Here is a 72089-nt window from a genome sequence, read left to right as displayed (position 1 = left end):
TCATTAATAATTAAAACACCTTTTAATTATTAATCCTTTTTCTAAACACTTTAGAAATAATTCTCTCTCTTGATTTAATTTCCAAAAAATTAAATCCTTAATTAATAATATTAAGAACTTTTCTTAATTAATTTATAATCAATTAAATCTCATTTAATCAATTATTAAATTTGCCAATTAATTATTTATTTCATAAATAAATAATTATTAGCCATTATCAATTAATTCCTCCACCAAAAAATCATTCTCTTTTATGGTGTGACCCTGTAGGTTCAATATTAAGCCGGTAGTAGAAATAAATAATAATAAAACTATTTTATCATTATTTATATAAATTCTTTAATTTATTAAATATGATTAATTAATTAATCACATTTATTCTACATCGTGAGTGATGCTTCTCAACATATCGCGACTATCCGGATAATATGAATTCACTGCTTAGAATACCAAGAACCTGTCAGTGAATAGTAACCGTACAATAAACTCCTTCTACCTTACAATGTCCCGATTAAATACAAGGCATGGATCTCGTGTCAAGCCTATCTAATTTAATCACTTGCTTACCATTTACTATGCGTAGTTATATGCAAATCAGAAACTCCTTTCTAATTTCATTTACTCTGGCCAGAGATTCCTGAACTAGCATAAGTGGATCAGCCTTGAACATTCGCTTCCTTCACTGGAAGGGGTAGATCCTTTATTGATCATACACTATCTTCGTGTACAAATTCCTATACCCAGTAGAGCCCTAATAATTGTCCCTGGAGACTAAGAACTAAACCAAAGCATAGTTCAGTGTACACAAGATGACTATGATGACCTCAAGTCTAAGGATACTTGTACAACTATCACTATGTGAACAACTGCTGACACGTGAGTGAACTCCATCAGTTGTTCAGCTTTGCGAGTCATGTTCAGTGAACTTATTCCATAATAAGCACCTACATACTAGCTATAGTGTCACCACACAAATGTCTATGAGAACAGACATCCTTCATAATGAAGCAAGTATAGTATGTACCGATCTTTGCGGATTATTAATTACCAGTTAGTAATCCTATGATCAGGAACTATTTAAGTTTAGAGTTATCATCTTTTTAGGTCTCACTATTATGATCTCATCATAATCCATAAAAAGCTTTACTCTAAACTATGGTATATCTTATTTAAACACTTAAATAGATAAAGCCCGTAATAAAAACAAAACCAGTCTTTATTAATATCAATGAAATCAAAACAGATTACATAAAAGTTATTCCTAAATCCTAATACATGATTGGACTTAGGACATATTCCTTTCAATCTCCCACTTGTACTAAAGCCAATCACTCTGGTATCTAATACCCATCTTGTCTTTATGACGATCAAAGTGACTTTCATCAAGTAGCTTTGTGAGTGGGTCTGCTATGTTGTTATGTGTGTCCACTCTATTTCAATACAATACAAGAAATGTTACCGCGCTCCCACTAACCCTTTTGTAGACGCATGGTTCATCTTCGTTTTTGATAAAATCAAACTCTTTGATTGTCTCATCAAAACGAATGTTCTATCTTTCGAGAAGCTTGCTTTAAACCATATATGGTTCGCAGTATCTTACACACTAGGTTTTCATTTCTCTTGGAAAGAAAACCATCTGGCTATTTTCCAGATCTCATAGTCGTAGTAAGCAGCAATCGCAAGCAAAATCCGAACTGATTATAACAGGGCTATAGGTAAAAGGTTTCATCAAAGTCAATCCATTGCCTTTGTTTGAATCCTTTTGCCACAAGCCTGGCCTTAAAGGTCTCCACCTGGACATCTGCTCTAATCATTCTTTCGTATACCGTATACATAGATTCCATTCCGGATTTCATGGCACTTTGCCATTTCTCTGAGTCAACACTACTCATAGCCTCATTATAGGTCACAGGGTCGTCATCATCAATGATCGACAACTCATTGTCATTCTTAATGACAAGGCCATATTACCTCTCAGGTTGGCGAGAAACTCTCCCTGATCTATGAATGGTCTTTTCCACAAAAGGTTGTTCAGTCAGAACAGGTGTTTCCACTTGATCCGTAGTAGTTTGTGCTTCTTGAACTTCATCAAGTTCAATTTTGCTCCCACTGTTTCCTTCAAGGATAAACTCCTTTTCCAAGAAGGTAGCATGTCTGGAGACAAACACCCGATGATTGGTGTAAAAGTAATACCCTAAAGTCTCTTTAGGATATCCCACAAAACTACATTTTACGGATCGATATTCCAGCTTATCTAGGTCAACTTACTTGACATAAGCTGGACATCCCCAAATCTTAACGTGTTTAAGACTCGGTTTCCTTTCTTTCCATATCTCATACGGAGTTTGAGGAACAGATTTGGAAGGCACCTTATTCAGTAAATATGTTGAGGTTTCCAATGCATAACCCCATAGGAATACTGGAAGATTTGCATAGCTCATCATGGACCGAACTATGTCTAACAAAGTTCGATTTCTCCTTTCAGATACCAATCTGGAGGCGTCCACTGGGAGACTATACCATTTTCTTTGAGATAATCTAGAAACTCTCCATTCAAGTATTCACCACCTCGATCTGATCGAAGAGTTATAATACTGTGTTTGGTTTGTTTCTCCACTTCATGCTTATATTCTTTGAACTTTTCAAAGGCCTCAGACTTGTGTTTCATCAAACACATATCCGAATCCAGATCTATCATCTATGAAAGTAATGAAGTATGAAAATCCACCCATGGCTTGCGTAGACATTGGTCCACATACATCTGTGTACCATTCCTAGCAAATTTGTAGCCCTCTCTCCATGTCTACTAAATGGAGACTGCAATGCCACTATAAAGTGAGATTTTCATCATCCCTTTTCTTTTATTAGTTTGTTCAATCTGAAGTAAATTATGTCACATATATACAGACCATTATTTAAAGTACCATGTCCATAAAGAATATTATCTCTAAGAATAGATCATTCATTATTCTCAATAATAAATGAAAATCCAGCCAAGTCTAACATGGGAATAATATTCCTCACAATCGAGGGAACAAAATAACAATTATTCAAAACAATAGTCTTGCTCGTAGGCTTATGTAAATGAAATGATTCTACATCTTCAGCAGCAACTCTTGCTCCATTTCCCATCAGTAGAATCACCTCCTCTTCCTCAAGAGTCCTACTTCTCCTTGGTCCCTGCAACAAATTGTAGATTTGAGAACCACAGGAGGTATCTAATACCCAAGTAGAAATTTGATTTAATGACATATTCACTTCTATCATGAACATACCTGAATCAGAAGCGGTAGTCTCACTACCCTTCTTCTTCTTCAATTCTGCAAAGTAAACCTTGCAGTTCCTCTTCCAGTGCCCCACCTTGTTACAGTGAAAGCAAACAACTTTGCTCTTGGGGTCTTCAGCTTTTGGTGGAACCGGCGTTTTCTCACCTACTTTCTTCTTCTTGGAAGAGTTCCTCTTCCTTTTCTTAGGATTGGAACCTTCACCAATTAGAAGAACAGAACTCTTCTTAGGGGGAAAATTCGATTCCGCAGTCTTCAACATGTTGTGGAGTTCAGGCAGGCTGACATCCATCTTATTCATGTGAAAGTTCACAACAAACTGCGAGAACGAACTTGGAAGCGATTGCAAGACCAAGTCTTGGCTCAGCTCCCCATCCATGGCAAAACCAAGTTGTCCAAGACGTTCAATCAAATTGATCATCTTAAGTACATGGTCATTCACAGATGATCCCTCAGACATCCTACAACCGAACAACTCCTTCGATATCTCATATCGAGCTGTCCTCCCTGCCACATCATACAACTCTTGTAGATGCATGAGGATAGTGTGAGCATCCATATGCTCATGTTGCTTCTGTAGCTCAATGTTCATGGAAGCTAGCATGATGCATTGAGCAACATTTGCATCATCTATCCACTTACGATACACAACATGTTCATCATTATGTGCATCACTAGCAGGTTCAGTAGGCTTAGGTGAGTCAATCACGTATTCCAGCTTCTCAATCCTGAGAACAATTCTCAAGTTTCGAAGCCAGTCAGCATAATTACGACCAGTCAATTTGTGAGCATCTAGTATGCTCCTGAGTGATAGTGCAGAAGACATAACGTACAAAGTAAATCTGTAAATGATAAACACATAACAACACTTAGCAAATATTCGATTTCATTTCAAAACACTATATGAATCGGGTCTTTATTCATAAATGGCTCCCACTAGTTTATCTAATTTATTCAACCCTCTACGTGAAAAATTAAGCATTCATAATGCTAGTGGGAATAGGAATCCTACATTCCATTACACAACCCCGGCTGTAGCACGAACCGCCATGCAATGTTCAATAGGCAGACAACTCTTGTCAATTGCATCTCATGTTATTCCCTAATCAAACTTTAGCCTCTTGAATAATTGAGTCTCGGCTGTAGCACGACAAACTCAATATTCTAAGTCAAGTCTAACCCAACATTCCGTACAGTTGAATCAGTCCCCAAAGGCCCACGGCTTTAGCACGTACCGACCTTTAGATTCTTATTCAATGTACACATCTCTATGTAATAGACAAGTATTTCTTATTTCGAAATCAAAGCCCTCGGCTGTAGCACGAATCGACAATGATTCAAAAATAAGAACTACTTTCTATCATGTTGGAAGGCTATGACCGACACAAGCCCGTTGTATCATTGGCCAATTACTACTTGATATTATTTAATTTTAGAGGGATTATATTACGTTACAATCATAATCATATTATAAAGAAATTCTTCCTTTTAAATTAAATATTTCAAATCAATAATCAATAATCAGATGATTCCCAGATCGGGTGGAGCATTGTCAAGAGGCGTCACTTAATAACCCTTTCTTACAGATAGAAATCTGTTGTTGACAGAATCATCCTTTCTCTCATATCGAAAATTCATATTCAATTACGTGTTTCACAAACATAAGAATCTCATGATTGTATTCATAATATTATTCTTAAGGTTATGAAACAATTTCACTATACTAGGTTGTCTAACAAACGCCTTATGTTCATTTAAGTTCACCTAAATCTATCATCGCATGATAAACTAAGCATATATCACATATATCAACATGAATAAACATCAAGGTAGGCATGTTACATCATCTAGCACATTAGTCTAAGCATTATACATCTCTATGTATCACATGAAGCATTTAAAAGCAATCAAAAACAGTCAAAAACAGCTTTAAAACACTTCATGGAAATATAAACAGTTCAAAAATTTTATATAAACTAAAATTGATCACTCCATTAGATCCGTCTCAGAAAAACGAATCCAACGGTATATTGCACGCCTAAAACGGAGTTACAAAACTCCCAGAAAATCAATTTTAAAATCAACAGAAGGGCTGTAACGCATTACAGGAACGCGTTACAGTACCTGTAACGCATTCCGGTAATGCGTTACACCCCTTTTCAGCCATTAAAGGGTGTAACGCATTCCGTGAATGCGCCACAGGTGTGTAACGCATTCCCGGAATGCGTTACACCACTATTTTTTTTTTTTGCAGCAGCCGTCTTCTTTTTCTTGCCTCGAACAGCGTGCCACCGTACTGTACCCTGTACCCTTGCTTTTCTTTGTCCGTGCAGCATAGCAGTAGTTGCAGATTTCAACAGGTATACAAACATATATATATATATACAATATATGCATATATATAATTATTTAATCACGAATTTAATTGTAATAACTTCAAAAATTCATAATAAAAAATCTATACATCCTAAAATTATGAAAAAAATACCCAGACGATCTACAACACTTGTAGAACCCAGATCAACATTCAAAATTATTCTGAGAAACGATTTCTCATCAGACAAAATTAATCCATAATATAACTTGTAAAAATCATAATTAATTCATACAAGCACATAAAATTCTGAATTTTTTTACCACAGATCTATATGCATACAACCTATGCTCTGATACCATTGTTGGATTTTTAAACGCAGCGGGGCGTGGAAAAACACTTTTACACACATAAAATCCAAATAAAAGCATATAAATCGTGAATAAAAAATTGAGGGATCGAATCTAACCTTTAAAAATAATTCGGAGACAACGATCAGAGATCCTTAGCAGTTGCTCCTCAAGTGTGAAGCACTCCACCGGTATCCACCAAGAAAACGACTTTTAGGAGGAGGAGGAGGTGGAGAGAATTTGGTTTTCTAAAACTTTTGGGTTTCTGGGGTTAGAATAAAAATAGGGTCTATAATAGTGTATTTATAGGCAAAATTTTCAGCTGAAATTTTCCCATAAATATTATTGTTATTATCCCATTTATTATTCTCATTAATAATTAAAACACCTTTTAATTATTAATCCTTTTTCTAAACACTTTAGAAATAATTCTCTCTCTTGATTTAATTTCCAAAAAATTAAATCCTTAATTAATAATATTAAGAACTTTTCTTAATTAATTTATAATCAATTAAATCTCATTTAATCAATTATTAAATTTGCCAATTAATTATTTATTTTACAAATAAATAATTATTAGCCATTATTAATTAATTCCTCCACCAAAAAATCATTCTCTTTTATGGTGTGACCCTGTAGGTTCAATATTAAGCCGGTAGTAGAAATAAATAATAATAAAACTATTTTATCATTATTTATATAAATTCTCTAATTTATTAAATATGATTAATTAATTAATCACATTTATTCTACATCGTGAGTGATGCTTCTCAACATATCGCGACTATCCGGATAATATGAATTCACTGCTTAGAATACCAAGAACCTGTCAGTGAATAGTTACCGTACATTAAACTCCTTCTACCCTACAATGTCCCGATTAAATACAAGGCATGGATCTCGTGTCAAGCCTATCTAATATAATCACTTGCTTACCATTTACTATGCGTAGTTCTATGCAAATCAGAAACTCCTTTCTAATTTCATTTACTCTGGCCAGAGATTCCTGAACTAGCATAAGTGGATCAGCCTTGAACATTCGCTTCCTTCACTGGAAGGGGTAGATCCTTTATTGATCATACACTATCTTCGTGTACAAATTCCTATACCCAGTAGAGCCCTAATAATTGTCCTTGGAGACTAAGAACTAAACCAAAGCATAGTTCAGTGTACACAAGATGACTATGATGACCTCAAGTCTAAGGATACTTGTACAACTATCACTATGTGAACAACTGCTGACACGTGAGTGAACTCCATCAGTTGTTCAGCTGTGCGAGTCATGTTCAGTGAACTTATTCCATAATAAGCACCTACATACTAGCTATAGTGTCACCACACAAATATCTATGAGAACAGACATCCTTCATAATGAAGCAAGCATAGTATGTACCGATCTTTGCGGATTATTAATTACCAGTTAGTAATCCTATGATCAGGAACTATTTAAGTTTAGAGTTATCATCTTTTTAGGTCTCACTATTATGATCTCATCATAATCCATAAAAAGCTTTACTCTAAACTATGGTATATCTTATTTAAACACTTAAATAGATAAAGCCCGTAATAAAAACAAAACCAGTCTTTATTAATATCAATGAAATCAAAACAGATTACATAAAAGTTATTCCTAAATCCTAATACATGATTGGACTTAGGACATATTCCTTTCAATTGGGCCATTAAAAAGTTAAATATTGATTTACCCACTGCTGGTAGCCATAGGAAATTACAACTATCTGAGTTAGAAGAAATTAGGAATGATGCCTATGAAAATGCTAAGATATAGAAAGAAAGAACTAAACTTTTGCATGATAAATCTATTTTGAGAAAGTCTTTTTCTCCGGGTCAAAAAGTTCTTTTGTACAACTCTAGGATGTATTTATTTCCTGGGAAATTGAGATCTAGGTGGGAGGGACCATATTTTGTTGAAGTTGTTTTTCCTCATGGTGCTATTGAAATTGAAAATCCTAAAACTGGTGAAACTTTTAAAGTTAATAGTCAAAGGCTTAAGCCATTTTTAGAACTGCCAGTTGATTCTGAGGAATAAGTGATTCACCTTATTGATGCGTGATCAAAGTAAGTTTTCTTATTGTGTAATAGTTAGTTCTATTCCTCTGTCATGCCATATCAGGTATTCTCGTCCTTTTACTTTATCATTTTTCTCTCATTTACATTCATTGAGGACAATGCATGTTTTAGGTATGGGGGAGGGGTTTAGTATTATTTACATATATATATATAAAATCAAAAAAATAGAGATATTTTAGCTAAGTTGTCAAGTCCACTCTTGTAGTTTAATACTAGTTGGTGTTAGCAGTTTTTCAAAACTTATATATATAATGCCTAGAGATGATTTGAACGTAGTTGAGTAAGGTTGTCTTCATGAAACTTGTGTCGAACGAATTTTTGCTTAAGAGTCCAAGACGGCACATTTGCACAAGGTCTTTGTAGGAAAGATTGTTTAGGGAAGTTTTCGATATCTGAGACAGAGCCCACATGTTGAAACAATGTCGAATCAAATTTTGCGAAAAAAGAGAGAAAAGAAAAGAAAAAAAAAAGATATTTGAATAAACTACTTCAATACCCAATATTTCTCACAAATACAAAAAAAAATTGAGATGATGGGCACAAGTAGTATAATTGACTAGTCTTGTTTTGTGGCCTTTGTTACACGAGTAGTTAAGTCTGTAGGGGTATTTCAAAACCTAGTGCCCTAAGACCATCTGGTTTGGGAATCATTGGCTCAAAACTCGCTACATGGGTAACATAGAAAGCCTAAGAAAATGGACATTGCACAGTCAATAAGAAAAAAAAAAGAAAAAAACTGTGAATTTTGGCTAAATACTTGTTTTGATAGAGATTGGGTTCGTTCAATATTGGTTGAAAAAGAGGAAATGTACTTACTCAATTGATTCTTTAGAGACCTACTTTCACGATACACCTTGGGATTTTTTGTGAACGTTCAGAGTCGATATAAGTGGATTGTTGATACCTATATCTTGGCTATAATTAGAAGAGTCTTAAAGGCATGTATTTTCCTAAAAATTCTTGTGTTGACACTGATGAATGTTATTGTTGATAGAGTTTGGACACTTGCTAGAGTATTTCACAGATTTTATGGGTATATCTTCTGTAAACCCTTAGGAGACAACACTCCTCTTGTAGAGATCATCTATGAGTTTAACGGGTTGATAAACCTAAAATTTCCCGTCACGCCTACGAAAAGGAGCATAGGACTTTTCTTAGTTAGCATTTTTCTTTTTGATTTTTCTCGAGGACGAGCAAAAGATAGGTATAGGGGCATTTGATAGGTTCATATTATTGCATATTATTAATACCTATTTGTTAGGTCCCAATTTGTTTGTAGAAGGGGGGGTTGAATGCAAACAATACCGTTTAGTCGAATAAAATGCGGAATAAAATTGTGAAACAAAATTCAAGTTAAATAAAACTTTTATTAAACTTGAAAGGTGTTACAACTACGGTATCGGTTACAAGGGATTAATCTCAAATCAATTATTACAAATCTAGAATAAATTCGACATGAACTTTTTCTATTTTTGTAATTAAAAGATCAAATGCTAAATGCGATTTGAGATTAAGTTCTAGGGATTTTAATCCGCTAGATTGATACACAAGAACAAGAGAGTGATTTTTAGTTGATTGGATTTAACTTTACAAGCTAGAAATTGTAATCTTGAATTAGCAGATAAGATGAAATATTTGGCTGCTTGTTCTCTTTTTGTTCTTGGCTTCTGTTTGATTGCTCTCTGTATGTGTGTAAGTTAATTGGATGCTTCTTCTGCTTTTTAATCAACACAGCCGAGATTAATGAACTGGTATGACAATCCTTTGTCCAATAATACTTTCGGTGTGACAATTTTTAGAGCTAGCAAGACAGTTAAAATGAACTAGCAAGACTTTCGGTATGACTATTGATTGTCATACCGATTGTCATATTAGTTCAAATGAAATTGTTTTACTGAATTAATAAGTGATTTTAATCTAAATAATAATTCTATCAAGACAATCAACTGAATTAGCATGACTTTCGGTATGACTATCAATTGTCATACCGATTGTCATACTAGTACAATCAGTTGTCTTTTTAGAATTAAAACAGATTTTAACCAATTAAAATTCTGTAAATCCTTAATATTAATTCTAAATTAATTAATCAATTTAATTCAATTAATCAATAAATTAATCCTTGCAGATATAATTTATTTTCTTAATTAAATTATATGACTTAATTAATTAATAGAGAATTAATACTAACCCTGAGCAGCATCCATTCTTCTGACAATCTTCTGAAAGTCACTAAGACTTATGAATCAATTCCGCCACTTCAATGCTGACACTCGATGTACTGTCTGGTTCATGAGTGACTAACTTTCTTGACGTTTCTTCATGTCTTGACTTTGATGTTCTGATTGAATCCTTGTAATAAATGATACCTTGACGAGATCTCTGTCATTTGATTAAATCCACGATCTTGATTTATATCACTGAGGCATGATCAAATTCTTGAACTTCTTCCAGTGAATCTTCAAGTCTGCAGATGAACAATGTTTCTTTATTCTTTGACAGATGTTACTTTGTGAGATCTCTCTGATGATAGATCCACTATTTACTTATTACATTCTTATTTGAGTTGAGTTAAATACTCGAATAAACGAGTAGGCTATGACATATGCCTTTCAATCTCCCCCTATTTGCTTGTTAGACAATAACAACAAATACCTAGAGGATAACTCAACTAACAAATAAGAAAAAGATATAAACAGTAATGTAAAGTAAATAGCAGAAAAGTTATGGATTATATTTAACATTTTCCAGATTCCAAATGAAATTTACAAGTGAATACAAGATAGATGTTCCTCTAGCCTGAACATATAACTACATTAGACTATCTTGATTCATAACGCTCTAATCATATTACATTGAGTTTTGAGCTAATTGACTTCAGTTGTCTTCTCTCCTGACTTCACCTTCTTCTAAATCTTGAAGCAATTCCTTGTCAAAGGCACGATCCTTTTCTGAAGTAAAGCTTGCTGGTCTGACTGGTTGAACTCCAACTGACTTCAGCTTATTCTTGAGTTGAGTGTACCTTTTAACATTCTTTTCACAATAAGCTTGAATCAAGTCAGCAGCTTGAGTCTTCAACATGGATGAATATCCAGCAGTTCTCAAATGATGTTCCATCCAGACCAGATGCTTAGCTGAGTAGTCTTTAAGAGATTGTACATCTAGCTGACAGATTTGAAGACAATCAGACTTAAAGAATCTCACCTGATGAGGATTGTTGACCACTTGAGGACTAGCCCTGCTGGCAAACTCTTTAAGCCTTTCACGAAGAACTTCATTCAATTCTGAGCTTCTTTTGACTTTGTTTAAAAGAACCCAAATCTCTGACAAAGAACGATTCTCAAATAGATGAAGTGACACCTTGAAAGATCCTTCACTCTGACAATATACAAAAATGCTCATCTCATTTAGGGATCTATCAAAAGCAGCTGTGATCCTTGAGACTTCAGTCTTGATAGCATTCATGTACATGTCATTGTTAGGATTTGAGATTTCCAGCTTGTCAAGAAGATGTAAGAACTGCCTATCATTGTTAGTGCTCAGCTGAGGCATATCAAGTACTCTCCTAGCTTCATCCCATTTTTCACCAATCTTTAGTCTGACATCTCTTCTCCTTTCTTGAGCCTTAATGTCATGAAGACGTTGCTTTTAAAGAGTTTCTGTTCTTTGTATGTATTTCCTTCTGTCAATGATCTGAGAGACCTTCTTGAGTTCAGCTTCTTTTCTTAGCATCTCTGACTGCTCTTTCTGAAATTCTTTCTCAAACCTAGGATCCACTGTATCTTCCTCTTCCCAATCTTCAAAATCACTTTCCTCTTCAGCTTCAAATAACCCATCTTTATCTTCCTGAACTGGTTCAGTGGGAATGTCAAAAATGTCAAAGTCATCCTGTTCTCCACTGTAGTAGACATCATCAGCCTTTCCTTTCTTTCCAGCAGAGGTATCTTTTTCTTTCCCTTTGGCACTACTCCCTTTCTTCTCCCCCTTAGTTGAGGGATCCTCTACTGACTTTCCTTTGGAACCTCCATCACCTCCAGAGCCTGATCCTCCACCAGACGGTCCTTCAAAATAAGCTCTTTGTTCTTCATTAGGGCAATGAGAATTCTTGATCATGTAATATAGGTGCTTCATCCCTTCATTGAGATGTTCCATGCCCGTCTCTATCTTTAAAAATCTTGAGGAGTCCAGTGAATGATTCATCTCAACGAGGTCTTCAAGAGAAGTCATTCTTGTATGTAGAGAGCAGAAGTTGGATATGTCATCAGCTGATAAATTTGGAGTGTCCTGAATAGAATTGAGCTTTGGTATTACAGTGGTCTTTAGATCTGAGATGTCATTCCTTATGATTGCAAGCTGATTGTTGACAGAGGTGGAAGAAGAAGACCGTTCAACCACTTGTGCTTTGAATGCTTGAGCTTCAGCTTGGCTTTTAGCAAGTTCTTCTTTTAGGGCAGCAATCTGAGCTAACAGGTTTACAGTATCAGTGTCTGTGTGTGCTCTCACCTGAATTTCACTCGTGTTTGGTTCACTCATCTCACGTGCATGTGTTTCTCTCAATATAATTGCTCGTGAGGAGTCTTCCAGTTGCTGTTCTTCTGTACCTGCATTAAAAATCACCCTAGCCTCTTCAAGAGAGGTCAGTGGTGGTGCAATGGGAATTCGCGAGTCCCGATCCTCAGTCAAACCTATCAAATCTTTTGGAATAGATGTCTGAATTGCTTCAGGGATAGATTGACCGAGTTGCCCTCCACTTTCTCCAGATAAATCTGCGAGTGGAGAATCCCATAAGGGAGCCAGAGGTGTTGGATCTGGGAGGGGAGAAAATGACTCTATTAAAGATGGCGGAGAGTCAGATTTTCCCTCTGAAGCATGTGACTGCTCTTCTGCCGTAACTATGGCAGGCACTGTAACCGACTCTACGTGCACTCCTCGCTGTGTGTCCTGAGTATGAGCTGGGGAAGTGTATGGTTCCATTGTGAGTAATGGAATTGTGCTTGACTCAGTACAAGATGCCATGGCCCTATGGCGAATTTCAATAGATGCATCCTGTTGAGAGAATGCCTCTAGTAACTGTTCATTGGCCATTTCAAAGTCCATGTCCTGTTGGGAGGACAAGGATGGGCTTTTAGATGCCTCAGAATATGTTCTTCTTTTCTTAGGAGGAGGCAGAGCTGAGGGTTCACTCATATTTAACAATGTACTACTTCCTAGTAATCTCCTGGGTAACATTTTAGACAGTGGGGGAGAGGTTGAGATAGTATGAGACTCTGTGTTTGGCTCTATGACCTGGGATTGAAGCTGTGGTTCTACAACTTCATGGTCATCCCTATCAACCACTGGGGGTCTTTCAACAGAAGTAGGAAGAGAGTGAGAGTGAGGAATTACTACCTGTAATGGAAGAGCCTGGGTGGCTTGTACCACTGGAGGTTGAGGTTGCTGTTCATGGCCGGGAAGATTGAAAATAGGTAAGGGAATATAATTGGCCATGAAAGCAGATACAAGTACTGGAACTTGCATAAATTTGAAGGTTGTGTCTTGGCGAGTGTAAATCTTTTTGCTAACTGGAGGGGGTTCGGTTACAGCAGAGTTAGCAAAAAGGGCTTTGTGTTCAGGGGTGAGTAGATGATCTGCTATAAGCATGAGAAAACGAGCATAGTAACATGATACCCTACGATTTGTAGAATGATCACGTAAAGCAGAAGTTAGACGTCTCAAGAGAATGGGAAAAAGTAGTTTGCCAAAATTGATCCTTTGATTGAAAACAACCGCAAGACCAATATACTGCAGAGTGGAAGTGATGTTATGAAAATTGGATTTTGTGCAGTTGGCAAACACTTTGGAAAGTGTATCGAAGAAAATATCCCATTCAGACACCAAATTTGATTTAGAAAGTTTGGTTAAATTGATCACCCCTTGATAGTGAATAGCATTGAAAAAATTTGTGATATCATTTTCAGAGGGTAAATTACAGAAATTGTCTAGTGGAAAATTTAACGCACGATTGACGACTGTTTCATCAACTACATACTGTGTGTTTGCGACGGTGAATGAAAAAGATTTTGAATCATCGGCCACAGTAGAGGTTGTGCAAATCAGTCTAAGTAGATCGACGTTTAAAATCACATTTGATTTAATAGCAGAGCTAACAATCGAATGGTCATTTAAAAATCTAATCCATGGCTTAAATTTTTCAACATCACATTTTTCCGGATTAAAATAATAATAAGACACACGCTTTTCAGAATTTTAAGAATAATATTAAGAAAATTCGAATTAATTAAATTAATTTAATAATTCGAATTAAATTAATTATAATCGAAAAATTTAGACAGAAATGTATCTCGTTAAAATTCCTAACTCACAAACACAGTTTTGACAAACCAAAAGACACAAATCAGAAATTGAAAATAAAAATAAAAAGTTCAAAATCAACAAACACAAATTGAATTTGAAGGGGCAAACTGATTTTTATTTGTTTTTGTTTTTATTTAAGAAAAATCCAACAGCACCTCTGTATATATATACTTGTATGTATATATCACAAAGTGATGAATTAGTTTGCTGAGTAAAAACTCGAGCAAGGAAATAGCAGATTGTTGGTTTTAGTTCGAAGAGAGAGAAGAGAGAAAATTAAGAGAGAAAAACTGTTCGTTTTTTTTTTTTGAAATGAACTGAACTGTTGAAATGGTTTAAAAACAATACAAACACATGCCTTTATATTACAGCTGGTATGACAATCCGGGATTGTCATACCGATTGTCATACCAGGCAAAAGAAGGAGAAAGAAAAACAATAGAATAAATATTAAAATTATAACTGGTATGACAATCTGATAGTCATACCGATTGTCATACCAGTATAATAATAAAATGAAACTAATTATATATATGGTTTAAAACTGGCAAGACAATTGATAGTCATACCGATTGTCTTGCCAGTATAAACTATACCGACATATACAAACATATGCAAACATATACTGAAATGACTTTCAGCAAGACAATTCAATTGTCTTGCCGATTGTCATTGCAGTAGAAAACAAAATAAAATAAAAGGAACAGACTTCTATATATGTACTGAAACTATATTACAAAATAGTAAAACTGAAATAAAAACTTATAATTTTTACAGAAACAAAGACAATATTTCAGAATTAATTAATTTTATTCCAAAAATAGATTTCTGTTGAATTTTAGCAAATAAAATTCATAGAAAAACATTTTTAGAGGAAATAAGATATTTTGAGATATTTTAAATTAACAAGTAGGGAAAATAAAAATAGATAAGATAATATATATTACATAGAAATAAGCAAGAAATATGATAAAATGATAAAATAAATTTGCAAATGAATTTTTCATTTATGAAAAATTCATTTGTAAATTCATTCAAGAACAGATCCCAGATATTAACTAAATTAATCACTAAAACTATTCAACATGCCCAATTTACCAACTAATCTGGTAAATGTGGATTCGTCAAGTGGTTTAGTGAAAATATCTGCTATTTGTTCTTCTGTTGGAACAAAAAATAGTTCAACAGTACCATTCATGACGTGCTCTCTAATAAAATGATACCTGATGTCAATGTGCTTTGTCCTCGAGTGCTGCACAGGGTTGTTGGTGATGGCTATTGCACTTGTGTTGTCACATAAAATAGGAATCTTGTTCAATACAGAGCCATAGTCTCGTAGTTGGTTCCTAATCCACAAGATCTGAGCACAGCAGCTTCCAGCAGCAATATATTCAGCCTCGGCCATTGAGTTGGAAACTGTTTGCTGTTTCTTGCTGTACCATGAGACTAGCCTGCTTCCTAGGAATTGACAACTTCCTGAGGTGCTTTTCCTATCAACAACACTTCCTGCATAATCTGAATCTGTATATCCGACAAGGTTAAAACCAGATTCTTTAGGGTACCAAATACCTAGATTTGGTGTTCCCTTAAGATATCTTAAGATTCGTTTAACAGCAACGAGATGAATATCTCTAGGATCTGCTTGGAACCTTGCACATAAACATGTAGCATACATAATATCTGGTCTACTTGCAGTAAGATAGAGTAACGAGCCAATCATACCTCTGTAGCTTGTGACATCTACCTTAATGGAGTTTTCACATGGTCCAAGCTTGACAGCTGTAGTTGATGGAGTCCTTGCTGATGCAGAATCCTCTAGATTGTACTTTTTGAGGAGTTCCTTGAGATACTTGGATTGACAAATAAATGTTCCATCTAACCTTTGATTTACTTGTAATCCAAGAAAGAACTTCAGCTCTCCCATCATGCTCATTTCAAACTTGCTGTGCATTAACTTAGCAAATCTCTTACAGAGATTATCATTAGTAGACCCAAATATTATATCATCCACATAGACTTGGACTAATATAGTATCATTCTTATGTTTTTTAGAAAAGAGAGTTTTGTCTATGACACCTCTAATAAAGCTATTTTCAATAAGAAATTCAGAGAGAATGTCATACCATTTTCTTGGAGACTGTTTTAGCCCATAGATAGCCTTGAAAAGAAAGAAGACAAAATCCAAATGATCTGGATCTTCAAAACCAGGAGGTTGCTCTACATATACCTCTTCATCCAGCTTTCCATTCAGAAAGGCGCTCTTGACATCCATTTGATAAACTTTAAAGTTTGAAAATGCTGCGAATGCCAGAAATATTCTGATGGCCTCAAGTCTAGCCACTGGAGCATAGGTTTCATCATAATCAATGCCTTCAGCTTGAGAATACCCTTTAGCTACCAGTCTTGCCTTGTTTCTTGTAACCACACCATCTTCATCTAGTTTATTCCTGAATACCCACCTAGTACCAACAGCTTTCTTGTGTACAGGCCTAGGTACCAGTTTCCAGACTTGTTGACTTTCAAACTGATTGAGTTCATCTTGCATAGCAATCACCCAATCTGGATCAGACAGTGCTTCTTCAATTTTTTAGGTTCCATCTCAGAAAGAAATCCTGAGAACAGACACTCATTTTGAGTAGCACGTCTAGTTCTGACTCCAACATCTGGATCACCAATAATCAACTCAAAAGGGTGAGCTTTATTCCAGACTGTCTGTCTTGGAAGATGTGATCTTGATGATTCGCCTTGAAATTCATTATGATGTTGTGTCCTACTAGATGATCCTTCAGCATCTCCCCCTGAGTTGTTGCCATGTTGACTTGAAGATTCTCCGTCAGTAGCAGTGGTATCTCCATTGTTGCCAAAGTTTCCATCACTATTACCTTGAGTATCATCAGGATTAACAGGTTCTTCACCAGCAACAACCTCAGGTTCTTGACCATGTTCTGATTCTGAATCTGACGTATCATCAAACTTCAGTTTCTCAGAAGGATCTTCAGTTTGGATACTAGGGAGTTTAGTGTCATCAAATGTAACATTGACACTTTCAGTTACTTTGTGTTGATCAATGATATACACTCTATATGATCTTCTTCCATATCCAACAAAAATACCCTCATATGCCTTTGCCTCGAACTTACCACGACGATCATCTCCATCCTTGAGCACGAAGCATCTGGCACCAAATACATGAAAGTATTTGATAGAAGGTTTCTGTTCATTCAAAATCTCATAAGGAGTTTTCATGAAGTCTTTGTTGATTAGAGTTCGATTCTGAGTATAACATGCAGTATTGACAGCTTCAGCCCAAAAGTACATTGGAAGACCTGATTCATTTAACATCGTTCTTGCAGCTTCAATCAATGTACGATTCTTCCTTTCTACCACTCCATTTTGCTGAGGGGTTCTAGGAGCTGAAAATTGTCTGGTAATCCCTTTGTCTGTACAGAATCCATTGAGAAGTGTATTCTTGAATTCTGTCCCATTATCTGACCTTATTGCTCTAACAGGGACGTTAGAATCTAACTCAATCATCTTGATATGATCAATCACAACTTGTGGTGTTTCATCCTTAGAGTGAAGAAATAAAACCCACGTATACTTGGAATAGTCATCAACTATCACAAGACAGTAACACTTCTTTGACATAGAAAGGATATTAACTGGACCAAATAAATCCATGTGCAATAATTGCAGAACACCAGTTATGGAAGATGTGTCAGTGCCTTTGTGACTTGCTTTCTTTGACTTTCCTTTCTGGCAAGCCTCACATAGTCCTTCTGGAGAGAATTCCAGCTGAGGCAGACCTCTTACCAATTCTCTTTTGACAAGAGAATTCATTGTTTTGAAATTGAGATGGGAAAGTCTCTTGTGCCATAGCCAACTCTCATCTGACGATGCCTTTGCATAGAAACAATTGACTTCAAGATTGCTTCCAGAGTTCATGTCAGCTACGAACAGATTTCCTTTCCGGATTCCCATTAAGGAGGGTTTTTCACTTTTCTTGTGCAGAATCTGACACTTCAGCTTGTCGAATAAAACATTGTAGCCGTTGTCACAGAACTGACTAATGCTAAGCAGATTGTGTTCAAGTCCTTGCACAACATATACATTTTCAATGATAACATTTCCAGCTTGCAAACAGCCATATCCCTCCGTTAAACCTTTGCTGTTATCTCCAAAGGTAACCACTGGGCCAGCTTTCTCAACCACATTTGATAGCAGGGCTCTATCTCCGGTCATATGTCTTGACGATCCGCTGTCAAGAATCCACACTACCGGTTGTACCTGTTTAATGCCCTGAAATACAAATGGATTAGAACTTCTTTGGAACCCAAGCTTGGCTGGGTCCGGCATACTTGTAAAATTGGCCTTTATCAGGCAAAACAACATTCTTAATTTCACTATTCTCAACATTCTCAATGACTGAACATTTGACCTTTAAAACAGCCTTATCAAATTTCTGTTTAGGCTTAGGCACAAATGTCTCCTTTCTAGCTTTAGGAGGACTAGCAGTCTTAGACCTATCATGCTTTCTATTATTCACATGCTGACGAGGAGTAGTCTTATCATTAGAAACATGCTTACCATTAAAATAAGCAAACAACAGATTAAAAGCACAAGACATACAATCAGGAACACCACATGCTTTATGAGAAGGATTAACAATAGGCAACTTATGCATGGTAGACATGGCATTTATGTTATCCAACTCATGTGTGTCTGAGTTAGTCTCAGTTGCTTTCACAACCTTGACTGGAACTTTTGACACACTTGACTTGGAGACAGCTTTCCCATTAGCATTATCTTCAGCACGGATTTCTTCTTGAATAATAAAAGAGGTCTCATCAAATGGTTCAGCAATTGATTCTTTATAGAGGGGTTCATCAACACCCTTAAGCACATGTGGTACTTCCCTGCCTTTAGCACATACATGAGGAGGGGAGTTTATGCCTAATTTTCCAATAGCAGCATTGTAATCATAACCTATTCCATGTGTTTGATTAACAGCTTGCTTATTGTAAAACTCTTTGGACTTCGAACAAGAATTAAAGTAAGCTTTAACCTTAGCCTCAAGACCGGTGATCTTGTCTTTGAGAATAGTTTCGAGTTGTCTATAACAGTCAACTCTATTCTCTAGAAAAGATACTTGTTCTTTTAGTTTATCTTGATTAATGTGCACAAGTCTTAATTCATTGACCTCTTTCTCAAGGTCTTTGATTTGTTGATTTAACAATTCATTATCACGACGAGCACAATCTAAGTTACCTCTTAGATGATAAACCATTTCAGCATCAGAAAGTTTTACCTCTTTTCTTGACGATGAGGTGCTTGCATTACTAGCCATGAGAGCAAGATTCCCAACTTCTTCATCTTCACTGTCAGTATCATCCCAGCTTCTTCCCTTTGCCAGGTACGCCCTTTCATATTTACTCTTCTGATTAGAATCGTAAGAGTTCTTCCTAGCTTGTTTTGGCTTCCTGCATTCTGTGGCAAAGTGTCCCAACTCATTACAGTTGAAGCATCGAATGGTGCTTCGATCAACCATCCCTGTTTTATACCCACCACTGCTGGTGTTAGAGGATGAAGATCCACCTTTCTGGAATCTGTTGTAGTTGGACTTGTACTTGAACTTGGGATTCCTTTTGAATCTGACATTTGAGAATCTCTTGACAATCAGGGCCATTGACTCATCCTCCAATTGCTCCAGTTCTTCCAAGGAATAATAATCATCTCCTGATTGATTTGTAGTAGGAGAATCAAATTCTGCTACTATCACATTATCTTCAACCTTGGAAGACTGTACCATTCTTTCTGACTGTTGAGATTGTTGTTGATATTGTGGTTGTTGTTGTTGTTCATCAGCTACTAGAGCAGTAGACGTGCTGACCACTCTTCCTTTCCCGTAAACTTCCTTCTGCTGAATCTGCTCCAACTCATAAGTCTTTAACACACCATAGAGCCTTTCCAAAGAAATCTCACTCAGATCTCTTGCTTCTCTTATGGCAGTGATTCTATGTTCGAGATGAGTTGGCAGTGTTAAAAGGAACTTTTTGTTGACCTCCCTGATGGAATAGTATTTACCATTACTGTTCAGGTTGTTGATCAATGCATTGTACCTCTCAAACACTTCAGTGATTCCTTCTCCTGGATTTGATTTGAAATATTCATATTCAGAGGTTAGGATTTCTAGTTTGTTCTCCCTAACTTCCTCTGTGCCTTCATTAATAATCTCAATAGTTTCCCAGATATGTTTGGAATCTTTACAATTCATCACATGTCTATTCATCAGGGGATTAAGGGAATCTACTAAGATTAATTGAAGGCTAGCATCCAGGGAAGCTTCTTCTATTTCAGCAGGAGAGAAGTCCTCAGGATCCTTCACATAAGTTCTCGCTTTGGTGATCACCACATCATTTTCTATTACCTCTGGTTCCATAACCATAGGAATTTTTGGACCCTTCTTCAACACTTGCAAATATTTGGGATTAGCAACCTGTAAAAACAGTAGCATCTTCTCCTTCCACATAACATAATTTTCTTTATCGAAAAGTGGAATTTTAACGGTTCCAACTTTTTGTGTAGTCATTATGAATTTTTTGAGTGAATAAAAAATTCAAGAAGTGAAAGAAACACAAAAGTCTAGGATCTAGATTTGTACGTTAATCAGAAGGCTCTGATACCAATTGTTAGGTCCCAATTTGTTTGTAGAAGGGGGGGTTGAATGCAAACAAAACCGTTTAGTCGAATAAAATGCGGAATAAAATTGTGAAACAAAATTCAAGTTAAATAAAACTTTTATTAAACTTGAAAGGTGTTACAACTACGGTATCAGTTACAAGGGATTAATCTCAAATCAATTATTACAAATCTAGAATAAATTCGACATGAACTTTTTCTATTTTTGTAATTAAAAGATCAAATGCTAAATGCGATTTGAGATTAAGTTCTAGGGATTTTAATCCGCTAGATTGATACACAAGAACAAAAGAGTGATTTTTAGTTGATTGGATTTAACTTTACAAGCTAGAAATTGTAATCTTGAATTAGCAGATAAGATGAAATATTTGGCTGCTTGTTCTCTTTTTGTTCTTGGCTTCTGTTTGATTGCTCTCTGTATGTGTGTAAGTTAATTGGATGCTTCTTCTGCTTTTTAATCAACACAGCCGAGATTAATGAACTGGTATGACAATCCTTTGTCCAATAATACTTTCGGTGTGACAATTTTTAGAGCTAGCAAGACAGTTAAAATGAACTAGCAAGACTTTCGGTATGACTATTGATTGTCATACTGATTGTCATATTAGTTCAAATGAAATTGTTTTACTGAATTAATAAGTGATTTTAATCTAAATAATAATTCTATCGAGACAATCAACTGAATTAGCATGACTTTCGGTATGACTATCAATTGTCATACCGATTGTCATACTAGTACAATCAGTTGTCTTTTTAGAATTAAAACAGATTTTAACCAATTAAAATTCTGTAAATCCTTAATATTAATTCTAAATTAATTAATCAATTTAATTCAATTAATCAATAAATTAATCCTTGCAGATATAATTTATTTTCTTAATTAAATTATATGACTTAATTAATTAATAGAGAATTAATACTAACCCTGAGCAGCATCCATTCTTCTGACAATCTTCTGAAAGTCACTAAGACTTATGAATCAATTCCGCCACTTCAATGCTGACACTCGATGTACTGTCTGGTTCATGAGTGACTAACTTTCTTGACGTTTCTTCATGTCTTGACTTTGATGTTCTGATTGAATCCTTGTAATAAATGATACCTTGACGAGATCTCTGTCATTTGATTAAATCCACGATCTTGATTTATATCACTGAGGCATGATCAAATTCTTGAACTTCTTCCAGTAAATCTTCAAGTCTGCAGATGAACAATGTTTCTTTATTCTTTGACAGATGTTACTTTGTGAGATCTCTCTGATGATAGATCCACTATTTACTTATTACATTCTTATTTGAGTTGAGTTAAATACTCGAATAAACGAGTAGGCTATGACATATGCCTTTCACTATTTTATGTCCGTTTTCGTGATTTTATTAATAAATAAATTGTTTTACTTTGTTTTGTAGGAAAATAAATAAAATCAGAATTTGAGTTGGAAAAGGTGCAAAAAAGCAAGGAGGTGGACTATTCTAGAAGTCAAGGGAATTGGAAGATAAATAGAATCCTTATTGGAGAAGAAGAAGAATTTATTTTAAGAATCCTACTTGTATTCCAAGAACCCAACCCTTATATTTTCACTATATATATGTGTCCCCCCTCTTGTATTTTACACATCAACATTCCAACACCCAAGACACCCAATTAGTTATTTATTTTGTTCATTTTTTTATCATGTGTAGCTAAATTTGTTCCCTGGGATGAAGATGAAGTTAATTTAATTACTTTGATATCTTCTCGTTCCTATTATTTGATTATCATGATTTTTCTTGGTGCTTAATTGTTTAATTGACAAAGTGATTTTGATATATTATTGTTACCAGGTTTATTTTTCAAAACTTATGATTGCTCCATGAAGTTTTGATGGGTTATTGTTGGATAACAAGTTTTATAGTATATGCTTGTTTCGTTAATTAAAATTTATTTGTGAAGAAAAGAGAATTGATTTTAGGGCGAGTTGATTTTAATTGTGATTGATTAACGGATGTTTTTCATATTATTTGATCTATTTGCTAATTAGGTTAATTCAAACTCCTCTCAAATCTTATTGTCTAGTTTGCCTGATTTAAATTGTTAATGTTTTGAAAATTCATAGTCTCTGTGGATCGACCTGTATTTGCTACAATTAACCGCTGTGCACTTGCAGTTATTTTACACATCAAGTCTTTGGCGCCGCTGCCGCGGACTATTGTTAATTTGCATTCCTTGATATTTAATTCTTCGGACTAGTTTTTTTGTTTTCTCTTTGTTTTTTTAGGGAATCGTGAAGCGGAGGAAAGTTTGGAAAAGAAGATTGCTAGGAGGCCTCGCCGTCTCTTTTGGAATTTTTGAAAGCACTTTTCGGTATTCCGTATCACCTCTCTATTTTTTTTTCTCACTTTTATTATTGAAAACTCCAAAAAAACCATATTTGAAAAATTCAAAAATATTAGTTAGTTAATTGTTAAAAACCAATTTGTTGCATCATTCATTCTCTCACGTAGAATCACATCATTTAGATTTTCTTTTTATATTTATTGCTTTCCATCTTATACAATTGTGGTGATTGCTGGAGGAAAGAGGTACGTACAATTTAGAATAATACACGTAGTGTAGTGCATCCATAAGTGTTTATTATCTTGTTCTTTGTGTGTTGCATCATCTAATCAATCTTAAGGGCGCCACCCCATTACAAGATAAGGTGAGGGATTTCATCACCCTTTCCTTGGCCCACAAATCACTAATTCCTTCATCTTGCATTAACCCACCACAATAAAATTAAGTAGACGTTGGCCCCTAGGATTTCGAGCTCAATTAGGAAGGTACCTAAAAGAGGAAGTAAATTTGGAATTATTCGAACTTTTGGTGACAAGGCAAGTGTATCACTTACCTGGCCAATTTGGATTGGTGACTAGGCTAACGGTTCTCTAATTCAGCGCCTTGTTTACAAGGAAGTGCCCCCGCTTACCTGGCCAATCGGTTTGAATAAATCTAGATTTATAGACTTTTTGGTGGTCCAAAAGTTAAGAGCTGTCTAGATTATTTTTAGGATTACCCATAGATCAAAGATTTTCTTTTTGATTTTTCAATTTTTTTAGGTGTTTACTTATAGCTTTTGTCTGCTACGTGATTATTTGTCTTATATGCAAAGTAATTGGGTTCGAGACCATTCATCTAGATTAATAAGACACACTAACCTTTCATCTCCTAAAGTAGTAAGTCAACTCAACTTTTCTTCACCCACTAAAATTGAGTCAAAAGAAGAAGTAGAAATTCCACCTGTAATCATGGCTGTCTCACTCAAAGACCGTTGTTATCCCGCTCGTTCCGCTGAACCCTCATGCATAGTCCTACCTGAAGTAACCGCGAATAATTTTGAAATTAAACATCACCACATTAGCATGTTACCTAGGTTTTCTGGGGTAGAGGGAGAGGATACATATCTTTTCATTCGAGAATTTGAGGAAGTATGTGCTTTACAAAAACTCCAACAACTTAGCTCAGACTCCATTAGGCTCAGACTTATTAACTTTGCTTTAAAAGAAGAGGCTAAACAATGGTTGTATAGTCTACCCGTTAATTCTATATCCATGTGGGATGGATTTGTGTCTATCTTTCTTAAAAAATATTTTCCAAACCATAAGGCAAACAGACTTAGGAATGAAATTAACCAATTCCAACAAAATCGAAATGAGTCTTTTTGGAAGTATTTTGATAGATTTAAAAGCTTTTATCTAAGTGTCCTCAACATGGTATAGAAAAATGGAGACTTCGTAAAAAAATTTATGAAACATTAGACAGTCAAACCACTACTTTGTTAGAGTATATGTGCCAAGGTAAATTTATGGATAAAACTGAGGAAGAAGCTTGGCAATATTTTAAGGAGTTAGCTGAAAAAACAATGTTGTGGGAGTCAACTAGGGAACCTAATCCGGAACCTGAAAGATCTAAGGGTTTACACGTATTTAGTAATTCTATTGCAACCGAAGCTAAGTTAGCTACACTCACTAAACGTCTAGAGGCCTTAGAAACCAATAATGTGTCTTCTCAATTTTCTATATGTGCAAACTGTAGTTCTCTAAATCATGTAATAGACAATTGCCCTGAAAGTGAACAAGTCAATGCTATGTTTCAACCTAGAGTTAGGAATGATCCATATGCACCCACATACAATCCTGGTTGGAAGAATCACCCAAATTTCTCATGGAACCAAGGTCAATACAATCAGTTTAATCAAAATTCTCAACCTGCTTTTCAAAAGCCCAGTCCTGGTCCATACCCAGCTCAAAATCCCAACACATATCCTCCTCAAAATCTTGGTCATTATCCTAACTCAGTCCCCTTAAACCCTCCTGGTTTTAGTGAATCTGATAAGAAATTGAATTCCATTGAAAATAGTATGGAGGCTTTACTTAAATCTCAACAATCTTTCATGTAAGCTATGACCCAAGATAGGCAGTTGCTAAATTCAAACATACAAGCCATATCTAAGCTAGAGGTCCAAGTTAGTCAATTGGCAAACACAATCAGTGAGAGAGAGAAAAATCATTTCCCTAGTCAACCCGAGGTTAATCCTAAATTTTATCAAAACCAAAAGTCTCATGAAAATGTGAACTCTGTCATCTCTCTAAGGTCTGGAAATCAATTCAACAATCATGCTGGTGTTAATACTCATCAGGAAGATAAACTAACATCTGAACCAAATCCTCTACTCTTGAATCCTTGTCTTCCACAATCTTCAAATCCTGAAACTTCTGAATCTAATGAGTCATCACCATCCAAAGAACCACCTTCAAAACCCCACTCTGATGTGTTTCGTGAAAAAGTCTTTAAGCCAAAAGCTCCATTTCCTCAAAGACTTATCTCAAACAAACAATCTGCTCAGTTAGATAAGATTTTAGAAGTCTTTAAGCAAGTCAAGATCAACATTCCTCTGTTAGATATAATTCAAGAAGTTCCCTCTTATGCTAAGTGTCTAAAAGATTTGTGTACTCATAAAAGAACCACTCATTTTCCTAAGAAAGCTTTTTTAACCTCTCATGTTAGTTCTATCTTGTCAAATCAAATCCCTGTGAAGTATAAGGATCCTGGTTATCCTACCATCTCTTGTGTCATAGGTAATACCCTCATTGATAAAGCTTTACTCGATTTAGGAGCTAGTGTGAATCTTCTTCCATTATCTATCTATCAAGCCTAGGGTTTAGGTGAACTTAAAAAAACTAGTGTTACTCTTCAGTTTGCTGATTGTTCGGTCAAAACTCTAACGGGTATAGTTGAAGATGTGTTGATTAAGATTGGTGATTTTGTCTTCCCCGTCGATTTTGTTGTCCTAGAGACCGAACCAGTCAAAAATCTGAAAAATCAAATTCCCATCATTTTAGGAAGACCTTTTCTTGCCACGTCTAATGTCTTGATAAACTGTAGGAATGGATTAATGAAACTTACTTTTGGAAACATGACAATTGATCTCAATATTTTCAATGTAGGAAAACAACCCAATGATCTTTTTGACCAACCCATAGATGTTAATATTATTGATGAGTTAGTTGATAATGAAATCATGAATGTTGATGATGTCCTTAGCTTTTGTCAAGATTATTTTGGTCAAGATTGGGATGATACTAGTCATAAAAATGAGGTCAATGAAATGTTAGAGTCCACCATTCATAGTTCCAACAAAGAGTTATAACCTTTTCCTTTGCCACTTTTTGAAGCTAGTGAATCCGTTGAGGGTGGAAAATAATGCTTTGATAGACTGGTTAGGGTGTCTAGTTATTTTGGGAAGTCTGATTTCGTGGTTTACCAATGATAAATTGAAGTATAGAAGAATACAGAGATTGGAATTGTGGGAATGATGTATCTTTGTAATGGTTACTTTTTCGGGTATGTTATGTACTACTTGGTTTATGCATTATGTGGAGGTAGTGATAAGAACTATTTGTTCAAAAAGAAAGTGGTATATTTTATTCACGAAGATGAGTGACCAGGTCCATCTTTGGTGTAAATTGATACTCATAACTGGGTTCCGATGTTCAACACTAGGGTTCACTGACGAGCCACTGTGATACGAGTTAAGGATTATATCACGTGGAATATTTGTTCCGTCCTCATTTGCTCAGGCTTAGTGGCTCTTTAAGACATTGCTTCTTAAGATACTGGCTTCTTCTTTTAGGGTAAACATATCATTTGATAGAATATAAATATGCAGCAGTGCATTTTATGATTAATTACTTTGTAATTGGGGTATTATATATATAAAAGGACATTTATGGGTCTATTTTAAAGTGTTTCCTCAATCTAATCCAACCTAAATTGACACCCTTTGATTAGAATGTTTGCTTATTTTTAATTTTTTAATTTTTATATTGTGAGTGTCAGACTTGTAATGCTTGTCCATCATATAAATATGAAACAACAATGAGCTTACTAAATTTGCTAAGTACCGGGTTTAGTTAAGTATTAAATAATAATGAGCCTACTAATTTTGCTATGGGTGCGGTGGAGGGAAATGGCTGTGTTTTGATGTGATAATCATTCTTCTGTAACTCCTTAGTTTTGATGATCACAACACAGCAAGCCATCATGTTGTTATTTGAGAATGTCTGCAGGATATAACAGCTTAATGTCATTGCTGTTTAAGTATCATGACAGCAAGCTATCATAAGACAATAATCTATTTCAGCAAGCTATGATCACGATTGTCAGAATAACAGCAAGCCAAAATGCACAGTCCAGATTCAACAAGGAAGTCGAATTTCATGGAGATTTTATAGGATCTTCATATATATCAGTTGTAAGGACTTCTCTAATATAATAAACGTGCATGATATATAGAGAGCTCAATTATAAATCGTTTTTAATCATTCAAATTGATTTCCTAAAGAATAGGAGTTTGTTTTTCTTTCAAACTCTATCTTCTATCTACTGATTAAAACGTTTTATCCTCTACTAGAAGAGATATTTTCTGAACATTGGACTTCTGTGTTTCTCTTCTATCTAACGTACACATGAACGTTGGAAAACCATCCCAACGATCTTACACGGTAGAATTGGATTCTAGCCGTTGTAATTTGTTGAGGCTGTTTTCAAACGTTAATGTGTGGTTATATAAGTGTTTTTCTTGCAATTTGTGAGGATGAATTGGCAAGCAAGAACACATACAACTCCTGATCTTTATTGATTTCAAAATACTCTCGAGCTCTATATATATACGCGTATTTTATTGAAGAGAGTTTATAGTTTGAGTTGTAATCTTTATCACTGATTTGTATTGTTCAAATTGTATTGATTAGTTGCTGGATAAGTTGGCTAGGGAAACAAGGGTTTAGTGGTACTTGCTAGAGGAGTTTGTACTACGGGGTAGTATAGTACTTAGAGAGCAGGTTCTTAAACAGGGTTTCAGCAAGCCATTATCAGCAGCTGGGATAAAGGGAGATATATTGTTGTATCTTGTAGTTGTAACCTTCATTGATCAATAATATATTCTCTTACCAAGTTGGTAAGGGACCAGGACGTAGACCATAGGGGCTTAGGGGTCGAACCTGGCAAAAATTCTTGTGTGTTCTATTTACTTTCCTGCACATTATTTTCTGCATTGCATTTAGTCATCAGCTTACTATCATTGTCAGATTATAATTCAGTTGGTAAAATATCAGTAAGCTATTATCGGGTAAAATCTAAAAGTAATCCTAGTTAGCCATAATCACCTATTCACCCCCCCTCTAGGTGTAATTTCAGTTGGTATCAGAGCATTGGTATACTAATCTTTCTGTAACAGGAATAGTATTCGATCGAAATGGCTGACAAATATCCCGAAGGAACCTCAGATTACCGAGAACCTCTCTTGCTTGGTACAGAAAACTATAACTGGTGGAAAGGTCGCATGGAAGTGTATCTATCCAGGGAGCCACTAGCTTTGAGAGTTGTTCAGAAGGGTCCTTTTGAGTTCAAGGACAAAGAAGGAAAAGTGAAAGACGTTGATGATCTCACAGAGGCTGAACTAATCAAATACAGCTTCAATGGAAAGGCTAGGAATTCTCTCATGAATGGGTTATGTCCTAGTGAATGTGATAAAGTCTCTTCATGCAAATCAGTGAAAGAGATATGGGATACTCTGGAATTGTATCACGAAGGATCCAAGAGTTTAAGAAAGGTGAAATTGAGTAAACTAATGAATGAGTTTGGAAATTTCAAGCTTCAAGACGGAGAAACTATTCGAGAAAGTCAAGCTAGATTCCAGATAAATCTGAATGCCTTAAAGCAGCTTGGCAAACATATCCCACAAGAGGAAATCAACATGAAGATACTTAGTGCTGTGCCATTTATCTTTGAACCAAAGGTAACATCTCTAGAATCCTCTCCAACTATAGATACTATGGATCAATTGGCTGTTTTTGCAGAATTGGAACAATTTGAAAGCAAAATCAAGGAAAGCCAATCAAGTTCTATGCAAGCTCCAGTTGCTCAAATGAAGCAATTAGCTCTTCACACTAATGATAGCTTACTGGAATCTGAAGATGAGTCAGACGAAGAACTAGCTTTAATATCCAGGAAGATCAGAAAGATGATCGAGAAGAAGAACAAGCTGAAAAGAGATAAAGGCAGATTTTCCAACAACAAGAAGCCCAACAAGGATTCTAAAGATCAGACATGCTTTGAATGTGGAAAGCCAGGCCATTATAAGCGGGACTGCTACAAATTGAAGTCAAAACAGCAAACTGTCTTCAAGGATAAGAAGAAAGCTAAAGCTCTAATGACTTGGAGTGATGATGACTCGGTTTCCAGTGATGATTCAAGTGGAGACATGGTCAATCTTGCCCTAGTTGGACTTGATGATGATTCTGTTCGAGGAAATTCAGAAAGTGGATACCTAGAAAGTGATTCAGAAGAAGATCAGAGTGAGGTAAACTCTTGTAAATATAATTTATCTTCTAAAAATATTGTTTTGGAACCACTAACCATGCAGGAATGTAAGAATGTATCTATGGGTGAATATTATTCTCTTAAAGCTGAAAATAGCAAGCTAAAAGAGAAGAATAATTATCTCAAGACTATGGTTCAAGATTTGATGAGCAAAGTAGATACTTGGATTGAAAAGAAGGTACCTACACAAGCTGACAAAGAGGCTGAAATCAAGGATCTTCAAGCTAAAGTTAGTCATGTGGAAAACTTCAACAAAATTCTCCTCAAAAGAAACAAGACTCAATTAATGGAGATCACAGAGTTAAAGAAGGAGATTGAAGCAAGGGATGAATGTTTGGAGCTGTTCAAACTCAGAAAATCAATAGATGCAACACCTTCAAATCAAGCAGAAGAACCATCTCAGCAAGCTGAAATCATAAGTCAGCAAGCTGAAAAGATTGATCTGCTCACAAAGGAAGTGGAGGATCTGAAAAAGGGCATGGGATCATTTGTTCAAGGAGAAGAAAGTCTCAAATCTATGATGAACAACACAAATATTCCATTGGTCAGAGAAGGAATTAGAATGAATGCAAACAAGAAGGACAAAACTCTAAGATATGAAGGAAAACATGGCATACCCTATGATTATGCTATGCCTTGGAAGATATGCAACAGATGTGGAAAGAAAGGGCATCTTGAAAAGCATTGCAAAGTTCAGAATGGACAAAAATCATACCATGGAGGAAACAAACAGAAAACAGCTTACTATGATCAGAATGGCAGAACAAAGACAGCTTACCATCATCAGGCTGGCAGAGTTAAATCACCTAGATTTATCCAAAAATGGATAAAGAAATCTGATTTACATGTTTTATATGTTTTATCTGCTAACCATGTCGGAACCAACAAACTTTGGGTACCAAAAGGTTGAGTTGTTTTATTTGTTTTGTAGATGTGTCTTGCCGCTCGAGTCAAATCAACTCAATGGATTTTAGATAGCGGATGTACTAGACATATGAGTGGAGACAAAGCACAATTCTTGAGTCTTCAGATGAAAAAGGGTGGAAGAGTGACTATTGGTGATAGCAAAACTCTTCAAATTCTTGGAAAAGGTAAAATAGGTAATAAACACATTTCAATTGATAAAGTTCAATATGTTAAAGGCCTTAAATATAATCTGCTTAGCATAAGTCAGTTATATGATGATGGTCATACTGTTAACTTTGGTATTGATAAGTGTATTATTACTATTGGTACTAATAAAGTCCCCCTAGTTGCTAGAAGGGAAGGAAATATATATATTTTGGACTTTGAGTTGCAGAAAACAGCTTGCTGTCTTGCTGCAATAGACACTGATCCTTATGTTTGGCATAGAAGATTGGGTCATGCTCACATGGATTTACTTAACAAGCTTTCAAAGAAGAAGCTAGTCAAAGGTTTACCCAAAATCAAGTATGTCAAGACTGAGGTGTGTTCGGCATGCCAATTAGGCAAGCAAATTAGAAGTACTCACAAAGCAAAGAAAATGGTATCTACTTCTAAACCCTTAGAACTTTTACATTTAGACTTATTTGGTCCAGAAGCTTATAAAAGTATAGGAGGTAAGCAATATGGTTTTGTAATTGTTGATGATTATTCTCGTTTTACATGGGTATTGTTTCTTAGATCTAAAGATGCTGCTTTTAATGAGTTTGAGAAACTAATTAAATTACTTGAGAATAAGCTCAATACAAAGCTTGTAAGAATAAGGAGTGATCGAGGTGGTGAATTCCAAAAAGACTTTGTTACTTATTGTGAAGAAAGAGGAATATCACATGAATTCTCGGCTCCAAGGACTCCACAACAAAATGGTGTGGTGGAACGCAAGAATAGGTCACTGCAAGAGACAGCAAGGACTTTGTTGCAAGAAAGCAAGTTACCTAGAAGTTTTTGGGCAGAAGCAGTCAACACAGCATGCTATGTTCTGAATAGAGTATTGATAAGACCTATTTTGGACAAGACTCCATATGAATTGCTCAAGAAAAAGAGGCCCAACATCAGTTACTTCAGAATCTTTGGCTCAAAGTGTTTTGTGCTCAAGACAATTGGTAATGATGGTAAATTTGATGTTAAATCTTATGAAGCTATTTTTCTTGGTTATTCTATGAATAGTAAAACCTATAGAGTTTATAATTTGTCTAAGCATATTGTTGAGGAATCTATAGATGTTACTTTTCAAGAACCTAACAATGATCTTCCAAGAGACGAGGAAGATGATGCAGGTGAAGCTGGACAACAGCAAGCTGAAACAGAGAAGGCTACTCCAAAACAGCAAGCTGAAACAGAGACTGATTCTGGAAAACAACAAGCTGAAATTGAAACTGCCTCAGGAAATCAGCAAGCAGAACCTTCTACTCCAGTTGATGATGCAATTGTAAAAATGGCAAAGATGACTCTTGATGGTCCTAGAGGAAATAGAGCAAAGGATAAAATGCCAATCTATGATGGTGAAGACTTAGCTCCTCCATCTAAGATAAGGAATACTTCACATGAAGATATTGCAAAGCATTCATTGCCAAAAGCTACACGGACAGTGAAGAATCACCCTCCAGAACAGGTTATTGGTGATATTTCTGATGGTCTCAAGACAAGAAAAGGCATTGCAAACTTTTGTGCTTATGCTGCATTTTTAGCTCAAGAGGAACCCAAGAATGTCAAAGAAGCACTTGAAGATGAAAATTGGATCACGGCTATGCAAGAAGAACTCAATCAATTCGAACGATGTGATGTTTGGGAACTGGTCAAGCCACCAAAGGATGCTTCAATCATTGGTACAAAATGGATTTTCAAGAATAAAGTGGATGAATTTGGTACTGTTACTCGAAATAAAGCAAGGCTCGTAGCACAAGGGTACAACCAATAAGAAGGCATTGACTTTGATCAAACTTATGCTCCAGTAGCTAGATTGGAATCAATTAGGATGCTTCTTGCTTATGCATGCTACAAGAAGATCAAGCTACATCAAATGGACGTCAAAAGTGCTTTTCTTAATGGATTTCTGGAAGAGGAAGTTTATGTTAAGCAACCCCCTGGTTTTGAACATGAACAACATCCGGACTATGTTTACAAGCTCAAGAAGGCATTATATGGCTTAAAGCAAGCACCAAGGGCTTGGTACAAGAGGCTTAGTAAGTTTTTGATCAAAAATGGCTTCATTCGAGGTAAAATTGATCCTACTTTATTTACTAAGCAAAATGGTAATGATATTTTGATTGTCCAGATATATGTAGATGATATAATCTTTGGATCCACTAATGATTCTATGTGTGAGTGGTTTTCTAAGTGTATGAGCAGTGAATTTGACATGAGCATGATGGGTGAGCTCAATTATTTCTTGGGGCTCCAAATTAAACAATCTAAAGATGGAATTTATGTGCATCAATCAAAATATGTCAAGAATTTGCTGACCAGATTTGGTTTTGACAATGTCAAGCCGAAATCTACTCCAATGAATCAAAATAGCAAGCTGACATCGGATGAAAAAGGTAAAGATGTTGATATCAAGAAGTATAGAGGTATGATTGGTAGTCTTTTATATCTTACTGCTTCTCGGCCAGATATTATGTATAGTGTTTGTGTATGTGCTCGTTTTCAAGCTAAACCTAAAGATTCACACTTAAATGCAGTTAAAAGAATATTTCGATATTTAAGTGGGACTATTAATCTTGGGTTATTTTATCCTATTACACGCACATTTGATCTTGTGGGGTATAGTGATGCTGACTATGCAGGTTGTCAAACTGATAGAAAGAGCACAAGTGGTGTTTGTACATATTTAGGACAAAGTCTCGTATCTTGGCAAAGTAAGAAACAAACTTCAGTTGCATTATCCACAGCAGAAGGTGAGTATTTGGCAGCTGGTAGCTGTTGCTCTCAAATTTTGTGGATGATTCAGACTCTACGAGATTTTGGAATCAAGTGTGGCAAAGTTCCAATCTATTGTGACAACACTAGCACCATCAACATATCAAAGAATCCAGTTAATCACTCAAGAACAAAGCATATTGAAGTTCGTCATCATTTCTTGAGAGATAATGCTGCCAAAGGTAAGATTGAATTAGTTTTTTTACCTACTGAATATCAATTGGCAGATATCTTTACAAAACCCCTTGGCGAAGCAAGATTTTCTACCATTCGAAGGGAACTTGGCATGTGCAGTGTATAATAGCAAGCTATCATTGGAAATTTGGTAATGTTGGCTTACTATCATTTTTCATATTAGCTTACTATGATTGGTTATTTAAATGACATTTTTTGTGTTAAGTTATTTTTTTTAATTATGATATGTCATTCTCTGTTTAATTATGTTTAAATATTTGCATGATTTGCTGATTTAATTGTTAAATGATTAAAGTGATAATTGTGGTGTTTTAGATAGATTTAAGATGTTATTTTGATAAGTGTTAGAATTAGGATAATTATTATTTGTTTTTACATCTTATCCTAATTTCTCCCCTAAAAAGGCTATCAAAACACGGGTTAGGGTTTTAGTTCCTATTTCACCGCCGCTCAGCCATTTTTCTACTTACCGTCTTCTCTCCTACATCATCAATTTGATCTCATCATGGTTCGAGCAACAAGGAAATCAAATCTTCTTGCAAATCGTTCTGTCTCTAAACAAGATAATACTGTGGTTGATTTGGGAAATGAAAGTGCCGATGAAATGTCTCAAACTCCTGATTCCAAGAAGCTCAAGATCACTCTATCATTTGACTCTCCGGATTTGGAACAGAGGTTCACTGAGAATGCATTAGATTTTCGTCCCATTCTTCCTGGTATTCCAGTCGTCGGTAAGCTTCTTCAACAATCTGGTGCTTTAGCTTTGTTTAAGACTGTTGGTATGGATAATTTTGTGCTTGAATTACCGAAAGTTTATTACCCTGATTTAGTTCGTGAATTTTATGCAAATTTGCATGAGGATAAGTTTGGTAATTGTGTGTCCACAGTTCGTGATAAGCGCATTCGATTGAACCCTCCTTTTCTTAGCTCATTAATTAAGTTTGAGAATCCAACTGAGATTGAGGTTTTTACTGGAAAGGGTTATGTTGTTACCTGATTTTTCTATAATGGATCAATTTAAGTTGCTGTTAGGGTCTGATAGCAATATGGAAGAAAATCCCCAACCTCCATCCACTACTGTAGTCACTCCAATGGCTCATTTTCTGTTTAAAATTTGTCGTGCTAATGTGTGTCCTAGAGGTGGAAACAAATCAACTTTCAGTTGTCAGGATGTTACTGTGGTTGCCATGATTTTAGCCGGTAGGGCTTTTGACTTGTCTCATTTGATTCTCAAGAATATGCTAGCTGCTGTGAATCAGAAGAAAATAGGTTTGCCTTATGGTTTGTTATTATCCAAGATTTTTGACTCGTTTAAGATTGATCTTAAGTCTGTTGTTAAGTTGTCTGTAAAGGAGGTGTTGGATGCTAAAACCTTAGCAATGTCAAACTTGCATATTGAAAAAGGTGAGTTGGTCAGGATCATTCCTACTCTACCTACTGAAACCCCTGCTGTAGATGAGCCCTCAGCCTTTTCTCCAACTGCTGAGATGATGCACTTGCTTAAGGGTATTCAAGATGACAATATTATGCTTTTTGGACATATGGATGCTACTACAGAGCAAGTAAATCAGCTGAAGACTGAGATTAAGGGATTGAAAGATATTATGCTTAACTTCATGTCTGCTGCAAAACCCTCGACTTCTCAATCAAATATTGTTTTGGAAACTGGACTAGATGATTTGGTAAATGCTGCTGGAAATGTGGAAAATGAAGATCAGCTAGATGCTTATTTTTCTCCAAAGGATGATGCTGTCAACACTTCTGATCAGCCTTCCACCTAGATCTTTTTTATGCTTTAAGGGGGAGAAATTTAGGAGACTTATTTTATGCTTATGTTTATTAAGACTATCTGTTGGCTTATGTTTAATATGTTTAATCTGTGGTTTGCTACTTGGTTTATGATGCTACTTGGTTTATGTTGGCTGTTATTTAAGACATAATTGTCTTTTAGTTTTTAAGAATTGATGTAATGATATAATGCTGCTATGTTGGTTATTTGGATATGCATATGTGTCATTTATATTAATTGCAATAACATGTTATAAGTTTTTGAGATATGCATATATTTAGGGGGAGTTTTTATAATTCTCCTAAATGTGTGTAATCATCAAAAAGGGGGAGATTGTAACTCCTTAGTTTTGATGATCACAACACAGCAAGCCATCATGTTGTTATTTGAGAATGTCTGCAGGATATAACAGCTTAATGTCATTGCTGTTTAAGTATCATGACAGCAAGCTATCATAAGACAGTAATCTATTTCAGCAAGCTATGATCACGATTGTCAGAATAACAGCAAGCCAAAATGCACAGTCCAGATTCAACAAGGAAGTCGAATTTCATGGAGATTTTATAGGATCTTCATATATATCAGTTGTAAGGACTTCTCTAATATAATAAATGTGCATGATATATAGAGAGCTCAATTATAAATCGTTTTTAATCATTCAAATTGATTTCCTAAAGAATAGGAGTATGTTTTTCTTTCAAACTCTATCTTCTATCTACTGATTAAAACGTTTTATCCTCTACTAGAAGAAATATTTTCTGAACGTTGGACTTCTGTGTTTCTCTTCTATCTAACGTACACATGAATGTTGGAAAACCATCCCAACGATCTTACACGGTAGAATTGGATTCTAGCCGTTGTAATTTGTTGAGGCTGTTTTCAAACGTTAATGTGTGGTTATATAAGTGTTTTTCTTGCAATTTGTGAGGATGAATTGGCAAGCAAGAACACATAAAACTCCTGATCTTTATTGATTTCAAAATACTCTCGAGCTCTATATATATACGCGTATTTTATTGAAGAGAGTTTATAGTTTGAGTTGTAATCTTTATCACTGATTTGTATTGTTCAAATTGTATTGATTAGTTGCTGGATAAGTTGGCTAGGGAAACAAGGGTTTAGTGGTACTTGCTAGAGGAGTTTGTACTACGGGGTAGTATAGTACTTAGAGAGCAGGTTCTTAAACAGGGTTTCAGCAAGCCATTATCAGCAGCTGGGATAAAGGGAGATATATTGTTGTATCTTGTAGTTGTAACCTTCATTGATCAATAATATATTCTCTTACCAAGTTGGTAAGGGACCAGGACGTAGACCATAGGGGCTTAGGGGTCGAACCTGGCTAAAATTCTTGTGTGTTCTATTTACTTTCCTGCACATTATTTTCTGCATTGCATTTAGTCATCTCAGCTTACTATCATTGTCAGATTATAGTTCATTTGGTAAAATCTCAGTAAGCTATTATCGGGTAAAATCTAAAAGTAATCCTAGTTAGCCATAATCACCTATTCACCCCCCTCTAGGTGTAATTTCATCTTCTACCGAACTTGATCACTTAGAACTATTGTGCTTTGAACTACAGTATTGTCTTAGACATCATAACATGCTTTAAGTTTTTAAAATGTAAATATGTATTTGGCATACATGTTTTTTTGTCACTTTGTTTAATTTAGAAATTTTGAAAAGTAATTAGTTTCAGAATTATCTAATATAATGAGAAGAGATACTAATTTTTATAGTACAATATACTAAAAAAGCTTTACAGTCAATTATAGTGAGGAATTTAAAATCTTTGCATTTGTGTGATATTGGACAATATATATTATTTAAAATAAAAACAATAAAACCTAGATTTGAGTCTCTTTAAAAATTTCCAAGTGATTTTGAGGCAGTATGTAAAAATGAGGTTGAACAGAGAAGAAAAATGTTTCATAGAAATTATAACAGGTTTTTTTCTGAAAATAAAATATTATTATTATTATTATTGTTATTGTCATTATTATAATAATAATAAAATTATTATTATTATTATTATTATTATTATTATTATTATTATTATTATATTCAATATCATCACAGGGGGACATTTTTTTCAATTCTCATATTTTCAAGCAGTGAAAAAACGTGGCACGATTGCCATAATGGAGATTTTGTAATACTCGAGGCAATAATGTCCTCCCTTCCTTTTTTTGGTACCACGGGTAAAGTATGTCTAAAATATCCACCTAGGAGTACAGGAATGCCCCCGAATGGCAGGATCGTGCATCACGATTGACTTTACAGCGGATATCACGAAATGTGCGATCGACTGCTTCGAATATAAACCGGTGATGCATGGGTGCCTCATCCCATATGATTAAGCTGGTGTTGCATATGAGTTCTGCAAAATATGTATTTTGCTTAATGTCGCAGCAACTAAATTCATCCACATCAATACGGATTTTAAAACGAGAGTGAGCTATCCTCCCACCATCCAACAACATAGAAGTTATTCCGGAAGAAGCAACTGCGAGTACAATTTTCCCTTCACTTCTTAATTTGGATATGATGGTTGACCACAAGAATGTCTTTCCTGTTCCACCTGGACCATACACGAAGTACATCCCACCCAAGGATGATTCTACAGAATGAATAATTGTTTGGAATACAATATGCTGCATCTGATTTAGACGATCTAAATTTGTAGCTGCACTAAGCCTAAGTCTTTCCCGGTCACACATAATTTCCTCCACCAGTAGCTCATTCCGGTACTTTGAAGTAGTAGTTGTGTTTAGCCCCGGTAAAGTTGGATAGTCAGAAATTTTTTTACCATACTGTTTTAATAGATTATTAACCTCCTCTAGTGCCAGCATTTGTTTATCGTCAGCGATAATTGTTAGAGTGGGAATGTTAGAAATTTTCCTCCTCTTATATTCAATATCATCAGCTAATACAGTCCAATATTTTACCCAAAGTTTTCCGACGTTGCTGATTTCATAGAAAACCAGCATGTAACAAATAAATCACGCAGTTGTGCAACATTAGCTCAAAATGACGCATCTCCAAGAGCTACGTGCCATTCTTTATCTGATTCAAGTAAACCCCTATGGAAACATGCTTCTTTATAAGTTGGATAAACCACTCCATCCACAGTTCTAATTTCTTCAAATGACTTAGGTCCAACAACAAAGTTCAACAATAATCGAAGGTAAAATCTCTTCCCGGATGCAGGATGAGCGTAAACCATGCGTCCAATTACATCAATTTTTTTTCCAAGGAAACCAATGCTTAGATAATGCATCCCACCTATATTTTGTAGGATATTTTACAAATGTTAGATCACGGCCAAGTTCTTCACCCCGATTATTCATTAACCACTGTATGAACATTGTGTCATCAGAATCTACTCGGCGTACAATCTCAGGCAAAGTCTCATTATCACAGAACCTGACCTCCTGTTCACTTTCAAGATAAAAATATAAGCGCTGCACAAAAGTTCTCTATGGTGGATGGGAAAATCAAATATACGCCAAGATGCTTCTGCTGCTGATACATACCGGCAAGAGAGATAGTTGTTAATTTCAACAAAATCTATCCATGTGAGAGAGGTGGATGGCTGACTTTCGTCGATTACTTGTTGAGAATTTTTTTCCAAAATGGCTGTGGTTGTATCTGGCCCCTTGCCAATATACTTAAACAAGTATTTTATGGACAAAGAACGATTACACCATTCAACATTAACCAACAAACCCCGATGATAAGGGACTACATGCCCGCACCAAAAAATTAGAAGGGTATGCATTTACAATTTTTTCAATGTAATGATTAGGTTGTGCTGAAGTAAGCATGACATAGTGTTTTTGATGGGGCCAGGTTTAAAAGTCTTCAACGCAATTTAAATTTATGGGTAAAGGTTGTGTTACCTGTTATCTAAGTGTATTTTGTTGCACTCTACTGTTCTTCCCGTATCTCTTCTTCTGTACATTGCATAGCCGTCAGCATCCATGCAGGTTATATTGTTAAAAGCCTTCGTGTGACGCCCTCAATATCGGGATTAGAAAATGAGGACCCACACACCTTTAATCTAATAATTAAATAAGCATAAACCCTGATTAACTACTAACAGGATCAAACAGGATAAAATATCAGATAAGATCACAACTACCAATCATAAAATATAACTTACAACCCCAAAATATTATTAAATAAACATAATCGATTCCGGATGGGAACCGACATATAACCCATTGTATCTTTACAACTTTCCTTCTAAGCGTTTGCTCACTCAGAAATACCACTACCAGCTCTGGCAACCGGAAGCCCTCAACACGATAGGGACCACCAGGTACGCTCTTACGAGCAGTGCGCCTAAGCCTGGGCATCTTCTTGCTTAACTGTCATGGTTAGATTAAAATAAAACATATGAGTATAAAACTCAGCAAGTAACTATAAAGCAGTTCTACGATATCAATTTCACAATATACTTTACCGAACTCAGGGCATTCTACTCTTTTTACTCTAGGTGGCAGATTTCCAGCTTTTGGGGTTAAGGAAAGGTTATGAAGGAAAAATATGAGGCTTTCAAGGAACAAGGTTCAACGCAGGACGAAAGCCGACATTCATCTCAAATCATTAAATGATCAGATTAGATCTTTCAGAAAGAGGAAAGCAACTGTATTTCATTATATGGAATCAATCATATGATCAACAGATTAAAAATCAGGGTTCTCGAGCTTTAAGCTTCACAATCAACTCTTTTTCAAAACAATATAAACCATTTTCATTTTCAAGAATCAATTACTGAACAGAAAGTTTTAGTTTCCTTTTAAATCAACAATTAGAACCCTTGATTGGATTACTTTATCTTTCCATTTCATTATAATACGGGTGATCAGCCCGTACCGACCTCCATTCGGTCTTTAAGGTACCAATCGGCATAATTTTAGCCTTAAGTTGTACTAGCCCCGCTAGCCTCTTACCATGACTGGACTAGTCCCACTAGCCTCTTACGTCCCAATCCAGTCCATCAGGAATTCGTTTGGAAAACCTTGAGTTGGAAAAAGATAGGTTTTCTAAAATTCATTTTATCATTACCAAGAATATGAAATCATTCAGACTCTTTCGAGTTTAACTCATTCTTAAGTCAAATTTCAAGAGATCAAAGTTAAGGGAGTGATTCAAGACAAGCAAGGAACAACTCTAAGGATTCTGTATCAAGGATAAAAAGGTACTTAAATCAGTAGGATCAACATCTGTTTAGGGATCAATAGGGTGATCAAGAAATAAGGTATCATTAAATAGGGTTCGCAAAGATAATTGTAGGGTTCAATACAATTCATGGCTTAACAAATAACTTGAACAGAAATGACAGGTTACCAAAGGGTTGAATCAGTAAGCTCATCAATAACAGTTTATCAAGATCAAAAACAGGGTATCTCAAGTCATTAACATGGGTTCATTAATTAGCAATTCCATACTCTACATGGTATGAACAATAACCTCTCTATAACCATTTTCACAAGTAATGAGAGTTACTTGCCTGAATTTGCTTTCCTGAGGGTTGAACTGCTGCCACCTAGTATACCCTTTCCTTTCCTAGCATGAATGCCCTCACGCTCCGAATCTACAATAAAACCAAAATCTTAATCAGTTTCTCAACTCTCGTTCCCGGAACGATCACTCAATACGATAGCTCGATTATACCCTTGACTCGAGTATACGAATATAGCTTATACACATAAGCACATAGCACATCACACGACATATAACTTTACTCTTAACCTTTACACCTTTATATACTCGACCATAGTCTTATAAACATCCTTATCTAATTTCGAAGTCAAATCATACTTTATATTAGTACACATAGCTCTTTATGCTTGAAATTCTTATACGAATAAACAAACGACAAAACTTACAATAACGACCCTAAAGTCATTTTTAAACCAACACGACAACCATAGTTAACACAAATCAATCATCCCATTTCTTTATACTTTAATTCGAACCAAACATAGCAAATCAAGCAAAATCTTACATACAATCCTTAACTAATCTTCATGATCCATTCAAGCACTTAAATTAGAATTTGGCCTTTTTAACTACTAACATATCATTCGGTTTTTCAAGAACAACTAACATGCATTCAATTTTTGATCTCATACATAGCATGCAAGCATCTTTCCATGGTTTAATCCTAAATTCTAATGAATCCAAGCAAGAACAACACACCAATTTAATTCTTCTTCCTTTATCAATAAAAATTCGAACCAAGACGACCTATAATCTCATGTTTACATTCGAATTTCTCTATCCCTAATTCCATTAAACACTCTATTTAACTTATCATTTTCAAACAACCATCAAACAATCATTTTTATAACTATAATCAATCCCTTTTTGATACACCAAAGCCCTATGCGGCTTTTACATCAAATAAACACATGCATGGTCTAATTTAGCTTTAAATTCATATAATCATTCAAATCAAGTCATAATTCATGGACTTATACTTCAACAACTCATTCCTAATAAGCAATTATCAACTTAACTTTTAGAAATCAAAACCCTTTTTGAAATTTAAACAATCCAAGCATGCAAACACCAAAATCAAGTTTTGTGGTATTAGAGTTCAGTTTTTAACATCACAACTCACCACCGGCTCACCGGAGTTCATCAGCGGTGGCTGTGGTTTCTCGGTGGTGCCCCATTTCGGGGTTTCCAACCTTGAAACCTCCGATTTATGCACACACAAGGCACATGCAAGACTCACTTAGCTTTGAAAATCATTTTTCAATCATAAAATCACCTCCTTAAGCACATATTCGATCATATATACATACGTACACACGCATCAAGCATGAACACACACACACACATCGAGCTTGAATGCAAGAAGATATTCACACATGCACACTCCAATAACCACTTATATGTGTTTAACAAGAGATTTTGAGAAGGATTGGTGAGAGTTATCAAAGAAACAAGTAGTATACCAAGAGAGAAAAAGAAGAGCCGAGAGAGAGAGAGAGAGAGAGAGAGAGAGAGAGAGAGAGAGAGAGAGAGAGAGAGAGAGAGAGAGAGAGAGAGAGAGAGAGAGAGAGAGAGAGAGAGAGAGAGTAGCCGAGAGAGAGTGAGAAAGAAAGAGAGAAGAGATAATGGGGTGCTCGGGAAAAAGAAAAGAAAGGGGGGGATGAGTTTATACACAATCAAGGACAAGGGCAATTTAGTATATTACTAATTCCCTTTTATAAATTGATTTTCCTTTCTCTTTTTACTCCCATAGATTATTGGTGGAAAAATAAATATATCTCTCTCAGAAAGTTAGAAATTATAGCGATTGACGATTTTAAAACGTAGATCTCAAAATTAGCTTTCCAACCATTACTCATAATAAGATTTTGAGCGTACGGTTGATTTTATATGATTTTCGTAAGCTCGCCTTAATAACATTTTTCCACATAAAAATCAATTTAAAATGCAATGACCACCAAATAAATCCATTCATCATTTTTAAAAAGTCTCTAGGACTATTATGAAGATAACAAAATAGATCCCATATTTTTATCTTACTCATATAATTTTATAAAAATGCGCGAAGGTTAAATAAACCTTTATTTAAATCAAATAATTCCTTTAAATTCATAAAAATGTCATAGAGCACATAGTCATGCACACAGACAAGCAATCACACATATATCGATCACATAACAACTCAGGTATGATCAGAGAATTTGTCCTTTAATCTTTACCCTTTTCTACACGTACCGGGTCACGTCCAGCCTGACGGCCCGACGCTAAGCGTTTCAATTACGCTTCTCATTAACATTATCGACCGACATGTCACTTAGGACGAAATACTTTATTTAAACATTCATTTCATTCAATCACACATATTTCCATTTTATATTCTTTAACTCCTTATTAGGACGGGTTCCGTTCCACCTGACGGCCCGACAACACAGCTTAACTCCTAAGTTGACTCTTTAAATTGGAACGTTTTTACTTACGCTCCTAGATTCTAATATACAGCAAAGACAATTAATCAACACTTTAACACATAATTATAATCACATCGCATAAAGCATACATTATTGACTTAATTACGTCGCAAAATTTTCAGTCGTCACACTTCGGGTAATATTTTTTACATCTACCTCTTAACAACCATGAGCATTTAGGATTTGCCTCCCCGCATGGTCCGTGCATCATAAATTGTGAGACATCCTTATAAGCAACAGGATCGACATCTTTATCCGGTAATTCAGCACATATCACAGCATCAATGTCTTCTGGAGTTATTAATTTATCTCCATCACGTAGCCATAGGACAATATGAGCATGTGGAAGTCCCCATTTCTGAAACTCTACCGTATACACAACTGGTAATGCAACAAATTGGACTATTAGAGTCATGGACTATCATTTGATAAAGATCAACGAAAGCAAACAATACTGTAACTATCCATGCGATCCCGAAACATGTAAATTTTGAAAACCACTAAAAATTAACCACACAAATTTGTTGCACTTAAATGCTGTAGGATTTGGTTAAATTAAAAAGTCATACATTTCCGTTCCTTAGCTTTGAGAGCCTTAATATGTCTCTTAATTATTACTTTATTAAATTAACTACACATTCAACTCCTTCCAATCCTCAACCACTAACAATCAGGCATGCGCGAAGATACTTATAATGAGTTGAGAGGTTATGTTAAAATTTAGACAGAGGTAAAGTTACAGCGCCAATTTTTAACGGGCATGCAAATGGTGGCCAAATAAAGTATTATGGATTATAACATTTGTTTATAATCCGTAATTAGAGTATTTTGGATTACAATATGTGATGATAATTTCTAAAATTTAGCCCATGGTAGTGGGCATGTGTGTGAAAAAGTGATATAAATCAGTTTGTGTGGAGTCTAGCCATTACAAATTTTAAATTATTAAGAAAAAAAACCTGCCAGGACTTGACCCAATACATTATTCTTTGTGAAATCATCCATCATCACATCAAGCTTTATTTTAAACACCCAGGCTACAATATATGGCCGCACAGAGGCTGTTTGGGAGCCTGCTAGGTCGATAGCACCCTGAATTTCTTCCCACTTTGGGTTGCAAGTGAATGTAATAGATAGGTCTGGGTGCCCATACTCTTTGCAAATAGCTAGTGAATCTTGAAAATTCTGTTGCATATATCTATATACTCCTGTAAAACTTGACGGCAAAATAACACATTTTCCAAGATCTGTGGCGTCGATATAACCGCGTCTAAAGCTATCAACAACATTGTTATACACATCTGATCAAATTACAGATTGATGCGTACAGACCCATTGCAACCTACAACGTTCGACCGAACACCACGCGTCAACTATAAATTGCAGAAGCAGCCGGCCACCGAGTATTAGAGTGCGGCCCTCGCCAGTCCGGTACTTTAACCTAAATGAATAATATTCACGCTGGCTAACTGTAATCTTTCTCTGATCTTCGGAAGTAGATATATTTCGATGCTTTATATTAGTTCCGAAGCCATCTTCTCCAAATAGGAAGATCAAAGGATATTGCAAAGATATGAAACAAGGATGTAAGTCGCTAATGTGCTTCAATCCAAATCTTCTATCCTTGGAAAATATACCCCTATCATTCAAAAGGTCATTATCTACGGCCAGGCCCGCAAACTCATAATCATTTTCAGTTGGTAAATTCTCAAAGCGGCCATCGGTTAGCCTTCGTTCAAACAATCGGAGCCGAACGAGTACATGCTATACATCATTAAATTTATGACGAACCTGTTTAAATATTTCCACTAAAAAATTCTCACAATCGATCATTTCTTGCAATGTTGCAACAATACTTGCATCTACGTCATCTCTATCCTTTGAGAAATTAAGCCGATGATCAATGGCCTCATGAGAATCGTACATGTATAACTGCGCAAATTTGGGCTTGCAGCCATCTGGTGGTATCAAGGAGCCAAAGTTGTGATATATTTTCCCAGAAATGCAAAAGACATAAGGCCCTTTACCTTTATTCACGGAATCATCGATCATGCCTCCAAAAGAACATAAGGCAAACATGTTGTTATAAACACGGCTTTTACTAAAAAAGTGTCGAGACAACCTGCCATTGGATGTCAATAGGGATAATAATTCTGGAGGTGTTTCTCGCAAAAATGGCAGTTGTACCTTCCCTTTTCCACAACAAGTTGAGTAGCCTTTTGGCGCATTGCCCACATGTCTTCCAGTGAACTCAGCAGCCCAAACCATTGCCCCACAACAACCACACGTCTGATCTTGATTACCAAGATCCAGTATCGAATTGCTTTCGACTACAACATAAATTCCAGAGAATTAGTATACATCACCACAAAAGTAAAGAAACAACATAAATCAGGTATGCACCCAGACGTACGCGCACACATATCTAAATTTATAAATCAAATAAATTAGGCAACTAACGGAACGTCCTCTTCTTTAAGGCAATGTTCTGCCGCTGCCGACATGCCCCTGGTTAGTCCAGCAGTTGTACATGTCATAGATCAATCAGGTTACATGAAGCATACCTAGGTATAATCAGGTTACGCCTCACATCCTAACATTATATCCTATTTTTTGTTTCTAGTCATCAAAAAACCTGATTTATTTCCTTAAGGTAGTTGATTCTAATTATCCAATATTACTCACGATCCATAAATCTGCCTTTCCTTAGAAAGCTATTTTATAGGAAAATATTAAATGCCCCTTTATTTTTAAAGAGCTTAATGTATAACATTCTTCAAATTAGATGCGTAAGAAGAATATACATGTGGGATTTGGCCCCCCATGCTCGAAGTTCCAGGGTTCTCATTGGGCGATTTATTTTTGTTAAATTTTAATCCACAGTAGGGTTTTCATTGTTGCTTTCTGGCAAGTCACCTGGCCAAACCCAAAGCAGCTTAAGAAGCAAATATTGCTTACTTGCTATAGCAAAAAAGTAAGAGATAGGACAACAGGGCTCATACTTTCCACGGGTGAGGCGCATGGAAAATACTATGTATTGGTTACCTGCACCGCGCTCATCCGTTGAGGAACCCTCTCCCTCGAGCCTGCATCGCTGATCATCTAACATGGTAAAAGGTACTAAGTATCAGATATTTAAAAAAAAGTTGAACATAAATACAATTATACCTCCCAGAGGATATACCTTACAAGTTTCGACGAGAATTTTTACAGAGCCGCTTCAACACTTTCCGTTCCTCCACCATTTTCCTGGTCAGGAAAAGCTTAGGCCGCCCCCTTTTCCGCGTCTGCTCCATTGAAGAAATGCACTACTAAGTGTAACCTAAAATAGCATGATGCAACAGCCTGAATCAGTGATCTATTATAGCAACAATATAATGCTTTCCACCAAATACATTCCCAAGCCTCGCCCCTCTGAAATTTTATGCAAACTGAAAAAATAAGATAACTGACGTGCCATAAATCTTCATTTTTTTTGTTAGGCTGATGATCCCGTGCTAATCCACGTATATTTAGTATTAGAAGACTACATGCATCAGATACAATTACCAAAATCACCAACCGCAACACCTGGCTTTGATGAAACAATATCTAACTCAATAATAATGCAATACATTTGATATCCTCATATTATAATATGAAACACAAAATTTAAGAGTTCAACTAAAAGTAATCATAACAAAAGATCATATTTGGCATCATGAAACTTGTCTATCATAACTTTCTATGGAGTTTCCTATTTGAGCTTTCCAACATCATAGTCATTGTTCATTGTGCATTTTCTATGTGAAGTCAAATTAGACTCATCTAGATTGTTGCATCAAGGTCCATGATACAAAGTGTGATTCAATATTGTTCCAGTAATAATATTTATTTATTTGATTGTGCTGCTGAAAGTTGTTTTAGCAAAAAACATGGCCTGACATAGGCTTCATTATCGGCTAAGTTAATAAATTTGTTATGCCCTAAATTTGAATCCAGAACATAAATTATAATACAGTTTAAATCAAAAAATATTTTACATCTTCTGCTTTCAAGAAGGCCTTCTTGGACAATAAAATCGGAACGTGAGAAGTATTATATTTGAGGTTAAGGAGAAATGCTGATAACAAACCTATATGCAAACATCTTGCACATTCATGTTCCATTATAATATATTTCATCATAAATATGCATGTTTATACATAACTTCATTACAAAATAAAAATAAAATTAATAATAATAATAATAATAATAATAATAATAACAACAACAACAACAACAACAATAATAATAATAATAATAATAACAATAGCAGCAGTAGTAGTAGTAATAATAATAATAATACACAATAATAATATACAAAAATAATATATAATATTTTGCTTACAAAAATATTTACAAAATTGTAGTATTTTTAAATGTCAAAGTAATCTTTATTACTAAAGACCAAAAGTTTGATGATCAATATTTAATCATTTTCATAAGATTACTACTTTTTATCCATATAGAATTATTATTACGGGTGTTGCCCCAAAAAAATGACATAAAAAATTCACAAATAGTTTATTTATGTGTGGTATTAATCAGAATATAATATTAATAAAATTTGATTAGAATTATTTCACATTCAAGCTCTGCCGCTCTGCCAGACATTTTATGCTCCCACACTTTCATGGTCTTCCGGATAATAAAATTAAACGGCTATGGAGGATTGCTAAAAGAAAAAAAACATGGCAAGAGATTTTGCAATGAAGCACCTATGCTCTATCTTTCCTTGTATATCAAAGACCTGACCAGGTTGGACTGAGACATGTAGTACTTTGAAAGGAGTACCCCCACTTAAGCTGTGATGGAATGCAGCAATATCGCTTCCAGGATAAAACAACAATAGATCAATCTGGCCACAGAACCAACAATGATCAACGGCGACTCGCACCTCAGTTTGCCCAAAAAACCTATGCAACTCATATATGTTTGCGAGGTAGGCACCGAGACTTGTGTCATTTTTATCTCAAGTGTACCTCTCAATATATAGGCATCTCAAGTTACTCTTCTTCTATTTTACTCGATGTGGTACACCAAGTAACAAAATAGAAAAAGTAAACAAAATGGGTTTTCCTTATTATTTATATTATATCCAGATTACTTAATATTAATATTATAAAATATATTCAGAGTATGATTAAAATAATCCTTACTCAATATATTTTATATTAATAATTAAATAATCAATATAAATAATTAAACTTGTAATAGAAAAGAAAAATATAAGAGTTCCCACTAGCACTAGGCCACAAAAGCATTCCACTTATGCTAGTAGTTGTAAACAACACTAACACAAGATGCTATATAAACTCAATATCTTTCTTTTATAATACCAATGTGGGACAAAATCCCCATAACCCATTTCAAACAAGCAACATTGTCTCAATATATTCATGGATTCCACTAAAAAAATATCTTAGATCCAAATATGAAAGTTTAAGTCCTCATGTCAAGGAACAACCTCCAAGTGTTAGTTTCCGGAAATCATATCAAGAACATATATAAAATATGCCTCAAACTTTCCATTTTCTAACAATCCCCCACAAATCCATAATTAAATTGCATACCAGATTTTATCATGACTTGCTTTTCAGAGTCGGTACCCTCCCGGGTTTGAACCCTCCTAAGTCCTCTACTTCGATGGCTTCCGGATATAGATGGAATATTTCACCTTGAATCTTTATCCGTTGGGTGTAACCACACTCCATAGACGACGACAAGTCAAAGGCTATGGTGCCAATCTACGGCTTTGAGACGTTAATGGTCATGTCTCGATCCTGTTCGTCGAATGTTTCGAGGAATAACCTTTTCCTCTAATTGCGACCACACAATTACATTCGCTTAGCTGGGCATCTCCAATTTATAGGGAATAGACTCAGATACATAAGTATCTAAATGTATATGGTAGAGGTACTACCAATTCATCCTTACAACTTGTAATTACCACATTGAATACACTTCGAGGGATCTCCTCTCAGGTGTATTGGGTTCCCGCTGTTGATGAATTATGATGGGTTACCAGTCTCATCCCCAACCTCGATTTAAGGACTATAGCATGCTCAATCCCTTTAGTCAGCGGATCGGCTATATTATCCTGAGTTCCTATGAACTCTATAGCAATAATCCTATCAGACAAAAGACCCCTTATAGACTTTAGTCTAACTTGGATGTGTCTCTTTGTTTTAGCATTATACTTTACACTTCTGACTTTGTCGATAGTTGTACGGCTATCACAATCAACAGAAATGGCAGGAAGCGGCTTTCTTACTATAGGTAACATACTCATGAGTCCATGTAACCATTCAGCCTCCGTCCCCGTGGCATCAAGTGCACACAACTCAGCCTCAAAAGCAGACCGAGTAATCAAAGTCTGTCTAGAAGACTTTCAGGACACTGCTCCACCCGCAAGGGTAAACACATATCCAATCACACCATTGAAACTAGATTTCTTAGCTATCCAACTTGCATCACTGTACCCCTTGAGTACCCCCGGAAATCTCCGGTAATGCAAGCCAAGGGAAATAGTTCCCTTCAGATATCTAAGAACTCTATCCAGTGCCTCCCAATGAGTCTTATTTGGACAGCTTGTATATCTAGCCAACTTAGACACAGAATAAGAAATATCTGGCCTAGTCACATTAGCAAGATATTGCAAACTCCCAATAATCTAAGAATACCTTAACTGAGACACAAGAACTCCTGAACTATTCTTGACTAAGGCAACTTTTGAATCATATGGTGTACTAGCGATTCTACAATTTGAATAACCATACTTCTCAAGTATAGATTTCTCTATATAATGAGACTGTGACAAAGTTATTCCATCAGTTGAATGAGTCAACTTGATCCCAAGAATCACACTAGCTTCACCCATATCCTTCATCTCAAAGTGCATCTTCAAGAAACTCTTTATCTCGTTAATAATCTCAATATTGGTTCCAAACAACAAGATATCATCTACATACAAGCACACGATTACACAATCATTACCTCTAACCTTATAGTAGACACACTTGTCACTTTCATTAACTAAAAAATTCGAAGCCTAAAACAGTTTCATCAAACTTTTTATGCCAGTCTATAGGTGCTTGTTTAAGGCCATAGATGGACTTGACTAGTCTACATACTTTCCTCTCATTACCAGAAGCAACAAATCCCTCAGGTTGATCCATATAAATCTCTTCTTCAAGGTCACCATGAAGAAAAGCTGTCTTTATATCCATTTGATGGATGATAAGACCATGTACAGAAGCCAATGCAATAAGCATTCTGATTGTTGTCATTCGGGCAACTGGAGAATATGTATCAAAATAATCAATGCCTTCCCTTTGCCTAAAGCCCTTAGCAACTAGCCTAGCCTTGTACTTATTTATTGAGCCATCAGGGTTTAGCTTCCTCTTGAAGATCCATTTACATCCAATAGTAGAACACCCTGGAGGGAGATCAACTAACTCCCATATTCCGTTTGAAACAATTGAGTCAATTTCACTCTTTACAGCGCATTTCCAATGCATTGACTCCGAAGAATCTTTGGCTTGACGGAAAGTTAAAGGCTCATCCTCGACATTGTAAGTGATAAAGTCACTTCCAAAGTCCTTGACTACCTTTGCACGCTTACTCCTTCTAGGTTCCTCTACTTTGTTACGAGTAGAGCTACTACCAGGATCCACCCCCACATTTGTCATCTTTTCCACATGATCAGGAATAGAACTTGATGTGTGAGTGGGATCATCCTCAGAACTACCCAAAGATATAGCAGTCTTCATTGGGAATACTTCCTCAAAGAAAGTTGCATCACGAAACTCAACTATCGTATTCGCCACAATACCATCTATGTCAGATTTTAATACTAAAATCTCATAGCAGTTGTGGTTTCAAGATAGCCCAGAAAGATAGAATCAATAGTTTTCGGACCCAGTTTCTTTCTCTTGTGTTCAAGGAAAAGCATATTAGCAAGGCACCCTCACACACGAAGATAACTCAAACTTGTCCTACGCTTTCTCCATAATTCATATGGTGTCTTGTCCATATGTTTCAGAGGGACTCTATTCAGAATATGGCAAGCCGTATTCAGAGCCTCTCCCCACATGTACTTAGGCAACCCAGAATTAATTAGCATATTGTGAATCATGTCTTTAAAAGTTCTGTTCTTTCGTTCTGCCACCCATTAGACTCAGGTGTGTATGGTGGAGTAACCTCATGAACTATACCATTGTTTGCGCAAAATTCATTAAACAAGGTACTCGTCTACTCACCACCTCTATCAGACCTCAAACGTTTAAGTACTTTGCCAATTTGTGTTTCAGCTTCATTTTTATACATAATGAATTTATCTAGTGCTTCATTCTTATGTTTAACCAAATAAAAATAACAATATCTACTACAATCATCTATAAAGGTAATGAAATATCTACAGTGATCCTTGGTCAACACACCACCAAATTCACATATGTCTGAGTGCACTAAATCTAACAAGTCTGAATCCCTAACAACATTATGAAAAGGTTTCCTTGTTTGTTTAGCAGTTACACACACTCGACACTTAGATTTCTTATCAATGGCGTACTTTGGAATCAACTCTAAATTCATCATATTCTTGTTATTAAACTTGTAATAGAAAAGAAAAATATAAGAGTTCCCACTAGCACTAGGCCACACAAGCATTCCACTTATGCTAGTAGTTGTAAACAACACTAACACAAGATGCTATATAAACTCAATATCTTTCTTTTACAATACCAATGTGGGACAAAATCCCCATAACCCATTTCAAACAAGCTACTTTGTCTCAATATATTCATGGATTCCACTAAGAAAATATCTTAGATCCAAATATGAAAGTTTAAGTCCTCATATCAAGGAACAACCTCCAAGTGTTAGTTTCCGGAAATCATATCAAGAACATATATAAAATATGCCTCAAACTTTTCATTTTCTAACAATCCCCCATAAATCCATAATTAAATTGCATACCAGATTTTATCATGACTTGCTTTTCAGAGTCGGTACCTTCCCGGGTTTGAACCCTCCTAAGTCCTCTATTTCGATGGCTACCGGGTACAGATGGAATGTTTCACCTTGAATCTTTATCCGTTGGGTGTAACCACACTCCATAGACGACGACAAGTCAAAGGCTATGGTGCCAATCTACGGCTTTGAGACGTTAATGGTCATGTCTCGATCCTGTTCGTCGAATGTTTCGAGGAATAACCCTTTCCTCTAATTGCGACCACACAATTACATTCGCTTAGCTGGGCATCTCCAAAGATGTACCGCTATCATCTCGTCAAACGACTTGACCCCATTCAGAGTTCAAATAACTCTTGCTAACTAGCAGTTCAAGTACCTCTTAAGGTTTTATAGGGGATAGACTCAGATACATAAGTATCTAAATATATATGGTAGAGGTACTACTAATTCATCCTTACAACTTGTTTTTACCACATTGAATACACTTCGAGGGATCTCCTCTCAGGTGTATTGGGTTCCCGCTGTTGATGAATTATGATGGGTTACCAGTCCCATCCCCAACCTCGACTTAAGGACTATAGCATGCTCAATCCCTTTAGTCAGCGGATTAGCTATATTATCCTGAGTTCCTATGAACTCTATAGCAACAATCCTATCAGACACAAGACCCCTTATAGACTTTAGTCTAACTTGGATGTGTCTCTTTGTTTTAGCATTATACTTTACACTTCTGACTTTGTCGATAGTTGTACGGCTATCACAATGAACAGAAATGGCAGGAAGCGGCTTGCTTACTACAGGTAACATACTCACGAGTCCATGTAACCATTCAGCCTCCGTTCCCGTGGCATCAAGTGCACACAACTCAGCCTCAAAAGTAGACCGAGTAATCAAAGTCTGTCTAGAAGACTTTCAGGACACTGCTCCACCTGCAAGGGTAAACACATATCCAGTCACTCCATTGGAACCAGATTTCTTAGCTATCCAACTTGTATCACTGTACCCCTCGAGTACCCCCGGAAATCTCCGGTAATGCAAGCCAAGGGAAATAGTTCCCTTCAGATATCTAAGAACTCTATCCAATGCCTCCCAATGAGTCTTGTTTGGACAGCTTGTATATCTAGCCAACTTAGGCACACAATAAGAAATATCTGGCCTAGTCACATTAGCAAGATATTGCAAACTCCCAATAATCTGATAATACCTTAACTGAGACACAGGAACTCCTGCACTATTCTTGACTAAGGCAACTTTGGAATTATATGGTGTACTAGCGATTCTACAATTTGAATAACCATACTTCTCAAGTATAGATTTCTCTATATAATGAGACTGTGACAAAGTTATTCAATCAGTTGACTGAGTCAACTTGATCCCAAGAATCACACTAGCTTCACCTATATCCTTCATCTCAAAGTGCATCTTCAAGAAACTCTTTGTCTCGTTAATAATCTCAATATTGGTTCCAAACAACAAGATATCATCTACATACAAACACACGATCACACAATCACACAATCATCACCTCTAACCTTATAGTAGACACACTTGTCACTTTCATTAACTAAAAAATTCGAAGTCTAAAACATTTTCATCAAACTTTTTATGCCAGTCTATAGATGCTTGTTTAAGGCCATAGATGGACTTGACTAGTCTACATACTTTCCTCTCATTACCAGAAGCAACAAATCCCTCAGGCTGATCCATATAAATCTTTTCTTCAAGGTCACCATGAAGAAAAGCTGTCTTTACATCCATTTGATGGATGATAAGACCATGTACAGAAGCCAATGCAATAAGCATTCTGATTGTTGTCATTCGGGCAACTGGAGAATATGTATCGAAATAATCAATACCTTCCCTTTGCCTAAATCCCTTAGCAACTAGCCTAGCCTTATACTTATTTATTGAGCCATCAGGGTTTAGCTTCCTCTTGAAGATCCATTTACATCCAATAGTAGAACACCCTGGAGGGAGATCAACTAACTCGCATGTTCCGTTTGAAACAATTGAGTCAATTTCACTCTTTACAACGCCTTTCCAATGCCATGACTCCGAAGAATCCTTGGCTTGATGGAAAGTTAAAGGCTCATCCTCGACATTGTAAGTGATAAAGTCACTTCCAAATTCCTTGACTACATTTACATGCTTACTCCTTCTAGGTTCCTCTACTTTGTTAGGAGTAGAGCTACTACCAGGATCCACCCCCACATTTGTCATCTTTTCCACATGATCAGGAATAGAACTTGATGTGTGAGTGGGATCATCCTCAGAACTACCCAAAGATATACCAGTCTTCATTGGGAATACTTCCTCGAAGAGAGTTGCATCTCGAAACTCAACTATCATATTCGCCACAATACCATCTATGTCAGATTTTAATACTAAAAATCTCATAGCAGTTGTGGTTTCAAGATTGCCCAGAAAGATACAATCAACAGTTTTCGGACCCAGTTTCTTTCTCTTTTGTTCAGGGAAAAGCACCTTAGCAAGGCACCCCCACACACGAAGATAACTCAAACTTGTCCTACGCTTTTTCCATAATTCATATGGTGTCTTGTCCATATGTTTCAGAGGGACACTATTCAGAATATGGCAAGCCGTATTCAGAGCCTCTCCCCACATGTACTTAGGCAACCCAGAATTAATTAGCTTACTGTTAATCATGTCTTTAAAAGTTCTGTTCTTTCGTTTTGCCACCCATTAGACTCAGGTGTGTATGGTGGAGTAACCTCATGAAACCATTGCTTGTGCAAAATTCATTAAACGAGGTACTCGTATACTCACCACCTCTATCTGACCGCAGACGTTTAAGTACTTTGCCAGTTTGTGTTTCAGCTTCATTTTTATACATAATGAATTTATCTAGTGCTTCATCCTTATGTTTAAGCAAATAAACATAACAATAACTACTACAATCATCTATAAAGGTAATGAAATATGTACAGTGATCCTTAGTCAACACACCACCAAATTCACATATGTCTGAGTGCACTAAATCTAACAAGTCTGAATCCCTAACAACATTATGAAAAGGTTTCCTTGTTTGTCTAGCAGTTACACACACTTGACACTTAGATTTCTTATCAATGGCGTACTTTGGAATCAACTCTAAATTCATCATATTCTTTAGAGCACCAAAACTACTTGGATCAGCAGGGGAAAAAATAGGCAAACACCAGCAAACACCAGAAAACTTACTCCATCATAAGGATCAATAACATACACCAGAAAACTTACTCCATCATAAGGATCAATAACATTTTAAAAATTTATACATACAGTTGTATAAAGAAGAGGAGAGAGGTGGAGTCTCATAAGAACTAATACGACTATAATGCACAAGTTTGCACCTACTCTGATGCAGTTTAAAATAAGTCTGATGCAAACTTTCTATAAGTAAGCTATAATATTTCCTGTAATATCAGCTTATTAAGATTCACTTAAGATTTGAAGCACAGTGCAACACACCAAATAGTGCTCTAAAATAGCATCCTGTAAATATTAAAGGCATGCAGAACTAATATGCAATTCAAGTAGCTCAAACACAATAGTGTTAACTACTTATCTTCAACAGAAACACCCCCACCACCAAAGACAGGCAAAAGAACAGATCATATTTCAAATACCAACTTTCATTCATATCTACACATACCATCGCAGTAGCATAGAAAATCAAACTTTTTAAAAAATAAATTGTTCACTTGAGGGTTATTAAGTATATTATAATATTAATTTTGTTATCTGATATTTAGAGGCAGGGTAGTGACTGGCTCCTCAGGAAATTCTTTCACATTGCCCTGGAGCAACCCCTTTGTAAATTTGCTATGCTTAGAACTGTAAGTGCAGCAATGCTACTAGTAGTTCACTAAATTTACAGTAACACATTGCGGCCTGTGAGCTCACCCAGATCGAGTTTGAAGACAACCAACCCAAGTCCTAGATTTTTTAACAAAGCCTTGCTTTTATCTACAGGCAAAATTGTTCATTTATTTAAGGAATCCATTTACGATGGAAGTATACATAGTTGAATATTAAAATTTTACATTTATAACCGTCTGGGTATCCAGACATTTTGTTCTAAAGTATCAGTAGATCGGGTTTGAAGACAACCAACCGCTTTACAAAGAACACAGTGTAGGCGATAAAAAGTATAGCCAGAATTTAGGGCATACCCACAGAAAACACAATTACGTGAATCAACAACATAATTACCTGCAACAACACAAAATTCATGCTTGAATTCATATCCATACATTACATATATCACACTAATATATGCATATATGCACACAAATACGCCAAGGCAAGCAAGCAAAAAAAATTGGGCTTTAGCTCCTAAAAATTGGAGAAGTCAAATTACCAACTTACTATGCAGCGCCCACAATTAAGCCCTTACTCGATTCACCGCGCAAGAATAGAAAAGAACACACCCAAGCTGATACTGAATTGCAATTTCACATATGATGGTCTAACCCTGTTGTTCCCGATAAGCTATTCGTGTACCACTGTAATAGACCCCGACTAATGTAAGTGAGTGGATGGTATTTTTGTTATTCCAGGCTATTCAAGGGAAAATCAGTCTTTTCACAGGGGTTTTTTGGAAATTTTTACCCTTCTTGTTCTGCTTTAATAGATAGTAAGAGAAAAGAAGATTTACACTATTAAGTGAAGCACGAATTAATTGTACATAATATATCTAAATTTCAAATATATATATAATTAGTAAATAATAAAGTTAAATCATGTTCCATAAATATATGTTCCATAAATATAAGATGGGGCAAATAATATTAAGTGAAGTAGCAATCCTAGTTTTTCTTTCATTGCTATGTGCAGCAACAACCTTTCCGTGCATAAGACACTATGTCCTGCCACAACAATTGATAGCGCTTCCTGACCTTCATGAGACTCTATAGCATCTTTGTTAAAATATATACCAGTTAAGAATCTTCCTGTCCTGTCCTCATGCTTAAGCAGCTTGTTCTTCATATAAATTGCTTCTGCTTCGGCTGCTGCGGCTAGCGTCCTATCAACTACAATGTCAGGTTAGCGACGCAATGGAGACGTGAAATGAGTATAGAGGGGCACAGCCAAAGAATAGTGACCCCAATCATAGTCGAAATCTTCTAAATTTTCTTCCTTATAAATTCAGTGTATAATCAGTTGTGTGTGTAGGAAATTTTCTCCCTTACGAATTCTTTGTATAATTGATAATTGGACTTAATTACAAACTGAAATTTTATGATATACACATATGTATATTTGAATGCCTAAATGGATTAATTAAAATGAAGATGTGAATACCTGCATTCTGATTTCTACATGACAGATTTTATGTTTTAAGAAGTGAAGCATGCTTATATGATTATAGCCATGAATCTGTTAGGCTCTGTACTTGAGTTCTGCTATGAAGTGTGCAATCATGATATATCTATGTAATCTGAGGTCCTTAATGAATGAAATGTAGATAAGAAACATAAGTTATGTTAATATAGTAATAAGTGAGCTATTGTCTATGGGCACGTAAACTAACGCTATGCGCAATAATGAGCTTAATATATATATCACAATTAACAAGAACAGGCAATAAACTAAATAACGGAACAAAACACGAAGGCAAATAACAAGATAAATCAGTCAGTGAATTGACAGAGATAGGATAGAATACTTAGCTCTAACAGAAACTTTAACAAATTTGAAAGAACTATTAACAGCTGAGGCGCCTAATTTTCGATAAGTCTAGACTGTTCTTGAAGAGATTATTACTAGGGCTGTCAAAAATATTCGAAAAATCCGATATTCGTCCGAAAAATCCGCATTCGTATCCGAAATAAAGCGGATATTATCCGTATCTGACACAAAGTGGATATTATCCATATTCGAATCTGATGATTGCGGATACGGATACGGATATAGGCATATTCGTATTCGAAAATATCTGAATCCGAATAAATATATTTTATATTTAAATAATTAAATAATTTAAAAATATATTATATTAAATTTATAGTGTGTTTATGTGTATACACACACACATATATATTAAATATTATGTTTATACAATTTTATAGACATGTAGAAAAAAATCATTTGAGTTCAACAATTTAAAGATAACGATTATATTGAAAAGAAAAATGAAATTAATTTTAAAAAATTAAAATATAATTAAATCATTTATCACTTATTTTAATTTTTAAAAATGAATTTTTATTTTTAACTAGATTTTTTTCAATTTTTTTAATTTTTAATATAAAATAAAGAAAATCTGATTGAAAATCGGATCCGGATATTATCCGTATCCGGATAGTATCCGTCGGATCCGGATTCGGATATTATTCTTTAAATATTTCCGGATTCGGATACGGATACGGATACGGATTTTCGGATTCGAATCCGGATCCGGATCCGGATATAGGCAGATTCGTATCCGAATTGTCCGTTTGACAGCCCTAATTATTACCCCACTTATGCTGTGTTGGGTTGCAATAATATCACTTTCAGGATACAACAGCTTAGAATACTTCGTCCAGAGATATGTAGCACTCAACAACGACCCGTAACTCAATTCGCCCAGAAAATCTATGCTATGATCTGTATATTATGGAGGAGAGAAAAAGAGAGAGATGTAGCAGTTAGGGTAACAGTATTATGTGATTGACGTATATCTCTTCCCAATGTTTTAGTCTGCATGTTATACAAAATAAAAACGTAACTAAAGATACACATTAATTAAAATAAATATTCTGACTTAATATCCATTTAATAGAATATTTCCAGAACCAGAGACGTAACGGTCAGTATCAGGATTTGTTAAGTCCTGATACAGCCAGCCCATCAGTATTTGCACTCAGCAAATCCTGATCCAGTCATCGGGATTTATCTGCTTCAGCAAATCCTGATCCTGGCGCGTCAGGATCTGACAGCTCAGCCAGCAAATCCTGATCCAGGCTGATCAATATTTATTCCAGCAAATCAGAGTTTGTAATTTCTGATCAGCAAATACTGATATTTCCTATTACACAGATTCAATATTTATATTAAAACAATATAATAAGTCAGTAAATATTTTAATTAAAGAAGCAATAAAATTCCTCGCCCAGGTCACCTCGCGTACGCGAGACGCCGAGACATTCGCCCAAATCGCTCTTCGACTCGAGTCGTGCCGTGGCTTGGCGTGGCGTGGCGAGGCGGCGACGCATGTGTGTGCGCGCACGAGGCACACAATAACACCATGCACGCTGACATGCCTTAGTAGTTTGTATACTACACTTGCACATGGTACTATATAAAGCACTACACCACTTTTTACTTAAGCAATGTGGGACAAAACCCACATAACCCGTTTCAAGCTACCAACTTCACCTCAATTTCTATATAGATTACACTAAGAAAATGACTTAGATCCAAACATAAAAGTCTCCAACAATTAGTTTTAGGAAATTACATCAAGAACATGTCTAAAACATGTCTCAAACTTTCAATTTTCTAACAATCTCCCACAAGTCCATACAGAAATGCATATCAAATTTTATCATGACTTTCTTTTCAGAGTCGGTACTCTTCCGAGTTTGAACCCTCCTAAGTCCCCTACTTCGATGATTACCAGATATAGATGGACTGTTTTACCTTGAATCTCTATCCATTTGGTGTATTTAAACTCCATAGACGATGACAAGTCAAAAAGCTATGGTGCAGATATACGGCTTTGAGACGTTATAGTCGTATCTCGATCCTGTTCATCGAATACTTCAAGGAATAACCCTTTCCTCTAACTGCGACCTCACAATTACATTCACTTAGCTGGGCATCTCCAAAGATGCACTTCCAACATCTCGTCTTAGGACCCCATTCAGAGTTTATAAATCCTGACACAGTTTTTGGTCCATTAGGATTTACCAAATTCTGATCCAAAACTATTTCCATCAGAGTTTATTAAAACTCTTGCTAACTAGCAGTTTAAGTACCTCTTAAGGTTTACAGGGGATAGACTCAGATATATAAGTATCTAAATATATATGGTAGAGGTACTACCAATTCATCCTTATAATTTGTTATTACCACATTGAATATACTTCGAGGGATCTCCACTCAGATGTATTGGCTTTCCACTGTTGATGAATCATGATGGGTTACTAGTCCCATCCCCAACCTCGACTTAAGGATTACAGCATGCTCAAGCCCCTTAGTCAGCGAATCAACTATATTATCTTGAGTTCCGATGAACTCTAAAGCAGTAACCCTATCAGACACAAGACCCCTTATAGACTTCAGTCTAACTTGGATGTGTCACTTTGTCTTAGTATTATACTTCATACTTCTGATGTTGTCGATAGTTGTACGGCTATCACAATTAACAGAAATGGCAGGAAGTGGCTTGCTTACTACAGGTAACATAGACATAATCCCATGTAGCCATTCAGCCTCCATCCCCATGGCATCAAGTGCACACAACTCAGCCTCAAAGGTAGACCGAGTATCCAAAGTCTTTCTAGAAGACTTCCAGGACACTGCTCCACCCGCAAGGGTAAACACATATCCAGTCACTCCATTGGAACCAGATTTCTTAGTTATCCAACTTGCATCACTATACCCTTCGAGTACTCCCGAAAATCTCCGGTAATGCAAGCCAAGAGAAATAGTTCCCTTGAGATATCTAAGAACTCTATCCAATGCCTCCCAATGAGTCTTGTTTGGAAAGCTTGTATATCTAGCTAACTTAGACACAAAATATGAAATATCTTGTCCAGTCACATTAGCAAGATATTGCAAACTCCCAATAAGCTGAGAATACCTTAACTGAGACACAAGAACTCCTGAACTATTCTTGACTATGGCAACTTTTGAATTATATGGTGTACTAGCGATTCTATAATTTGAATAACTGTACTTCTTAAGTATAGATATCTCTATATAATGAGACTGTGACAATGTTATTCCATCAGTTCAATGTGTCAACTCGATCCCAAGAATCATACCAGCCTAACCCATATCCTTCATTTCAAAGTGCCTCTTCAAGAAACTATGTGTCTCGTTAATAATCTCAATATTGGTTCCAAACAACAGAATATCATCTACATACAAGCACACAATCATTACCTCTAACCTTATAGTATACACACGTGTCACTATCATTAACTAAAAACTCGAAGTCTAAAAGAGTTTCATCAAACTTTTTATGCTAGTCTATACGTGCTTGTTTAAGGCCATAGATGGACTTGACTAGTCTACAAACTTTCCTCTTATTACCAGAAGCAACAAATCCCTCAGGCTGATCCATATAAATCTCTTTTTCAAGGTCACCATGAAGAAAAGTTATCTTTACATCCATTTGATGGATGATAAGACCATGTACGGAAGCCAATGCAATAAGCATTCTGATTGTTATCATTCAGGCAATAGGAGAGTATGTATCAAAATAGTCAATGCCTTCCCTTTGCCTAAAGCCCTTAGCAACTAATCTAGCCTCGTACTTATCTATTGATCCATCAGGGTTTAGCTTCCTCTTAAAGATCCATTTACATCAAATAGTAAAACACCCAGGATGGAAATCAACTAACTCCCATGTTCCATTAGAAATAATAGAGTCAATTTCACTCTTCACAACTCATTTCCAATGCCTTGACTCCAAAGAATCCATGACTTGACGAAAAGTTAAAGGGTCATCCTCGACATTGTAACTGATAAAATCACTTCCAAAGTTCTTGACTACCTTTGCACGCTTACTCCTTCTAGGTTCCTCTACTTCATAAGGAGTAAAGCTACTACTAGGATCCACCCCCATATTTGTCATCTTTTTTACATGATCAGGAATAAAACTCGATGTGTGAGTGGGATCATCCTCAGAATTTTCCAAAGATATACCAGTCTTCATAGGGAACACTTCCTAAAAGAAAGTTGCATTACGAAACTCAACTATCGTATTCACCACAATACCATCTATGTCGGATTTTAATACTAAAAATCTCATAGCAGTAGTGGTTTTAAGATAGCCCAGAAAGATACAATCAATAGTTTTCAAACCTAGTTTATTTCTCTTGTGTTCAGGGACAAGCACCTTAGCAAGGCACCCCCACATACGAAGATAACTCAAACTTGTATTACGCTTTATCCATAATTCATAAGGTGTTTTGTCCATATGTTTCAGAGGGACTCTATTCAGAATATGGAAAGCCGTATTTTTAGCCTCTCCCCACATGTACTTAAGCAACCCAGAATTAATCAGCATACTATTAATCATGTCTTTAAAAGTTCCGTTCTTTCGCTCTGCCACCCCATTAGACTCGGGTGTGTATGGTGTAGTAACCTCATGAACTATACCACTGCTTGCGCAAATTTCATTAAACAAGGTACTCGTATACTCACCACCTCTATCAGATCTCAAACGTTTAAGTACTTTGCCAGTTTGTGTTTCAACTTCATTTTTATACATAATGAATTTATCTAGTGCTTCATTCTTATGTTTAAGCAAATAAACATAACAATATCCACTACAATCATCTATAAAAGTAATGAAATATCTACAGTGATTCTTAGTCAACATACCACCAAATTCACATATGTCCGAGTGAACTAAATCTAACAAGTCTGAATCCCTAACAATATTATGAAAAGGTTTTCTTGTTTGTTTAGCAGATACACACACTTGACACTTAGATTTCTTATCAATGGAATGCTTTGGAATCAACTCTAAATTCATCATGTTCTTTAGAGCACCAAAATTTAAATATCCAAGTCGTAAGTGCCACAAATTAGATGATTCTACACAATTAACAGAAGGTGCAAAACTATCATTAATAAAATCACCCAAAACTGGTTCAGCTTTTATTAAAAACAATCCATCAGAGAAGTAACCCTTTCCAAAAAATGTACCAGTATGAGTAATAACTACTTTATTACACTTCAAAGAAAGTTCAAAGTCGTTCTTAACTAAACAACTTCCACTTATTATATTTCTACGAATGGAGGGAACATGATGCATTCTAGTGAGAGAGAGAATCCGCCCAGAAGCAAACTTCAGTTCCACGTTTCCTATTCCAAGCACTTGTGTAGCACTAGCATTCCCCATCATCACTATCACTCCATTTGATAAGATACAAATAAACTAATATTAGCATAAATATGCACATTAGCTCCAGTATCAATCAACCACTCATGTGACATATAAGTGGAAAGTAGTACGGGGTTGTAAGTAACATACCCGTTATCGGTTCCAGAGACAATGACCTCACCAACGACCATGTTAGCTATAGGCCCACTCGTGGTTCCAAGTCCAAGCACAGTATTTGCTTGAGCTACCACTCCAGCTTTCTTAGGTTTCTTACTAGGATAGTCCTTGCTCCAATGACCAACCTTTCCACAAGACCAATATGGTTTATTTTCCTTTGGTTTTTAAGCTTTGTTCTTGTCAGGTTTAGTGTTAACCTTCTTAGTGACTAACTTCTTTTCGGTCCTACAATCACTACATTCACCTTCGAGCTCCCATGTTCAGCAGGCATCACATGTCCTTTTTTGGACTTATGCTGCTCTTGCACAGAGACGTCCAATATCAAGTTAGTCCATGTGATCTCTTCTTTATGTCTTTTCAGGGAGAGAGCAAACTCTTCCCAAGACTTAGGGAGCTTTTCAATCACAGACATAACTTGAAACTTCTCAGTCAAGACCATAATGGACTCACCCAAAGCATGAATCAACATCCCAAACTCATGAACCTGTTCAGTCATGGATTTTTCATCAACCAACTTGAAGTCAAGAAACCTAGCCACATAATACTTCTCAAGTCCTTGAGAATCAGTATTATGGGTTTGGTCCAGCTTATCACATAAGACCTTAGTAGTATAGGCATCAGATGAATACACATCGAATAAGATGTTCGTCAAGGCTGCCGAAATGGCTGCCCTAGCCACCCCATCCTTCTCAGCCCATAAAGTATAAGACTTAACAGATTCAGCCTTCTCTTGATCCAACACAGGAGGATTATATTGCACCACTGGCCATATACCGTTAACCGTTAACCAGAGCTTCATATTTTTCTGCCAACGAGAGAAAGAAGCTTCACCACCGAATTTATCAGGCATACCCGATAAATCAATTGGCTGGGGAAAACGATACGTGGTCCAACCAATAGATGCAATACCACCAGAATCAGTCTCAACAGTTTGCTGAACATCAGCATTTTTGTTAACCATCTTGCTAATTACATAATATAACAGGTAATCTCTTCAACATTATTGGGTACGTAAACTAAAACCAAGCGCAACAATGAGGCAGTTATATATATCACAATTAACAAGAACAGGAAATAAACCAAATAACGGAACAAAACACGAAGGCAAATAGCAAGATAAATCAGTAATTGAATTGACAAAGAGAGGATAAAATACTTAGCTCTAATAGAAACTTTAACAAATCCGAAAGAAGTATGAACAACTGAGGCGCCTAGCCTTCGAGAAGTCTAGATTGTTCTTGAAGAGATTATTGCCCCACTTACGCTGTGTTGGGTTGCAGCAATATCACTTCCAGGATACAACAACTCAGAGTACTTCATCCACAGATATATAGCACTTAACAGCGACCCGTACCTCAGTTCGCCTAGAAACCTATGCTATGATCTGTATATTATGGAGGAGAGAAAAAGAGAGAGATATAGAAGCTAGGGTTTCACTATAAACTGATTGACGTATATCTCTTCCCAATGTTTTAGTCTGTATGTTATACAAAATAATAAAACGTAACTGAAGATGCACATTTATTAAAATAAATATTCTGACTTAATATGCATTCAATAAAATATTTCCAGAACCAGAAACATAATATTCAGTATCAGGATTTGTTAAATCCTGATATAGCCAGCCCATCAGTATTTGCTCTCAGGAAATCCTGATCCATTCATCATTATTTATCTGCTTCAACAAATCCTGATCTAGGCACGTCAGGATCTGACAGCTCAGCCAGCAAATCCTGATCCAGGCTTATCAATATTTATTCCAACAAATTAGAGTTTGTAATTTCTGATCAGCAAATATTGATATTCCATGTTACACAGATTTAATATTCATATTAAAAAAATATGATAAGTCTATAAATAATTTAATCAAACAAACAGTAAAATTCCTCGCCCAGGTCACCTCACATACGCGAGACGCCGAGATATTCGCCCAAATCGCCCTTCGACCCGACCCGACCCGACCCATGTCGTGTCGTGTCATGGAGTGGCGAGGCGACGGTGACGCGCGTGTTTATGCACGCGAGGCACACAATAACACCATGCACACCCACATGCCTTAGTAGTTGGTATACTACTCTTGCACATGGTACTATATAAAGCACTATACCCCTCTGTACTTAATCAATGTGGGACAAAACCCACATAACCCATTTCAATCTACTAACTTCACCTTAATTTCTATATGGATTACACTAAGAAAATGACTTAGATCCAAAGATGAAATTTTAAGTTCTTATTACAAGGACAACCTCAAGCAATTAGTTTTAGGAAATTATATCAAGAACATGTCTAAAACATGCCTCAAACTTTCCATTTTCTAACATGTGAAATGTGAAAACCTTGCTCAAACTGATTTGGTGATATACTTGTTTGTTAATAATATGTTTGTCATGTCTATATGACCTTCATGAGACTCTATAGCATATTTGTTAAAATATATAGCAGTTAAGAATCTTCTTGTCATGTCCTCATGCTTAAAAAACTTGTTCTTCATATAAATTGCTTCTGCTTCGGCTGCTGCGGCTAGCGTACTATCAACTACAATGTCATGGCAGTGACACAATGGAGACATGAAATGAGTATAGAGGGGCACAACCAAAGAATAGTGACCCCAATCATCATCTAAATCTTTTAAATTTCAATTGCATAAGTAGGTAGCTATCTGGATTGATCCAAAGATGAAAGTTTAAGTTCTTATTACAAGGACAACCTCCAGCAATTAGTTTTAGGAAATTACATCAAGAACATGTCTAAAACATGCCTCAAACTTTCCATCTTCTAACATGTGAAATGTAAAAACCTTGCTCAAACTGATTTGGTGATGTACTTGTTTGTTAATAATATGTTTGTCATGGCTATATGACCTTCATGAGACTCTATAGCATATTTGTTAAAATATATAGCAGTTAAGAATCTTCTTGTCATGTCCTCATGCTTAAAAAACTTGTTCTTCATATAAATTGCTTCTGCTTCGGCTATTGCGGCTAGCGTACTATCAACTACAATGTCATGGCAGTGACACAATGGAGACGTGAAATGAGTATAGAGGGGCACAACCAAAGAATAGTGACCCCAATCATCTTCTAAATCTTTTAAATTTCAATTGCATAAGTACGTAGCTATCTGGATTGATCTTGTTGCATATGACAAAACAATATCAAAAAACACTATTTTTACCAAAATTGGTGGGTTAATTACTAAGGATCATTTTGATCAATTCTTGTAAACGAACAAAATAAATAAGAACAAGAACATAAAGAACACAAGAATTTGGTGACGCGGAAAACCCGTGAATATGTAAAAACCGCGGGTGGAATTGAGTACCCAACCTAAAGAATTCCACTATATTTTAAAATCAATTACAAGATTAAACTCAAGCTACAAACTAGGTTTTTAGTACAGTGTTCTTGATCACGTTTAGGTGTATCCATCCCCTATGTGCTTCTGAGTTGTGTTTTATATATAAGTTGTGTATGCTTCTGTTCTATGCCCCGTGTTTGTGTGTGTTTTTCCTTGCTGTTATATCCCCCTTTGCCACATTCAAAAACTCAGATCTTATCCCATGATTTTCGAACCAATTCCTTCCCATCCCTCCTGGTTGTTGCTACAAATCCAGATGCACTACGTTGCCTTCCTATTCTGCAGTTATTTGACCAAGTCTCAATGTTTATCTTCATACTTGTTTGCTTGGTCATTCGGGATTGCCTCCTTAAACAAGTTCCTCTTGCTCGACGATCTTCCCGTTGTGTCCAACGTCATGTCTTTTCGTCATGTCATGCAAAGAAAAACCAGTAATAACAATAACCCCAGATTTTATTGAATTAAAGTAATTAATCAATAAAATCTTCACAATTTAATTTCAAAAATATAATCCCAAAGGTTCACACGCGTAAGCTGCTATGTTGGATGCGTGTACTGATCATTTAACTTCCCTAGAAAGTCGTGTATGTCCTCAAGTGATATGCATGCATTGGCGTTTAACTTATCAAGGACTCTCTTTCCAAAATCTTATCACTACTCCCTTGTAATTCCCTACATACGCTCCATAAGTTTAAAATTCGATTCTTTAATGTGACACATAGCTTTAGAAAAAACCCTCACTGCCTTTGTATCCATGGCTAAGAAAAGTTCCAAGCACGTCGAAAACCCAAACAAAAACAGCCCCATCGCACCCTCCAACACCTCTGGATAGATCGTCAATAATTTTTTAGATTCTCGTGATAGTCAACCTAGTTTCATGAAGCCTGAGAAACTTGATGAAGCTCAATTACTATTTCCTTCTAGCGCTATTGCATTTATTCCAGATGTTAGCATTTGTGCACATTTTCAAAGGGCCAAATAGGTATAATTTTATTACTACCCCTTTGACATTGGTTTCACCTTTCCATTCCCCAAATTGGTTGTTGATGTTCTTAAGACCTTGAATATCTATCCTAGATAACTTATGCTGTTTGCATGGAGCACTCTTGCTTGTCTCGACGTGATTGAAAGCACATATCACTTGCAAATTGATGTCGAGGTGATCAAATAGGCGTATAGTCTCAAGAAATTCAGCAATTGTTGTTTTGATTTTTCAAATAGGAACACAGACGATCCCTTGATTGTAACAACCCCAAATCCGGGGTCAAGATTAGGTGTCACTAAACAATCTTTATATAATATAAGACAATATACAGATGACCCCTCAATTCCGGATCGTTTACATGTTATGGTATGAAACAAGAATCTAACCTTCTAAAATCTATCACAACTAAATAAAAGTTTATTACCTCTGTACTAACTCCCGTGTCTTATTCATTCTAACATCTCCATCCTCTTGCAGCTGAGATCTCTCTAATTTTTACTGTCTATCAAGAGCTATTCACTTTTATCCTCATTTGATTCTAGAAGAAATAAGATTTCCAAAGCAAGAGTTAGCCAAAAAATGCCTAGCAAGTATCATAACTAATTTCCAAGTATCAATATCAAAATAAATTTCATGACACAATTTTTAAATAGTTTATAAAAATTTCTATTTATTTGGAGTAGTTGAGCGAAATAATTGGACTTTATTAGTCCTTAATCATAAATCAAAAGTGACGAGCAAATTACTGATTCATCTTTTAAATCAGGTCTTTGTCCGGTTTTGTAATCATAGAACTCTTCAAGAGGTAATGTCGTTAATGGCGATCAATAATAAATTAGACTGGACACTAGAATCAACACAGTACTATAACCTGCTGATCAGTCAGGTATAGTACGGACCTATGCCCATTTGCATAGACCATCGTATATCAAGGTACCCAGGCTCATTTCTGGCCTCCGTAAGTCCAGCCATCATTGACCTTTAGGGTCCAGCTTATTCCTGGCCCTCATCAAAACCATCTAGTCCATAGAGCATTTTGATATCAACTCATTTTAATTTCAAAACATCCTGATTCAGGGTTCGCAAATAACTTAGAACAATAGGTATTTGCTCAAGAGATCAATCAATAATAAAGGAACAATAATGAAGGGTACTTACATAATTAAGAGTAATTGCAGCGAAATATAAAACATTTAATTATTCTGAATTTGGAATAGGAAAGAAATAATTGCAGTATATCATAAAAAAGTTTAGGAATACTTGCCTTTGGTATTTAGCAATAACACGGTCATCTTAGTCTGATGTCTTATGGTCTTACTATCTTTATATTTCAATAAGCTCCCCCGCAATTGCTAGAAGCTAGATTCTCGATACTACTCTATTCCATTCTTAATCAACGTCAGGTTCTTATCGTCTTGAACAATTCGCATCTTGCAGAACTTTTCCTATTGAATGCTAGGTTATTTTTAAACCGACTTCGGGACTTGGGTCTTTCTTCTGAATCCTACAGAATCGAAATACCCTTAATTAAGCGGTCACTTATGATTAACATAACCTCACTATCAATTCTACCCATACGATTTCATAACCCGACTCGTATTTATATATTTATTATTGAAATACACATAACAATTAAGGTTCACGTCTTCGAAACTCGGTTCGGTATTTGTTTTCAGAAAATACGTATAATTATTGCTTCAGAAAATAAGGTTGTCGAACATATATAAAATACTTCATCATGACACACAAACAGATTTCGTATAATGTAATTATTTATTCTCGTTCGACGTTTCCGATAATTATAGGTTACGTTCCCGTATTTTCAGAATTAATTTTAGGAAATCGGGCAGCGTTTCCTTTATTTATCGAACTATCCCGTCGAAACATAATCGACGTCATCAACCCAACAATCACAATCAATTCACAATCCAAACCAATTTCATAATCCGAACGCCACTATAACTTCTAAAATAAATAACTAGTTTTCGTTTCAAAACTAATTTTACGAACTAATGTATTTAATTTATAAAGGTAGGACTTAGATTAAAATCATCACCGTCCACCATCGGCTCGCCGAGGCTCATCTCCGACGGCGGTAAAATTCGTCGGTGCCCGATTATTTTCAGGTTTCCTCACGAGTTTCACCGATTAAATATGATAATATTTCCCGCACAAAATAATTTATTTGTATCATGAATATTTTTCAATTAATTCCTGCAGCAACAATGAAAATTCCAAATCAAACACCACGAATCAAGGCAATACAGAACTTTCACAACACGCGCCAACAAGCAACCGGAAAAACCAAGCTCGACTGGAAATTACACAACACAAATGCGCACACACAGCACCCAATACACACAATAACACATGCATACATACACAGAGACATGTATATATATATATACATAAATTAGAGCCACCAACCAAACGGCGGCGACTTACCGAAAAATTGCAGCGGCGGGCGAAACAGAGACAACAGAGAAGAGAACGGGGCAGAGGGGAAGAAAAAGAAAAGAGAGAGATGAGGGAGAGAGACACAGAGAGGTTCGAGAGATTGAATGAGAGAGACAGGAACATGAATTGGGAAAAAAAGATAAGCACAATCGTATATATCTGATTTATGATTGTATATATTCTTTTTTTTTTCGAACCTGGATTTACTCTGCAATTTGCAATTAAACGAGCAATTGTATGGTAAAAATAACCCAAAAGCTTATGAGAATAGCCTTAAAATTCTCGGAATAATTTAAAATATATAACATAAAATTTTCATAATTTTTAAATCATTTTTGGAGCGCACATCAGACCCACATTTTACGATTAAACGAACAAAAGTGCAGGTGAATATAATCCGAAAAATTTCCGAAATAATTTTAAAATACTCGGAATATTAAAAAATTAAGAAAATATGAGTGTCATAATTTTTAAGGCATTAAGGAATTTACTGAATTTACACTTTAATACAATCAGAAAATCATTTTGGGTTAAATAATTGATGAAATATTGATTTCTAAAGTTTATAAATTCCCAAAAATAATTATTGAAATTATAAAACCATAAAAATAATTTTAGAGATAATTTCAATATTTATGAAAATAAATCTTTAATAAAATCACTTTTAAAAGTGAAAACAAAACAATACAACTCAGCATTTAATAATACAATTAATCCTCGAACACCACAGAGTCACACCCAGCTAATAATAAATACAACACTCTGCTGACAGAACCATAACATATTTTATTTAATGATTTCATGATTACCCTTATATATCGGTCTAAAAATAGATTATTTTGCCGCTAATTAACTATAAAAACGATACAATTTGATACCATATTTGGAGAATATAATGTAAAAATATCCTGTCTCTGGAGAATACGGGTTTTATTGATCTACCGAAATGACTAACGTATCGAAAATTTTGTGATGGGACTCGTACGAGTCAAACCGTATTTCGGATTGAAAAAGTCATAACACGAAAAATGTTCAAAATGATCAGATTAGGTTAGGAAGGAGATTCCCGAAGAGTTTCGGGTTGTAAAAATGCAAAAACGGTTGAAGTTGGACGATTCCCGATTTTATAAAATAGCTTTTATAATTATTCAGAAAATAATTATTAATTCATAAATCTTTATAAAATCATATAACAACTTAAAAATTACCAGAAAAATACCAAAATTAT

General features: G+C 35.7%; 2 protein-coding genes across 2 annotated transcripts; one reads left to right on the top strand and one right to left on the bottom strand.

Annotated features, from left to right (window-relative positions):
- The first annotated feature begins 25512 nt into the window (after positions 1-25512).
- LOC141660784 (uncharacterized) lies at positions 25513-26760 on the top strand. Its single transcript, XM_074467769.1, has 2 exons — positions 25513-26112; positions 26269-26760. Exons 1-2 carry the CDS (start codon positions 25513-25515, stop codon positions 26758-26760), a joined length of 1092 nt encoding a protein of 363 aa, XP_074323870.1.
- An 11321-nt stretch (positions 26761-38081) lies between these two features.
- On the bottom strand, positions 38082-65020 carry LOC141660783 (uncharacterized). The gene is made up of 10 exons (XM_074467767.1): positions 64661-65020; positions 46881-46937; positions 46794-46796; positions 46023-46165; positions 45627-45957; positions 45182-45458; positions 44795-45136; positions 43992-44216; positions 38913-39141; positions 38082-38823 (listed from the first exon to the last, which is right to left on the bottom strand). The coding sequence occupies exons 1-10, from the start codon at positions 65018-65020 to the stop codon at positions 38082-38084; spliced, it is 2709 nt and encodes a 902-aa protein (XP_074323868.1).
- Positions 65021-72089: the final 7069 nt, after the last annotated feature.

Source organism: Apium graveolens, chromosome 5, assembly GCF_009905375.1.
Source record: "Apium graveolens cultivar Ventura chromosome 5, ASM990537v1, whole genome shotgun sequence".
NCBI classification, from domain to species: domain Eukaryota; kingdom Viridiplantae; phylum Streptophyta; class Magnoliopsida; order Apiales; family Apiaceae; genus Apium; species Apium graveolens.
The sequence above is the reverse complement of the archived record's forward strand: the minus strand, read 5'-3'. Positions and strand labels throughout refer to the sequence as shown.

Excerpts from the sequence above, each read along its gene's own strand:
- LOC141660784 (XM_074467769.1), top strand. The coding sequence starts at position 25,513 with ATGACCCAAGATAGGCAGTTGCTAAATTCAAACATACAAGCCATATCT. Across the intron at positions 26,113-26,268 it reads AAGCTTTTTTAACCTCTCAT|GGTTTAGGTGAACTTAAAAA; the intron begins GTTAGTTCTATC and ends TATCAAGCCTAG.
- LOC141660783 (XM_074467767.1), bottom strand. The coding sequence starts at position 65,020 with ATGGTTAACAAAAATGCTGATGTTCAGCAAACTGTTGAGACTGATTCT. Across the intron at positions 45,958-46,022 it reads CTTGTTGTGGAAAAGGGAAG|GTTGTCTCGACACTTTTTTA; the intron begins GTACAACTGCCA and ends ATCCAATGGCAG. Across the intron at positions 45,459-45,626 it reads TAGTGGAAATATTTAAACAG|GATAGAAGATTTGGATTGAA; the intron begins GTTCGTCATAAA and ends ATATTTTCCAAG.